The sequence below is a fragment of the Limanda limanda genome, chromosome 17 (genome assembly GCF_963576545.1).
Source record: "Limanda limanda chromosome 17, fLimLim1.1, whole genome shotgun sequence".
In the NCBI taxonomy this organism is placed as follows: Eukaryota; Metazoa; Chordata; class Actinopteri; order Pleuronectiformes; family Pleuronectidae; genus Limanda; species Limanda limanda.
The window spans coordinates 22199117-22253538 of record NC_083652.1 but is presented as its reverse complement, the minus strand read 5'-3'; the positions used below and the strand labels follow the sequence as shown (position 1 = coordinate 22253538).

The following is a 54422-nucleotide window of genomic DNA, read 5'->3' as shown; positions in this document are numbered from 1 at the left end:
GACAGAACAGCATTTTGCCATGAAGTTGCTTCCTGCTTCTTTAAACATGGGAACAATAAAGAATAATGCAGCAGTGAAAAGACAGGGGGATAATATCACGCCTTCCTCAGGGAAATAATCGCTGTGTGTTGAAACACTCAAAATGTCTTGTTTTGTCATGGCACTACACAATGACAACAGCACACACAATGTACAATCTTCATTTTAGAAGTTAACAATATCGACTTGATTTTTATGGTAATTCACTGTGGCTGGTTAACAGAAAATCATTCTAAATCATTTCCTGGGTATAAGGATTTGTTTTGTAATGTTTTAGTATACTCCAGTCAAAATGTTGTATTAATAAGTATATTTTTTAAATTGTAAATAAGACCCTTCAACCTGTTCAACACAGTGATGTTAAGTGACATTAAGTATCCACTTAAAAAGATCAGATGGATATAGAGCCGTGATGAGTCGACGAGAATGGACTGGAAAAAACCTTTGCCACAGGAAAGTTAAATCTTCCTCAACCTTTAAGATACTTAACTTCAAAACCACTTAAGCGAGTCATCACCGAGCTGTTGACACTGGGTTTAAATGCTAAAGCTATTCATCGCACATTTCTTTTGCAATTTCGGCGCTGCAATATTCTAACTGACAGACCTTTGACTCCATGTATAATTGAAAGTTTATTCAAGTTGTATGGGGCTACCTGCTGGAAGAATACAATGGAGAAAAAATGCCTTATTTTAAGCCATGTTAAAAAACTATATTTATCAAGCCTTCAATTCAATTTTATTCCAATGATGACAAATCACAACATACATTATCACTTTAGTCACTTTCGGTAGTGAGGTCGAGACCTTGCCATCCATCCATCCATCCATCATCAATGCTGCTTATCTTTTTTAAGAGTCTCAAGGGGGCTGGAGCTAACCCAAGCTGACGTTGGCCAAGAAGCGGGACACACACTTAGACAGACCCAAGCCCAACTGGGATTCGAACCAAGTATCTGTGATGACAATTGCACCCCTGCACCGCTCCCATGATATTATATGTAATAGCTCCAAGAGACTCAGGGTGGGGGAGAGAGGGGAGGTGGGTTGGAAGAAGGAGAGAGAAAAGAGAGAGATGGGGAGAAGAGATAAGGAGCAGTAACTGGTGCATTCAAGTATCAGAGTGGTCGTTATAATGGCACTAGTAGTGACTAGGGTTGCAAAATTCCGGGAATATTCAAAGTTGGAAACTTTCCATGGGAATTAACGGGAATAAACGGGAATATACGGGAATTAACGGGAAATATTGTGGGTAATTTATACTAACTGTATTTACCTTGTCATATACAGACATAAATATAAACATTTTGTTTTGTCATATGCTGATTTGAGCCCTGAGGAAACTCTGGGCACTTGACTATATGCTTCTGCATCGTTGTGTCATTCTTAACATAGGTCTTTGCACAGTATTTGCAAATGTACACAGCCTTTCCTTCTACATTGGATGAGGTGAAATGTGTCCACACATGAGAGAGTGCACGTGGCATTGTTCTGTAGAATAAGATGAGAAAAAAGTTTGTAAAAAAACACTAATGCAATGCCAGAGATATAAATAGTTAGCCAAACAATTGGAATCGTCTGTAAACATATTTTACAATTGATGGATAAATGAATGGAAATAGGCTAGATGAACAGATGAACAATCCTCAATCAGCATGCTAATATATTTTCCCCAGTAATATCATGGAAACTTACCTGACTAGTCCTGCACTCTACAGCAGGCCTCAATAGCCCTGCTGTAGAGTGAAGCATGCTGGGAGTTATCTGTGCCCCTTTGCAACCCTAGTAGTGACACATAAGCCTGTAAAAGTATCTACGTTTATTTTATGTACAGTAGCATTTGAATAATTCTTACTTCCATACTTTCAAATAGGCTCATATTTGCAATGTTAAAAACAAAGTTATTCTAAGACACTGATAACATGGTTTCCGCCCTCTCCAGCCCACAAGCAACAGGCCGCTCCTTATGTTTTCTCTCAGGCGTGAGCCAATCCATGGAACAGTTGCATTACTCAAATGTACCAGAGAGGGATTACATTAAAACTCCCCACTGTGCGAGCATTTCATTAGGCCCTCTCCCTGTCTGAGCAGATTTACAACACTCTCGCCTGCCCACCTGCTCCCACCCGAAGAATGGCTCAGTCAGAACGACTTGTTCCACCAAACCTTTGACTAAGATGTACCTGCAAGTGTCAGGCAGCTGTCATGGTCCACAAAATGTTGAAATTTAAGCTTGGAGCTATTTGATTAATGTCGTCTTGGAGCAATCTTGCAGAAATGTATGGCTTGTTCCCGTTTCAAGAACATGACCTTAACAGATATCGTACTTTAACTTTGTCATTTGTATACATTATCATCATTTACCCATGTTTAATGTGAAATAAAAAAAACTCACAAAACAGTAAGTACAGAAGAGACACTAAAAGCTAAAGACTCAGAACAAACTAATAGTGTCTGTAATCATTTAGGACATCCTGAGATGAAAATAAAGTCGGTTTTTGCTTTTGCTTATTCATGATCTTGTTCTGAATCTGAAAATAAAAGATAACTGACTTCTTTCACAGCACTATTTGTTGTTTGTCTCTGAGATGTATAAAAGAATATTGTCAACATAATGAAGCCATCAAAACGGAGGAATAATAACATCAAATAGCAGCAGTGTTATCAATATCACTGACTGTTATGAGATCGAGGAGTGTTCGTTTCACTTGCAGTCCATCACTATTTCACGCTTGACACCGGAAAGCTTAAATGAAATGTCACCGGCTGGTGATTATCTGCTCCTAATAAAGCTTTAGTGCTTTTACTTTAAAGTTTCCTCCCTGGGGACAGCGTGTACTATTTATAGGGGAACTTCAAAGATGCATCAAGACGAGACAAGTGAATCCTCCCCTGACGGCCAATTGTAAATAAAACTTGCCTCTTATGGCCGAGATGGTTCCACATCAAACAAAGAGGAGTGAGATGTCTCGAGTGGAAGATGGTAAGCCTCCGTTCCACTGATCATAATTTTAGATGAAAAGGTTTTCTCTAAAAATAAATTACCAACAAGCTTTTTTCAGATCAATGCTCGTCAAGGCCCCCTTCATCATCTGTCACTGTTTGTATACGATCTGTAATTTATAGCTGAGGGTATAGGACAGTGTCTGTTGCGTGGAACGAACACTGGAGTATGGTGATGAAGTGTCAGATTAATCAAAACCTTGCAAACAAAATCTAAAACAGCAGTCTTGGTAATCAAGCTGGATTTTTAGAGTCAGTGTCTTTCGGTAGCTCCATCACTTGTGCGTCATGTACTCGAATCAGACTGATAACCCTCCTGAATAATAGAATGTTTGTTATGTTACAACGACCAGTGGGTGTGAGTCATTGTCCTTTCAGCAGCACCAAGTAATGATGCATTTTGTGCTTGTATTCTGGAGGCCTCTGTTTGATTTGATCCTATTAAATACTTACAAATATTACATTTCTAGAACTGTTCTCTCGTTTGAGTAGACAATCATTTATTTATATGGTTTTCTTGCATATCGCTTTGGTGATGTAAGGCTCTGTTCATCTACTTGAACTCTGTGTGTTTGTATGTTCATCTTTTAGCCTCAAGAAAAAGACCCAGTGTTGACATTTTTTGGAAAGTTGATTGAGACCGTTAATTGAAAATGAGTTACCAAAAAGAAGAAACGAGAAACTAAATTTTTCCTAAAATAAGGCCCTTTCTTAAGATGCAGATTTAAAAAGAAGCTTTCTGTGTCATTTATTGTTTGCTTGACGATGAGTAAAGAGCATTTAATTTAGTAGATATTTATTATATCTATTTATCATTTGTTTGTTTGACCTTGATAAAAAGAATACTTCAATATACATTGCACTGAATCAAAATGCCATAGTTAGACATGATGTTGACCTTGAGGAAATCTTCTCTATCTGTATTTCTCGGAATATATAACACCTTATGTGCATGTTTATAAGTCAGTCAGTTCGTTGTTGACTGTCGTTTTGAGTTTTGGTGGCGAGATGATTTGGATCTTTACAGATCTTTACAGATCTTTACTGATCACAAGTGTGTAAGGGTTGAGCCAGCTTTAGTACAGCTCCAAAGAATGCTGCTGGTATAATTGTTTTGAAACCACAAATCTTTCTTTTTTGTTTTTGTTTTTTCCTTAAAAATGTTATTATTACTTTCAATTGATGCTTTGCAAAAGAGTTTATATCTGTAAAACGAAGCATCGTTCATCCTGAAGTGGGAAAAAGTCAATGTTGTTAAAGGTCATTGAATCCACTGGACCACATTAGTGTTATAGATGTAGGTTACTTACAGATTATTGTGTCAGAGCATTTTCAGAGAATTTAATTTCAAATAATGGTTTGTTATTTTTTTTTAGTTTTTTTTTATGAGGATCTGGAATTAAAGTTCTTATTGTACAGTATAATACATGTATATATGTTGTGAAAAAATAAAATCTTTAAAAAAAACAAGTGTGTAAGGGTTGTAATTAGAGCTGTTGCACCAGACATTCACTCTCTCTCTCTCTCATTGGCTCTCTCTCTCCCCCTGATTCACTCACTCATCGGGGTGTGTTTCACTTTGTGTTGTCCTCCTCCTGCTCTCTCTCTCCCTCTCTCTCTCTCTCTCTCTCTCCCTCCACCTGGCTCTGTGGAGTGAAGCAGCCCCAGAGGTGTCTGACAACCTTCAGCACAGCCACAGGCGACGCTTCTGTGATGCCACCCTTCTCCAACTATTCACCACTCTGAATTCTCTTAATTTGGAAAGTGCCTGATTTACTTTTTGCGCAACAATCTTGAACACCATCATTTTAGTACCAAGGAGAGAGAGAGAGTACCGGGGCGCTCGGTGCGCTTTTACGCATGGAAGTTGGGATCAGCCTCGGCACCTTTACGCATGGCTGTGGCTCGTCTCCTCGGAGGATGCTGCCGGGCTTATGAGCAGCGGAGTGAAGAGTGAGCCACGATGCGGGGCACGGAGCTGCTGCTCGGCTACTTTCTGGTGAAAGTGATGGTGTGCGACAGCGAGGACTTCATGATCATGACCGCGTTCAACGAGTCCAAGGAAGCGGACCGCGCGGTGACGGAGAGCCCGCCGGTGGAGGACAAGTGCCGGGGCTACTACGACGTGATGGGCCAGTGGGACCCTCCGTTCGTGTGCATGACCGGCAGCTACCTGTACTGCTGCGGAACCTGTGGCTTCAGGTTCTGCTGCGCGTTCAGGAGCTCCAGGCTGGACCAGACCACCTGTAAGAACTACGACACCCCGCCGTGGATGATGACGGGAAAACCTCCGCCCAAAGTGGACGTGGCGCTGGAGTCCGCCAAGGATAAGACCAACCTCATCGTGTATGTCATCTGCGGGGTCGTGGCCATCATGGCACTGATAGGGATCTTCACCAAGCTCGGGCTGGAGAAGACGCACCGGCCGCACGGAGAGAACATGTCCAGGTAGGTCGGAATGTTCCACCAATTCAGGTTTGAGGGTATTTACCATAAAATATATTAAAAAACTCTCATAGTTTTAGTTTTATACTAAATAAGAACACATCATAAAAAGAAAAGGAGTTGAGTAATTAAAAGAAATAACACAGAATGCAAACAGTAAGTCTTCATCCTCTGAAGCCTTTTCTGCCAAAGACATAGATAATGTTATTTTTGCTTATCATACAACAATGTTAGTGCAGAACATCTCTTTTTGTAGTATTCACATTGCAGAGCAGCTTTTTGATGCACCTTTGTAGCATTTCCTAAATAATTACTTAGTTTTGTTCTACAGCTAGTGTGAAAGAAACATCTAAAAAGAACAAAAGTTGAATTAACCAATATATGCCAATCAGAGCCATGCGATAACATAATTCACTTGTGGGAAAAGAGACAATAAGAATTTTATCAATATACAAGTCACAAAGAAAAAAGTGAATTTATTAAAAAAGGTGCGTAAAGCTATAAAGTTCAGCTTCACTCACACAGCACATTTTTTACAGCAATATCCAGATTTTAGCCAAGGGAGAAAGATTCAGAACGCACCACTCTTCAGAGAAAGACTCAGCTTATTGTGTGTCCTGCCTGCACAGCAGTTGGCGTTACAGTTGTGAGTTTAAGGAAAAAGTGTATTTTTTATGCTTTGACCCCAAAAATCTGTTGACATTTTTCACTGATGTTGTGCAACTTGTGCTATACACGGCACATATGCCTCTCCTCAAATTAAAACTGTCATTTTTTTTGTCCGAATATATGTAACAAAGAAAGTGACCACGTTTAACACCAACACGAATAAATTCTAGTTTGGGTTAATGATATGTCAATTTATTTACTACATGTAACAATCGAAAACAAGCACTGTGTCACCTGTGTCACAGATTCTGATTTGCACTTTTCACTAAATCATTAATTATCTGCAAGATTTCCATGTACAGCCTATACCTGTCATATGCCATCATATGCCTGATAATTCAGTTAAAAACAATTCCCCAAAAAGTTGAAACAATGGACACTTCCCACTCTCAACAGTTGCCACCTTGGCTATGTTACCAAAGGGGATGGACAACCAATGGATTTTTTTAGACTTGTAAAAATCCAAACCAATCTGGAGATTCTAACATGTTGCCTGTGTGCTACCAATTTATTTAGTTGCCAATCATGGCCAAATGCTTCGATCATAATTTTCTTTGAGGCGTGTTCAGTTGGGACATCGCCGCCCTGTTGGAATGACGTAATTTAGGATTGACACATTTTTCTTACAGAAAGCCTGTGTTACAAACTTGGGACGTGGATGATGAAAGATGAGGGCTTTATGCTGCAGGAGGGTCTGAAGAAACTATGAGGAATGCAAGATCCAGGGTTGATGGACTTTGATCCATACTAAGGAGAAAAACTCTATTAACTGATTTACCGAATTTATAGAGGTGCAATACTAAATTGCGGGAGTGCCCCTTTTAACCATGGACTGCTGAGAGTCCCTTCTACTACAGACAGCCAAACTGGTCTCCTATTCACCACAGGAGCTCCTTCCCCAACCTCAACCAGGCACTTTAAAAATAATCATGCTTCATTTCTCAAGTCACTGACAAACAACATAATGTTCGCAAAACCTGGAGTGCACTGTTTCCCTCACTGGGATTTTTGTCATCTTTCTAGGTCTCTTGCGCACGTGATCCGCCACCCGGCCTCAGAACACACGGACGACATCGGACTCAGCCATCTCTACGAGAACATACAAACCAGAGTCACAGTTAACAGTCTCCGTAAGTATTATTAACGTCTGATAAACACCTAACCCACATTCACATGAGGGAGCAGTTTAAATACCTTGTGCACACCTGTATATCTACATAGCTGCTGCCATCTGCTTTCACTAACTATGCTGACGTAAATCCCACTCATATATTCTTAGTTTTTTTAACACCAAATATAAACCTAATATTCTTCTTACACATTCGCTTGCACGTCCTGAATTAGCTCTGGAACCGGAAGTGGTGAAAGAAGATAATAAAGAAGCCGTCCAAAAATCGGCAGGCTGGTGAAGTAATTAGTCATGCCCCCAGCAATCACTTAAAATACACACTAATTACCACCGACAGCGTGGAGCTCCCTTTCTTCGCCAGTTCTTACTGTATGTAACAGTGTTAGACACCCTCATTCTCTCATTCATCAGCATTAACGCCTACACACACCCACACAGTTGCACAGACAGAAAAGTTCTTATTAATGCTAAACCTGCCTTGACAGCTCTGTCAATGAAGCTCTCTCTGCCTCTCTCCTGCATTTCATATTTAGAAAAAATGTGTTTTTTTACAGTCAAGCAACATTTTTGTGTCATAATTAATAATTTAGGAAAAGGGAATTCTTCGGCTTAGGTGTGAATTAAGTCTCCTGATACTTATCAGGATAAATAATGACATATCACATACTGTACAGTAAGGCTAAGAAGCAAAAGGAATCCATTATTAATTAAGGCAGGTTAGGTCTTTGTGATCCAGTTGCAGCGTGAAATGACAATAAGTCCCGCCCTGATCTTCCTTTAGGCAGCTGCTTCCCAGGATGTTTGATCTCAGGCAGATGCAAGTAAATATCAGGGATTATCATGTTCTGTGAGAGACCACACCTCTGCATGTTCGTATCACAACCTTATATGAAAACAGCAGGCGACTTACGCAATTCTGTAATTAAAGAAACCACCTGGAGTAATCATGGGTTGCAACGTTGCACAAATATGTGAGCCCTTTCAATAGGCAGCCTTTGGTGATAACCGATCAAAATGCACATGTCTATTAGAATTCGAGGAAATAAGCCCTCCAAAAGACAGACGAATCAATAAATTCCTTTTCAACCCAAGGCTGAACCTTCTCCACAATGTTATAATGCAAAAAATTGTTCAGTCCAGCAGAAGCAAATATGATATAAGTCGGTATTGACAAGTATCATGGTTAATGTAGCAATATTATTTTCTTTTAATGTTATAGAATTCTGCTCCTGAGTAGAGTTTGTGATTTTTGAACTCTTACTCTCACAGAAAATGACACTTAAAACATTTTACAAATCTGAGGTCAATCATTTAAGCGTTCTACCTCCTCACTGTGTTTGCACAACGCAGAAGCCTCATGTATATATATACATATATTGAACTATTACTAATGATATATATATGTTACATTGTGATAGTTATTGATACTGTTTTATTGCCCAGCTCTGGAATGTACAGTGTTATCACTATTATTATAGAAAGGTTATGAAATCACACACCTCATTTAAAGACAAGACACTTGCACTGTTGGGTCTTGTTCCTGCTGTTGAACTTGTTCCTGGTCTTTTAACACGCACTCTGTTTGTGTCACCTTAAAAAGTTGTGTTTGTATTTCTGCATCTCACTAAATGTTACAAGTAAGACAAGTGTTTGATTCCGCTTAAAAAAAACCTCAATAAGGAAGGTATTCTATTTTAAGAGCTAGATTTTTTTCATTTTATCTGAGCTGACTTTTTTTACTCCCCAAATATCCGCTGAGGTGAGGTGTCAGTGCTGACATGATAATAATTAATCATTCTAAAATCAGACCGCTCTCATCTTACCTTGCTTCCTCACAGAATAATTATCAGTTCCTTAAAAACCAGCCAACACACTGACACATAGGACTGAATGTGATGGAAAATATACTGTTTGCCTTCTTTAGTGCAATATGTGAAGTATTATACTTTTCTATCAGCTGCTGTTTGACATTCAGAGAAGCACAATTTAATAAATTGATGCATTGTTGAATTAACTTGCTAATTACACATTAGTTCAAGACACTTTTGTAAAAAAAAGAAGTGAGACTGAATTTAAAAAGGGCCAGTTATGGCTCCTCCATGTTCACATATGGGACATGGGCCAAAACCAAAAAGTCAAAGAACATCTGTCTAGATTTGACATTTTAGGTAGTTCTTATCACACAAAATGATGCTATTTCTATAAAAACAGGGGTAAGCGTCAAGATTGACAGCTGAGACTGATTTGCAATTGGTCGAGCAGGTGAGACCTCGCTCCCGCAGCTCCACACCAACATCACAACTGCCCAGAATGTGGCTCCAAATTAAGTCACTAAGACAAACATACTTATGCACTGGTACACTCCAGACAAGCACCTTTTCAGTCTAATTCTATTCATTCAAGACTATGTTAGTTAATTTGTTGAAGAAAACACTGACGCTGAGCGATGGGAGCTTCTCTTATACATTGTGGCCTTGGACAGTGAGATGTAGGGCACAGTGTGGAGGCTGCGGAAAGGGATTCTGTCTAACTCACCTGGCAACAGCGCGGGGACGGCTTTTGTTTTCCTGACAGCGATCCTCTCCAGGTTACAAGAGGTTAGGTGATGTTTTTCGCCACATGACGGATCCACCCTGTACTCGTCCTCTCCAGCTGGGCTTCCTAGTGGCAGGTGTGACTTTGCCCCGGCTATAATCATCACAGCTTATTACAGATACTGGTGCAAAGCAGTGATTGAAATGCTGCGGAGGGAGACCCTGGTCCTCATCTGTTGCCTGTCAAAGATAACAAAAAATCTGTTGAACTGGGCTACGAGCTCTCGTTCTCCTTAAGACCCCACTAATACACATTTTGCGATCAGGGTTTCTTTGGCCAGCAGCACTATCATGTCCATGTCCTGCTGGCAATGTGCGTATATGGGGCAATTGTGAAGTGTGGCCTCTTTTTACTCCAGGCAGTCAGCCAGGGAGAACAAAGTCTCCGCTCACTGCCAACACTCCACTGGGCCATGACAGTCCATTTCCTCGCTGCCAGACAGAAAAGTATTTCAGCTGCATTCCCTGTGACAGCAACTGCTACCAAATGTAGAGTCTATACCTATGGATTTCTTTTCCACCTGCCAGATACTTCACTCTGAACCTTTACAGAGTCTAACAACCCTTAAGGAAGTAATTACAGACTTGCATCAACGAGAGATAAAAAAAGTTTGGACGTAGACACATGAACTGTTTTGGTTTCATCCTTAACAGTTTCTGAAAGTGGCCATGCTCCATGTGCAGTTTGTTTATATTTAATTTTCACCATATTGATAAATGACAGTGGGCCGTTTGCAAATGAAATGTAGAGATATACCATTTTTAAAAAGATTTTTTCAACAGAGAAATCACAACTATCTTTAATAAAGCTCGAGAATCAGCATCTCAGGATAATACAACTCTGCCAACCTGTCAAGTCGCACTTTACATTAATATCTGTCCAGAGTCAGACTCATAGGTGAAAACATTTTAATTTTTTAAATAATATGCAGATAAATTCTTGAGTTTTGGTCAAAACAGTGTGTTGGGGGCTCACAGTGACCTTTAACCACCAAAATCCAGCTCATCCCTGAGTCCAAGGAAATGCTTCTGCCAAATTTGAAGAAATCTCCTCAAGGTAAACTAGAGATGTTCTGGTCATGAGACATAAAAAAATGTGGGATCACAGTCACCTTCAACCCCCTGAGCATCTCGTCAATTCATCTTTGTGTCCAAGTAAAAGTCCGAGCCAAATTTGAAGGAATATCCGTGTCTGTCCCACTATCTTGTTCATGATAGTTACAGTTTCCCTCTTTCTTTACAATTTGAGCCGTTCATCTCCAGTCTTTACTCTTAGTTCGACTGATAGAAAAATGTAGTCTTACTGTCACCTTAAAATAATTGTAATAATGTGAAAAATATAAATTTCCACAACATTATGAGTGCCCTACTCTTGCTCTTTACAATGTTAATTTTACATAAAGTAATAGTTTATTAACTCTTCAAAGTGCTTTAAACAGGCAGCTGCATTGTTCTCTTTCAGATATTGTATATATTGTAAATATTTTTACCTCTCCAATGTTTTGCGCTATGACCTATATTTACAGTAGTGATGACACGAACATTAAACTTGTTTCCATCATTTAAAACAGCACGAATAACTATCCAACTTAATCATGTCAACAAAGAAGTATTTTTGCCTCATCATACCATAAACCCTGAAACAATCAATTCTATTTTCAGTATATAGTTATATGCATCTCAAAAGACGCAAACAAACATAAAACGTTTGACACCAAGTAGATTATTCTTGCCTAAAAAATTAACAAGGTTAAATTGTGTGTCTGAATTAAAAGAACTGTTTGATCAAATACTTTACTCATACATTTATATATATATATATTTGTATATATCATCAGTGATTATGTAAGCACAATATAGATATATTTTTGGCTGTTAAGGGTTGCAGGAGACTGACAGATGACAAGATATTGACGCCGAGAGAATGGAATATTGTCATCACTAACTTGAAAGTAGGCTGTCTGTAAATAAGAGCGCCCTTCTCCTTGTACCATTTATTTCAGGGCAAACAGCTCCCAAAATACTCTCTTAAATCTTTTATGAGTTTCAGGGACGTGTCTGTGTCTGGAGTGTTCACTCGCTTATTTCCCGCAGATAACCATGGATTCTTTAACCTTACGAGTCTCGAGAAGTGGCCTACTTACTTCCAGCGGCTGACATAAAAGCTGTGACTTTGACAGTCACAACAGCACAAGCGCAAGTAACACTAGAGTCAACACAAAGTCAGACGAACATTAAAGAGAGACAAACAACTACATACATCAGTTCACACTTATTTTGGCACCCTGACAAAAGCTAAGTTGCAACAGATGTTAACAAAAACAGGACTTGGGCTTATTAACTGCACGGAAGCTATTCACATATAAGACTATAGTGTTTCCAAAGAATATTTGGGATTCAGGAGACAAGCTGAAAAATAACAAAAGTTAGGATACAAAAAAGTGAGTGGCTTCTAATTTTAAAGGGGATACCCTGAGTTCGACCTTGAGTCGAACCCTCAGACTCCCGATGGGTGGCTCGAATAACAAAGATATCAAAATAGTTTTCCGTATTCGATTGAGATCATTCGACAATGAACTGCATGGGGATTCATTTGATCTGTGTTCTTGTTAGTGTTGTTTTAAACAGACAATATTTATAGTGTGTCACTGTGTCCATGGAAGCAGAAGAAGATCTCATTTGACTTTCAGAGTTAAATGAGACCACACTGAATGAGACTCTGTGGCCCACTTGCAGTGACGAGTATGAAACTGAAACAGGTCAACAAGCTCAGGAAGAAACCACACGAGGTTACACACATACGATTTGAACCAGACAGGTTTTGGAGGATTTGATTGATTTTGTTAGTAAATCAGCATCAGCTCCAGCTATGACACAAACTGTAAATACATGTACATTAAATGGTCAGCAACTATTCTGCTTCACGTTTGTATGAAACTAATTGAACTAGTTTATTTTACAGATTTAAAGGATTTAATGAGTTTTTTTTGAAGAACACTTCATCACCTAGTTTCATAAGTTATCTGTACACTTGAAAGTGCTGCGCTTTCTTTCTTCACCGACTACAGCTTTTTGATAAGGCTTTTAATAAAACCGGATAACACCGGAGCTTGTTATAAAGAAATCCTGATCTTAAAGAGAACACAGTGGCACCGTCAAACCCTTTGCTACCTTAGCTGAAGTGCAAATCTGATCTCAATCATTACGCTGCCCACTCGTCGAGGTGTGGTGAGCTGAAAGACTGGTCGGAGTCCACCACTCCATCATTTCATGGGACAGCATCGATAATTCTAGTCTTTCCTAAATTAATTAGCACAGAAACAAGATCTCCTGCTGACCAGTGGGGAATAAGAGCCTAATTACCCTATTTTCTGTATTAATGATCTGTTTTTATCGGACACTTTCTGGAACTAGGACTAGAGGACTCCCAAAGTTTGTAAACTTCAACCATTAACAACGGGAGTGGGAAGATGACTCCAATGGTGATCAATACGGCACCTGCTCTGAGCCAGTTAAAGGAGAGTAATATAGGATCATGACAAATAAGAGATTTACAACATCAAGACATTTAAAATAGCCATCACGTCAAACATGTTGACATCTAGCTGCATGTATTTAGAAACGTTTTTACACATTTTAAACACACCCAGTACAAGTTTGCATTGAAAAATTCCAGCGGTTGAAGTCCAGTCAAATTCCTTCAGTTGCACAAATATTAGAACTAAACGGCCCAGAACTAGAGGAAATATCTAGGTTAAAATCAGGCCTTTTTTAATAAAAAATGGGTTAAATCACAGCTTTATTGGAGCCATATAGGGAAATTAAGAATTAGAAGAAAAGATCTAGACGATGGGAGAGCAGCAAAATATTGGACATTAATCTTTACTTCTACTATGCACAGATTCTATTCTAACCAGTCTTCAAACCGCCGCCTGTGAATTCGACTGCTCCTCTAATCTCCTCCAATCTAAACGCAGTGAAGACACTCTGAACATCTGTTGGCTCTGTCATGCCAGTAGGCAGGGGGCCAGTCTCTTTGCTGTGCACCCCTTAATTTACCAGATGTCTACTGTAGGATAAGTACAGTTTTACAAAGAGCAGTCATGACTCTCCAGCTGGGTGCCCACAGAAAACCTACTTGAGGGAAAGTGACACTATCAAGTTAGAATGAACAATATTGAATATTCACATGTCAAAATGATCGACATCCTGGAAATTCTACACACATTCACTTAGAAGAGAACGATCTTAAATTCAACTATATTAATTTATATGAATATTTCATAAAAAAAAGTGTGTAATATTTGCACTTACTACCTCCATGATAATAGGGATTCTGTTACCTTTTTTTTATACCTAAATGTCAAAAATGATTAATTGCTTATTCACATGCTTGCACTTAACAACAGTGTCTGCATTTCTACATTAACAACTTGTGTTTTCCCTCATTCAGATAGCAGCCAGCTGAACAACATTGTCAAAACGTCGACTCTGATAGCGCAGCCTTACCCGGCAGTGGGACCGGTCGCCAGCCCCTATGAACAACAGAAGCCTGTCAAGGATCTCAACAAGTACGCCACGCTCAAGGCTGTGGGTAAGAAGCTGCTCACATCCCGGTGAACCTTAATGATGAGGAAGCTGTTAGCGTTCATCATTTCATCTGATTAGTGAGTTCATTACATCCAAATAAAACTTGCATAATTAATCAGGGCTTCCCTGCATCTTATAAGATGGAGTGTCAGGGTGTAATTGAGTGAACCGGAAAGACAATAATCTAAGTGATCATGGGGGAAGATTTATAAATTTCATAAGGCAGAAAATTAATCTGCAAAGCTTGAAGAAAGTGCTTGTCTCAACAGTAAAAACAATTATAAATGAGACATTATCCTCATATTTAGGTTCATAATATTAATTTGGTTTATTACATGAAATGGTTTATATGCACCTAATGTTCAGAAAACACACCACTTTACTCATACTGTCCAGTGCTGCTGGTCCTTCTTTCAGCCTCTGTCTCAAACACTTGGTTTCAGCTCCTGTCTCTTTAATGCCCCCTACTGATAAAGCCTGCTCCCATTGGCCAGCTGGCCCCATCTGTTGTAATTGGTCCACCTTTTCCAGCGTGTCAACAAAATATCGGCTGCCAGGCTAACTCAACCTGGCTTTGTTAGCCTTTGTTAGACTTAGTTCGGCTTTGTTAGGGAACGTGCCAGACTTACATTTTGAAAAAGATGGGTGTCACAACCGGACTACTGACGGTTGTTGATAAACTTTAAACACCATACGTGTTGTTAAAAATAAAAATGGTTTAAATCACCATTAAATCTCTGGCTAACAGAAATCCATGTCAGTTAATCCACAGTCCATCAACGCAAACAGAGAGAGGGGAACAAAGTGTATTTATAGAACCGAGTTTGTTGTTCTTCTCATGTACTAATTTTGGAAAGTCTGCAGCCGTTGCCTGGACGAGCTGCATTTCAGACAAGGAATAAAAGGAAATGCCAAAATAGTTCCACAAAGGAAGGTGGTGCTAAATAATGTTTCATATCATCTATGATCTTGGAAAGAAAAACATGAAAAATCCACACATATTTGTTATGCAAAAATATGTAAAGGAAAAATACCCAAGGGCAAAGGGCAGGGGCAAAATAATTCTAGTTTAATGTTCTATTTCCTCTGCTCATCTTACATTGTTTTAATCTTTTTGTTTCTTCCTTTAAACGCACTGCAAGCACTACTGAACATTGCTAAGACCAGAGATTGTAGATTTATAGATTGTACCTGAATCAATTCGCTGCAACCGACAGACCCGGCCTCAGAAGGAATGATGGATTATCTGGATGTGTGTACTTTAAGTCCAATCGCAAGAAAACCGCTCAATCCCTTCGTGATTCACTGTAGCAGCTGAAGCTTCGATGCTGCTGATCCACTGAAGTGCCGTCAAACAAACTGATCATTAGGGAAAATAAAAATAGAGCAAATCTTAGCTAATGAGACTGGGGACAGGAGACAATCAGGAGCAATCAAAACACAAATGAGTTGGGGCGTGGTGGTGGAGGCACCGTGAGCCATGTGAGCCTCTGTCGTGCTTGTGTCACATGGACTAATCTACCTGAACGGACGGGTTTGCTGAAGTAGCTGCTGTGAAACATGTTGCTGCTCATCACATTATTCACTCTGTACCATGAAGCTGCACACACACCCTGCTGTTGATGGGGGTCTGACATGTTGGTATGGAAGGACATAAAGAAAATATATATTTTGCTGTGGTCTACAGGCACAAATCTAAGCCAGTGATATAATAAAATAATTTCATACAAACAACAAATGACCACAAACACACACTGTACTTATTATACCTAATTGGCACAAATTGAATCTTCCCTAATGGCTCATGGGAATGGACATTGTGACAAATATAGCCTCCATTTAAACATTTAGTGACTACCTGTATTAGACAGTGTGAAGCCACCACAACACAATCAGCATTCTCAAGAACATTACTATGCATCAGAGTGATGACAATGTGTTCACAGTGAATAGCTTTTGTTGTAATTTCATTCATATTTGTCTCATTCGGGGGGAAACATGAATCCTTAATAACCATTGACATTACCTATAATTCAAAGCATTAATAACTATTCAAATATTAAATATAAATATTGATTATTGGAAAATAAGGGGACATACACATTTTGTTTTTGTGTGACATCATGGACAAGCTCCAATTTTGGGGCATGGATAGAATGTGATTGACAGCTAGTACCGTCCGATGGGTGCAGGTCCCCCCCCACCCACTCATCCACATATTGTTACTTCCTGTTCAACTAACGAAAACGCTGGACAAACCGCCAAACTAGAGGATTCAAAATGGCATTTCAGAAATAATGGGTCAAGTCTTGTTGACACTTGGCAATGACTAGGGTTGCAAAGGGGCGGAAAGTTTCCGGTAAATTTCCGGAAACTTTCCATGGAAAGTTTAGCTCGGGAATTTTGAAAAAAAAAAAAAAATACACAAATTAAACGCTGAGCAATAAAAACATAATTCAAAACTCTATTTTAAAGATTTATGGAATGCAGCACACACTGCAGGTTGAGTTTCAACCCTCCACTGTGCATTCTTCCATCACATGCACAGATAACTCCCAGCATCCTTCACTCTACAGCAGGGCTACTGAGGCCTGCTGTAGAGTGCAGGACTAGTCAGGTAAGTTTCCATGATATTACTGGGAAAATATATTAGCATGCTGATTGAGGATTGTTCATCTGTTCATCTAGCCTATTTCCATTCATTTATCCATCAATTGTAAAATATGTTTACAGACGATTCCAATTGTTTGGCTAACTATTTATATCTCTGGTATTGCATTAGCGTTTTTTTACAAACTTTTTTCTCATCTTATTCTACAGAACAATGCCACGTGCACTCTCTCATGTGTGGAGACATTTCACCCCATCCAATGTAGAAGGAAAGGCTGTGTACATTTGCAAATACTGTGCAAAGAATGTTAAGAATGACACAACGATGCAGAAGCATATAGTCAAGTGCCCAAAGTTTCCTCAGGGCTCAAATCAGCCTATGACACAACAAAATGTTTATATTTATGTCTGTATATGACAAGGTAAATACAGTTAGTATAAATTACCCACAACATTTCCAGTTAATTCCCGTTTATTCCCGTTAATTCCCGTATATTCCCGTTTATTCCCGTTAATTCCCGTTAATTCCCATGGAAAGTTTCCACCTTTGAATATTCCCGGAATTTTGCAACCCTAGCAATGACTAATGAGATTAAGAAATGACACAAAACTACTATGTTGTTTCTTTGTATCTGACAGCAGAGAAAGCCAACGACAGCTACTACAGCAACCGTCGGCAGCTGATGGAGATGGCCACCAAGGGCGGCCTTCCTATGGAAGCTATGGATATGGAGCCAGAACCGAGTAATCCTTACAGCCCACCCAGACAGCCGTCCTCCAAGCACAGTGAACACAAATACAAAAGCCCCAAGGGCCACAGCTCCCAGTCCCTGTGCTACAGCTCCAGCACTGTGGCCAGCCCAGTGGTGCTAACGTCCTGGGACAGCAAGGACACGCTGGGACTGAGACACAGCTACGGCCCAACCAAACTCTGCATCGTGGAGAAGGAGCTGCACACCACCCGCTACATGCCCCCCCAACCATACTTTGTCACCAACAGCAAGACAGAGGTGACGGTATGAAGGACTGTTTGAACATCAGGCTTCAGAGGAGTCTGTGAAGTACGGTAACTGCTGACTGAGTGCAGGTTCGCAAGACAGCAGCATAGACTTCTGTCTGTCTGTGCAGTTGTGCTTGTAATGAGGTGCATTTCAGATGCCACCTAGAGGTGAAGTGATCTCTAACAGGACTCGGTAGCGACCACCGGGCCCCAGGAAGACACAGTGATTCATATATTGTCATCAATATTCATATAATCCAAGTGCTAATACAAACCACAACAGCTAAATGTATCATTTATATCAGTGATGAGGCATGCAACACCTACTGAGCAGCTGTCAATAATCACTAAGATATAAAAAGAATCTGTTATTATATCATGTCATGTCTAAATGAGAAAAACCTTTCATGTTCACTGTATTAAATCTAGTTGTCTTCGGTTGATTGGGTATTGAATCATGAAAAGGTTTATTAACCTTGTTAATACTATTTAGAAATAGGCTGTAACAGATTACGATTAAAGAGTGGAAATTAATCCTAAAAAAACCACCTGAATAAATCAAATCAGACAAAATTACATTTATTTTATCGACTTATCTGAAATGAAAAGATCCAGTTGTCTTCAGTGTACGACGTGAGAATGTGAATGAGTTCAGAAAACTGTTAAATGAGGATTAGATAACATTATGGTAGAATGGTTTTTAACTGTATTATCCTCACACACTTACCGTTACTGTGCTGCCAATAAGAGCCCTCTCAAAAGATAACGAACATTGTTATTGTTATTCAGAAAGTATAAGAAGACCACCAACATAGCCAGTTATCCATGCCCAAGTGATGGCTCGGACAATTACTGACTTGCATAAAAGGTGAAAAAGAGACTTACATCTTTCAAAAAGTATTATTCAGGAACATTAAGACAATATAGACATTTCAGTCTGTGATGACGTTTACTTATCGTCGTCTGGAGATCCAGTTAAATTGTGTGAACGTATCGTCACTGTAGATGTTTTGTGTTGAAGCGAAACAAAGTCACTGTCAACAGACGTCCTATGCATTCCCATGACAACTATAGGAGAAGTAGCTGCAGAGTGTTGAACCAGTGTTGTGTTGGTGTAATAGTGCCTCTCATCAGTACCAGCATGTGAGTGATTAACCTAGAATTTACTGTGGAGGAAGCCCCAGTCTTAGAATGGTGATTGGTCTTAGTCATGAGTCCTACATCAAGCCCCTCCCCCCCCATAAAAGTTGTTTTCTCTGTGAAGACTCTGTTTGCATAAGTGTATGCATGCAGCATTTTGATCCCAAATCTCACATTTAATTAATGTATCTGATATAAAAGCAGAACATGTAAGTAGTAGGAGCTGATACGTCCATTGTTGGGAGTTCATTTTGAGTTGTGAAGCAAGTCAAGGTTGTTTTTGCTACACAAAAAAATGGGTCATCGAAATACATATATACAAGTTGTTGAATAACCGACCATGTGAAACTACTGTACAACAATATTCATCTGCCATTTTGCTAATTATTTGATCCACGGTGAAATAGTCCCCGTCTGCTGGGAATCTGAAAATGTGTGGTCGACACTTTTGATCCCAGGTGACAAACAGATACTGAGAACTAACAAAAACTGTTGCATTGATTTCCCAGCCAAGCAATAGACAGGGGAGCTCACGCCTGCCTGCACGTCTTACTCATGCGGTTGATTATTTCAGGCGGCCGTGGACAAGGAGTCATCACTGAGTGGGAAGTGGGAATTGTTCGTACAAAGAAGTATTTATGTGTTCTCAAGTCCAAGTCTTACAGAAACATACAATATAAATATAACAAGGGCGCAAATGTTGCAGATTGTCATGTTTTGGTAGCTGTTTATATTGTCAGACTTTCAAAATAACTGTGAGCACTTCTTTCCAAAATATGTATATTTAGTGCACCATACTGTCCGTACACATAATTGATAAACTGTTGGAGTGTTCATTTCACATTTATATGAAAAAAAATCTGTTATTCACAAACAACTGAGATTTGTTTTTATTTATGCAAACAATGTTGTACAGTCACTTGTTATGTGAAGTCAAATGTGTTACTGAAATCCCTTTTATTACGCTACAGTACACAATATTTACATCTGTAATAATAATCAGTTTTTTAATTTGTCTTTGCTTTGCAACATCGATAATTACAACGCAACAATAATTTTATATTTTGATAGAGGTTAAAGAATAGAAACGCCCCCCTATATGACCACACATCTAATACAGTTCACTGTGATGGCTAGCGATTCTTTGTATCACTGTTGGCTCACTATCTGATTATTAATGAGTGTATAATATGTGTCTTTATGTACAGTACCAATTTACACCGGATTAAGATTCCCTGTTAATATGTTTACAGCCTCCATCAGTTCCCATCCTCCATGTCTCCTGGAAAATTATGATCGTTAAAATGTTTTCCACACGTGTCATAAGATATAATCCCTGCATGTCGCCAGCGTCAAAAACCTTCAGTCTCCACATTGTCAGTTTTTGCCACAGTGAATTATTTGAATTAACAGCAAAACCAGATATTCAGTCTCAGTGCAGCCTGGAAAAGTGCAAGGTTCATGAAACAGGTTCTGAATGAGGAAAACCTCTTTGGCTGCGTTCTTAGGTTCCTGTAAGATCGAGCATGCCAACAATTTCAGCGTTCATGTATTAGATTTATCAAAGCTTACCTTGAACACAAGAAAGGATTAATGGCAAAGAGCTTCTGTAGCACAATGGTTGTAGACTTTATTTAACATTCCAACTGACAGGTAAATAAATGGCAGAACCTATACTGCAGCTTTAATGGGTTTATTCGACTGATTTACCTCTTTGTTTTTAACTAAAGGAAAACTATCATTTGGCGGATGATGGTCCGTTTTGTTGTGTATCCTCCAAGTAAATCCTGTTTCTAGCTGGTTCTACAAGCCCCTCCCTCACCACAAAAGATGGTATCATAACAACATGGACGAGCGCAGGCAAATGAACCTCTTCCATATAATATACTACAGTTTGTGTGACTTCCTGAATTTCTGTGACCCAGCTATAAAAAAGTGATGTGTCATTATACTGTCAACATTAAAATTATTTTTAATAACTCTCTTTCCCTGACTTAAAAAAATATCCTTATTTTTGTGTAGATGCAAACTTATTTGCAACATTCCAATTTTTAATTCTCCTGGTATAATTCATGCATCTTTATTTTAGAAAAATAAGGCATGTTTTGTCTTCTGTGTTTGAAGGTTGAGCGTTTTTGAGCTGAAATTATAGTCTAGTGGTAAAGAGGGAAATATCTTTTAGCAATTTACAACAGCTCATGTTGTCCAAGGGCAGCAGTCAACGACAACCTAACAATCACTCTCAGTGGGTCCAAGCACCATGGAGCTATAAGCGCATTGATTTACTCATTGTGGCCTCACTACAGGCTGAGAGACATTTCCTGAAGGAGCTGCCAATCTCATGCTAGATGCTCAATACTTCTCATACGTCAGGGCCTGGATAAATGAAGAAGCTGGATCGATTCAGCCAAGTGCTAATGCCTGCTGGAGCTAGTTTAACTCCATGGATAGAGAGTGTCGGGTGGATCAGTGCATCCTGCATGAGTAAATAAAAGAAAAACTGCAGTAGTAGATCACAAAGAGAAAAGCACAAAGCTGACGATCAAACGAGAACTATTTTGCTTCCACTGGTAGTAGAGATAGTGCTTTACCACAGAATAGGATCACTTTAAAATCAACATAGAGTTTCACAACCAATTCAGTTCACAAAGCCAAACACAGACTGCTGACAGAGATTTAAAACTTTGATTTCCACTCCACTCCTGCACTTGTTTTAATACGTTCTGGACGTGGTTCTGCAGATCACTCAGGTTTACAGCTGTGTCTGGGATCAGAACTTGAGTTTGAACACGCCTCTGAGAGTCATTTTCTTGAAAACGCCAGAAGACTTTCTTGTTAATTAGTAAATGATGTTTCCTACCACCCGGTTGGTTCCCTCTGGAAATTAAATCAGCAGAATAACCTAATTCAGTCAGACAAAGGGGTTCAGCCACGTCGTGGTGTGTGAAAAATCTTGATCCGATGGCAATTACTTGAAAAAAGAAAATGCAGCGTGATTTTTCAAACATGAAATAAAGTACGATCGTGCTGTTCACATGAACAAACAAACAGCCAATCCATAGGGGTTAAAATAAGTTAAAATAAATGTGATTTTTGATTTACATATCGAGTAATGCACTGGAGTAAAAAATGAAGTGTGCAACTGTTTTTAATAAAAAGAGCCCTCTGGGAGCATATAAGGTCATGGGATCCCCTTTTAATGGGTAATACTTTGCAGTGCACTAATTTTATCTTCAAAACACTTCTCAGATGAATTCTCAAACAATCGTGCATGTCTTTTAGGCATGCACATTGCACAGAGCAAAGAATGACTGGCAAAAGTTTCCCATGACTGAATTCATTGAAGCTCTGAGCCCAGGGAGAAGCTCGGAGTGACGAGCTGAGGAGATTTCTCAGTCTCTGACATGGAAAGCCGGACTGTGACAAGCTCTGGTTCCTGCTACAGAGACGTTCTTTATGAACTACTGCTTGATAGAAAACAAGTCATAACTCCCCCCCTACATTTGAGTCATGATCTGAGATAATGAGGAACATTTCAGCATTTTAATTGTGAAACTGCTTCTGCAGACTTCTATCATTAAAGGTGACCAGCAACAAGCAGCAGCCCCCGTCGAGTTTAGAGTTGGGGAAAATTCTTGATTCTTCGGTTCGCTTCGATGCAGCAACAGAACATAATCGATTCAATTTTTCCATTAGGTTAATTTTTAACGATACCACCATTGAATAATTCTAACCACCACTGCTTAAGGATCAGGACCGATGCACAATAAAGGTCCGGCCGTGCTTTAACGGGTCAGAGTCTCTTGCCCAATCTCATTTCACCCCTTAGCCCTACCCGAGCCCGATTATCGTAATTTTTAAATCTTTACTAATGGAGACAGTGCTACATTTGTGGGTCTCTCTCCCAGTTCTTTGATGCAACAATAATTGTTTCATCATCATTTCAATCAAATCACGATGTGCCTAGAGAATCCCACTCCCTAGTAAAGATGGTCTTCAGTTGTGCTCAAAGTGATGCGTTATATTTAATAACATTTATTTGGTGCAGGATTTTGGAGTGGATGCTTCTCTTGCTGTCTAATGGACAGTGAGTGAATAAAATAAAGAGGAGCAGAGGTCTATATTGTCTGAGAGATTGCTGCTCTTCAAGCAATCTGCTACATGTAAATAGAAATAAAATGACAAAAACACTAAACTACAAACAATGTTTTACTTTCTCTTTAAAAAAAAATAACATAGCTTATCTCTACAGGGAACTCTGTTCATTTTGAAAAGAGGAGACAACATCAATGGTCATAATTTCCACTGTACTGCAGTCAAACTAGATTGTTAATAAGGGAGCAATTCCCTCTACATAAATAGACATCAGCGGGGCTCGAATGGACTGTCAATGCTCCAAATTAATCCATTCCCAAAGCCATTGCAGAGTAACAAAGCCCAGATCATTGTGCCGCTACAAAAGCAAGCGAAACTGCTTGGAGCTAAATCTGAGAGCTTCTGAAAGAGGCACGCTGAGATTAGGAAAGTGGAGCTCCTCAGAGAGATGACTCCACAGCAGACAAAGACACTGGGAAGCCCTTCCTGCCGCAGGCTGGAACAAAGGTCATTGTGTTGATTTGGGATACAGGGATGGGTTTTCCTGGGTTAAAAGTCTGTGACCCGCTGATTACCACTGCTGCAAAACCCACACATAGAAAGTTTGCAACAGCTTGAGCCGATGCATCGAGTTTGACATGTAAAAATGAATTGTCACTTCAATTCCATCACCAATCTCTGGTCGTGGGATCCCTTCAAACTTCAACTTCTTATTAAATATTCTTCTCAATTTCCTGCTCTGTTTGTGACTAGATCACATTGAGGCAGCAGAGATCACTTCAGCTGCTTTCAGAAATGCACAGTCTTTTTCTTTTCCGGAGAAGGCAAATGTCCAGGTCAGTTGCTTGTTCCTGAAATTTTGTGGAACTTTTCTTGCCGGCCCCCAAGCAGATTGTCTGAGTCAGCTGCGTTCACAACAGTAGGATAATTTATCACATTCAAAAATGTGATAGACGCAAAACTGTGCAGGAAGATTGGGTCCGGAGCTCATAAGTGAAAGCAGCTATAGAGAGAAATATCCAAGGTCAGCAGGACATTCTCTGGTTCGAGGATAAATACAGTCTATGAGAAAAGCACAGCTGCTTAGAAGAAAGGAAAACTTCACAGAGGCTTTGTATGTGTGCATGGTTTTATTAAGAGAAGATTCAGTGTCAAGGTCCAAACATATTTGTCAAGTTTGAATTTCTATCCGTCTCATGCACATTATGCACCTTTCTCCTACCTCCAACATCTTGTTGCATTGCTCTTTCCCTGTTTTTTTTACAAATTAATACAGATAACCATTCATCTGTTCGCCCATCTGCCCTGCATGGGGACAACCTCTCACTGGTCCCTTGATTATTCATCCATGTTGAGACATCACATTGCAGCAACTGTGGAGCATTCTGCTTGTTATCACAGATCTATTCACAGTTTCTATATCAGTGATTGTGTTACTGACAAACACGTGAAGTCTTGTGAGACTTTAGAAGAGACTTGTTAATGTCTCTAAAATTTGACAAAACGTTCCACTGTCACAAAACAATTTGAATTGTCTTTAAGGCAGAGTTTTGCTTAAAATAAAAACAAACTCTGCAGGTTTTCTGAGACATTTGATTAATCCTTATAGCAAAGCTTTCAGGTTTTGTCTCTTTCAGGTGGCAAGGTCACTCTCACGTTGCCTCAAATCATTAATAAGCAGCTCAGTGAGGCAGCAAGTTAGCCAGGTGGCTCAGGAGTCCACAGTGACAATTTGATTTCTCAAATCTGTCCAGTGTGGCCTTAAATCCCACTGTCATGCAAGATTAACATTTGAGTTGAACTGAATGAGCATCTCATTGCTAACACTGTTCCACAAGTCTCCATTAGTGAGACCCTCAGAGGCAACTTCTGCCAGAAACTGCACACAAAGAGTTTAAGCTTCAGCGACTGGGAAACTTGACTGGTCAGCTGATGATGTGTAAAATCAGGTTTTGGTTTAATAAAGATTTCAGATACTTGCATGGGAATATTTTGGGTCACGAGAAAATGTTAGTTCTTAAAATATTCTGGAAATATCAGTGACTTAATCAGAGTAATAATACCCAGTTTTACTGTTTTATAAGGATTTACTTTAAATTCTTTATGTTCAGCATTCTGCAAATTTTTGATTTGACCATTATCCTTAAAAAAGAAAAACTATGCTAAAAGCGACAGATTCCCTTAAAAACCACCACATGATGCTATCATTTGATTTCCCCTTCATTCTCTCCTCGGTAGCTTCTTTCTATTCACTGGATGATGACAGTCATTTAAGTCAAAGACGTCACTCATCATTTTCCTGCCTCTTTGTGCTTGGAGACTTGCTGCAACTCTTTATCTCATTTATTTCTCTCCCTCTCATTTCATCTCTGACCTTTCCTTTGCCGGCTTCGACCAGGTTTGGACACCACATCATGCATGCGGCTGGCCAGTAGATCTGAGTCTCCATTTATGAAACCAGGCAATCACTCTGAATTCAAACACACTAATCACTCTAGCCTAATTATTAGTTGCACACTTAGAAACGCCTTGTACATATTTAGGAAACTAATTATGAAGCAGCCTCTCTCTCCAGAGGAACTTGACAGTCAACAATTAAAAAAGCAGAGACGAGATCCTCTTTAATAATTCATTATTTACTGTCTGTATCAAATTCTAATCAGGTGACAATATGCAGACAAATTTGAGCCAATTGTTTTGTTAATTTGACACATTCTTTCCTAATAGTGATTGAAAAAACAATTTTTTCAATTTGAATATTATTGTTATTCAATTCTGGAATTATTATGCATAAAAAATGTTTATTTTTAATTTCAGATATATTTTGGGTATTTGAGCAATTGTTTTATTCAGTTGCAGATTTCTTTCATTTCAAATCACATGTTTTTCACAGATTTTCTTTTCATTTTCATTTTTTGGCTCCATAGAGTAACCTACTTTAAAAAAACAGAAAATTGGACAAAGAGAAGAACAGTTTGTTGATGGTGAATTGATGAAGTCTTAATTACAAATCCTTTGAAAAACCTCATTCAGCTTTCAAATGCTCCTATCACTTTTTTTTTTTCATGCAAATCCATTGAAATTCACATCTGTGTGCCACAATCGTCATCTCACAAAATGAACTACTAAAATATCTCCCACATCCCAGGGGCAGAGCATTATTTGTTATTGTTGACCCACACTTCTGTCCACATTTGTTCACTCTACTACACTAAATGTGGAGCAGGAGCCCCCAGCTGCAGATTGATAACACACAAACATTTCCATCACCTTGCAGTGACACCCATTTTATACCTGCTGTGATGAACTTGAATCAATTGGGTCAGTTTAAAGGGTTTTGAGGAACTGGGTCAGGATTATATGCCAGATGAACTGCAGCCTGCACTAAATAGTTTGCGTGAGACATCAAGTGCTACTGTATATGTGAAGCATTTACCCGTCGTCCTGATTGTTTTTTCTCTGACATGATTCTTGCTGTTCTGGGTTTATGCCTTCATGGTTGAATGCACTTAAAAAAGCGTCAGCTAAATGATATGTAATGGGATGTAATGTAAAAATCTGAAATGATTCCTCTGAAGAAACTAGAAATACCGCACTGCAGTAGTATACACACCAGTGCCGCTTCAGTCCCAATTTTTTGTTTACAAATCGAGGTAACTGTGACTTTTAACCTTTGACACCTGAAATCTAACCAGCTAATCTTTGAGTGACAACTGGTCAAAATTGGAGAAAATTCCCTAAAGGCAGAGATATTATGTTCAAGAGGGGAAAACTTTGTTTTGTGAGGACAATGTGGCCTTGACCTCTGATCTCCACATATAAATCCCGGTTTGCATTGAGTCCAAAGAAATGCTTATGGCAGATGTAATGGAAATTTATTTTGGGTGTTCCTGATATATCACGATGACAAGAACATGAGGCCACTGTGTCATTTGTAAAGACAACTTGTTATTGCTTTTCCAAACTATGCAAAAATCCCAGAGAGCCATTTTCTAGCCAAGACTGGACAGTAAACACAAAGTTGAGGAACTAAATGATCAGATAGAAGCAGAGCGGTCCATTCCTTTCCAGATGAAAAGGCAATACCAAACATATCATACTGTTCAAGCTGTGGGTAAAAAGACTGTTATGATATAGGGATGTTTAAAAACTCACTGTTTAGAGATTGTAAGAAAAAGACTAAAGTCACGACACCAAAATTGAATCCCATTTTTTTCCCACCTGGACACAGCTGCAGAGGAAATTAAATTCTAACCCCTCAAATTACATGCAGATGAAAAGCGAGGCACCTGAAAGGACGGGTGGGTTTCATCCACCTGCACTTGTTATTCAGTCAAACTACATCTGTGAGTCTGTGTTTTGTCACATGAATAAAAAATGACATAAAATCAGAAAGTACAGGTATAGCACAGAATAAATAAACCACTAATTGTGTCCATTAGTTGATGTGTGTCATGCTAAGGCCACTTGACATAAATAAAGGAATGAATAAAGGAATGAGAGATCTAAAGGAAATAAAAAATTGTTTATTTATAGACATACCATTAGAACCATCACACTTCATTTTAGGGATACTGCCTGATAACCTTGAAGAAAATAGCCAGACAAAACTTCTGAGAGCCCTTCTTTTAATAGCAAATAAACTAATAACAGCCTCCTGGCTGAAGCCACAGCCCCCCACAATAACCCAATGGAAAGGTAGAATTCAAGATATGTACAGGATGGAATACTTGACTGCACTATTACAACTGAAAACAGAGGTTTTTAAAAACAACTGGTCCCCGATTGCTCTACATTTCCATCTGATATGAGAAAAAAAAAAAAATATATATATATTGCTTTTGTTTTCCCTTTGTTTCCCCTTTTAAGCAATGGACATAAGCAGGTCATACTATTTCAGAATAATGTCTTGATGAAATGTTATGTGACATGTATTGTGTCTGTGGACATTGTTAATCGATAACTTGACCTTGATATATTTGGATCATGATGGCCTGGACCCGAGACATACATGGACAGTTAACTCCAGTAACTTAAGACTTGAACCCGTGATACCTAATTTCATGTTAAAAACGATGTACTGTTTGACTGTATTCGACGAAAGGAAATAAAAAGAAGTTCAAAAAAAAAATAAAGGAGGCTGTGAGTTTTCTGAGTTTCCTCTGGGTTTCGTCAGCTGCTCTTCTCTCTTCCTGTGAATTGGATCCAAGCCTGGCAGCCGAGTCAGTCGGACTTTGGTGTGTGTTTGAGTGCGTGAAGTGTCTCTCACCTGTTCCAGGCGTTGGAAGATGACATTGTCTGGGTTTGTTTCAAGGTTGTTCTGCAAAGTCAAAAGTTTGATTGTTAGTGTTGGTGAATATGAAGGGTATTACATTAGTTCCAACTGGGGAAGTATGAACTTAAATATAAAAACAATTTTCTGTGACGGTCATCAAACTGGCAACTGCAGTACAGTCGACATTACAAACTGAGAAAGTGATTAAAAAGGAAACTTATATGAAGAAAGTTTAGTCACTATTGACTTAAAACCTCCTCTAATTTAACAGTCAGAGAGCAACTCGATAAAAGGCCTCCATTCGGCTTTTTGTTGTGTGTGGATTGAAAAAAAAAGGCAGCCTACGAGTATAAATATACAAAAATGTTAACATAAACAATAAAGACAACCAGACAAAGTCACACAAAAAATCCCAAATATATGAATAGTGTTTAAGATCTAAGACAATATTTAAAAAAATGTTTATTCTTCTAGTATTGAAATAAACTTTAGCAGTGCCTGTTCTAAACATGCCTGTTTAGAATGGGCTGTCTGCTTGGTCTGTGGTAACACTGGTTGCAGTTTTCCTTCTGAAACTGTTAGAGTGACCTGCAGTAACTGAACCCTGGCAAGTAAAGACTGGCCGCCGGACTTTGTCCACAGAAACCTGAAGTTCCTCCTCCACTGCTGCACAAAGAGCTGTTCACCTGTTCTGTGAAGCTCGACTCGGTTCCCAGAACCCTGAGCAGAGTAAGTCATCGTTGCCGTTGTAATGAAAGCGCCACTAACTTGGATGAATCCCAGCTGCCATTGCTACAGAGCGCTGGTCGCTGTGTCAGATTATTCAAAATGTATTGATATTAACATCACGTGTCCAAATAACATGAAATTCAACGCTGCTCTTCCTTGGGACCTTAACAAAGCACATCCTTAGTGTGAAGCACATAAGATGAATGGAGCTAGAGATACGTGTTCCATATACAGAGCAGAGATGTCTGAAATTACAGTATTAGATAAAAAGATAAAAGATGTAAATGAAAATTAGTCATCCTCATTCATCCCTTTAGGATAAAAGCTCCTCAGCTCTTTCATTTATTGTAATGTCAGGAAACAGACTAAATACATGTATTCCATTAAAAAATCTGACAGTCTGTAGGTATTGTTTTCTATTAATTTAATATTATTAAAATATTATATTAATACATTTTTAATTTTAAGAGACAAGGCTTAGGACGCTCATTATGTTTACAGATCATATTAAAACACACCACTGTGTCTCAGGGTATTTTTTCTTTTATTAACCATATATTGTTATGCTTGTTTGTTACATGTTTCAATGATACGGACTCTTGTGTGCCTCACACATTCACCTGGAAAAATCATATGGTTTAATTGGCTGCAATGATCTACTCTCGTTATATTGATCCTCACCGACTGAGAAATGGCGAGTGAGTGGCTGAAATCCGGCACCTTCCAGATGTCAAGACAAACTCGACGGATTCTCTCTCTTCCTGGAAAGTGGCCAGCTGACTGTGAGCTCTGAGGGGTATTAATAGCCGCTGCAGGGGGGCCGAGGGTCTTTGACTGTGCAAAGGGTTGAGGTGGCACCGGGGATCAGACCCAGACGGGTGAGAGGCCACTGAACAGCCCTGTTTTGAAACCATCTTTATCAGACTTGACATGTTTCTCTTGATTTGCTGTCAGTCCAAATATCCGCCAGATGATGGCAGCGTTGCCTGAGCCCATTGTCGCTCAGCGTTAAGTTTCGTTGTTATTTGCAATTTCATTTTGAGTCTGTTAAACCAGCCTTTTCTTGGCTGGAGAAGCTGGATTGTTCTTCTCTCCCTCTGTAGGGACAGAGAAAACCATTTAGTAAATTAAGCCTCTACACTTAGTTTTGTCAGTGACACGTGTTGAAGCGATAGACCAGGGAAAACAAAGTCTCCCCTTTGTCTGCCTCCCATTCAACCACTTTCCACCATGTTAAGTGCAACAGATGAGACCAACAGGAGTTATCTGTTGCTTTACGATTTTGTAGAGTTCCTCTCAAGGTTTGGTTTACTGCATTTAGCTCAAATGTACTTATCTGAGCTTCACTTGGGATTGTAATGCAGTGTTTTTCTGTCTCTGCTTTATAGAAATAAAGTACTTCGGTAGATCTATTCATTTTTCCAGTAATGTATTATTAATACATATTAATGTATTATTATGCTGTGTTTTGCCTCACAAGATAGATGGACAAGTTGTATGGTTTCAAAGGTGAATTGGCCGTAAATTGGGCACAAATGCCTGGATAGCAGCCAAAACAAAAACACACAACAAACAGAAGGTTCATGGGTCATAATCCGACCTGACCTATGTTTTATGTTACTTGGACGTGAGACAAATTTCCACTTGGAGACAATAAAGTTTTAGCTGCAAAAGATGTGTTTAGATGGTTGACCCAGTCTGTGTTTAACTTACACCTAAAACCCTTAAAAATACTTGTTTTTTTCTGTTACTTTATTTGACAGGGACAGTGGCTCTTTGTCCATTTGTGTCACATGCCATAAAGATATGTCATTGATTTATTAATAAATTATGCTATGTGGCTGTTTATGTACCTCTGTGTTTTTACACATGTTGATATGTTATCAGATGTGTTTGTATGTTATTCTATGTTTTGGGTTTTCTTTTTTTATATTTTTTAGGGTTAGGGTTAGGGTAAAAATAGCCCGCATGGCTAAATGTGGCACATTTAAATGTTAGACCAAATGCTAACTAATGTGCATCGTCCATTTAAACAAAAAACCTGCTAGATTTCTGAAATAACAATTACCCAACGATTAAAGTGTCAATACAAGATATGCACTAAGTGACTGAAACAGGTCAGACAAAGCCGCAACCTAATTACTCTGGGGGCCCATTAATAACAGATTAAGTTTTTAATGGAACCATCTTTTAATGTCCTGGGCTGCTGGGGCAAGAGTCCTCTGGCACTTATTTGCAGAGTGAAGAAGGGATCAGTGGGTTTCAACACTGATCAGTATGCATCTGTCCAATTTAGATTGACATCATGCCTCTCAGGCCTGTTCGCCACTGCTGAGGAAGGCACTAAATTTATTCAGGATTATTTGAGAAAATTATCCCTCCACGAGCGAGGCACAGCCCAGTCAAGCTTTTTCAGCCAAAGCAGCCGGCTCTGCCACTTACTATTACGACTCCTCTCCTCCACTCAGGAAGCAACTGCACAGCAACTGACAAACCTCCGAACCTTTTGTGTCTGGTTGAGTGCCGGGGAACGAGCCAATTAGAGGTGTTTGTCAGGGGAGCAACAATCATGAAACAACTCACTAAGGCATCTATTCTGTATGGCTTCTTTTCTTTTTTCACTGAAACAACAGCAAAAACTGGAGCGTTTCTGAGTTTGTAAAATGATTCAATGCAAAAATAAGGCAAAACTTCCTTTCATTGTTGATAGAGTGCAACCTGTTTGCAGTAAACCAAGACATCAAGCAATATGTGAACTACGGCTCCAAGTATCACCTGGCAAGAATGAACTCATTTCATAATGAGCAAAAATAAAAATGCCCCCCTGCTTCTACTCTCTGCAGCACTGAACAGTTTCCTTAAGACACGACATGCCAGCAGTGCCCTCTACTGGCGAGAAAACGAAAAACTTGAATTCATGTCTCCTCAGTCGGCTCAGATAATCTCAATTTCCCTCAGTATCAGTATCAAGCTGATTGATTTGTTAGTAGGTCATACTAGAAACAAAAAAACAAATAAAGTATATATTTTTTCCAAAAACCTAATTTTCTCCGTTAACGTCCTTATGTATTTGTGTGTGTACATTTACATGCATCTGTGTGGAACAAATCAAAAGATAAAATTAAGAACTGTTATCTTAACTATGAGATAATAGTTCCTAGAATTAAATTAAGGTCTTGTACTCTGCTCCCTGAAAGTTTACCCATTTGCTTCAGAGCTGGATTAGAATTGAATGACCGACAAACAAACAGAGAACAAGTCCAGTATGATTCATTTTCCTCATACGGTTATAATTCCAGTGTTGGTCAGCTTATTAATTGAAATTCATGTGCAAGCACATAACGTTATCTGGTTTTGGTTGTCCTTTAGAGCACGGCCAGTTCATGATCGTCGAAAAAGGACCCAGATACCAAGAAGAGGGGTAAACAGAAAGTTAGTCATTACAATAATCGACCTCTGGAACTGGCCACATCCTGGACTGTAATAAGTGAATAAAACAGAAAGGACACCGATATGTATATTTTGTATGTTTTTCACATAAACCTATCGTTATCATACACATGTGCATGCACTTTTTTCAAATTTATTTAAAAATAATATGGTGATGACAAGGGTGGATGGAGGTGGTGAAATCGAAATTTAATGAGTCACAATCTCCAAACTTGCCTTAAATGAAACCATATCAATAAATAATCCTGAATTATAGGGTTATGGCATAAATTCAGTCAAGGTGCACCGAGTTCATTTTATCTTGTTTCCATTGTATCTCGGTCAAAATCTACAGTTAATGCACTCAGTGACACGACCCTGACTTAGGTAAATACCAAAGGCCACATAGATGTAATACCTCATTAGGTTCAAATACTGTATATGTGAGATAGATACAAAATAAACAGGTTACATGCACACATAAAAGGAGATTTTGCATAAGTAAAAATGTACATCTCACTATGTGGCAATAAAAAGTATTTTCTATATTTTACAGACTTGTGAATAAAAATCTCAGGTCATAGATTTAACATTATCAAAGTTGATATTAGTGAGTGCAAAGCTCATCATTTTCTAGCAATATGAGGAAACTTAGGAAAAAAAACTATTGGCAATAAAGCAAAATGGACATGAAAGGGTTAATTGTGCAAATTCAGTGGAGCTGACTCAAAGGCTTGTCAGACTTCCCATTCGTATACAAACAATTGCACAAGGCTCAGTCAGTTGGCATTTCACAGCCTGTCCACCTGAAATCAAGACCTCCCATCCTAAAGGTAAGAAATTCATTTAAATCTTAAAGCATGAAAGCTTTTCATTCTAAATACTGCAGTTACGCAAATAACACTCAGTATTCTGTCGTGCATTTCCTGATTATTCATCTTTCAATATTTCTATTTTGTAACCACAGCTGGTATGCAAACCATTGTGCTGTTGGTGCTGTGGATCCTGGGAATATCCCTGGTGTTGCCCGACCCAGACACAGCTGGAGAGACTGAAGAGCCTATCCCATGTTCTCAGAGCTGCACCTGCCTGCACGATGACTACAGCCTGGAGCTCAACATGTACTGCAGCGCTCGGAACTTCACCCAGATCCCGTCTGACATGCCGACATCCACTCACTCTCTCTGGCTGGATGGCAACCTGTTCACCTCTCTCCCTGCCATGTCCTTTAAGGATCTTGCCAACCTGAACTTTTTGAATCTACAGAGTGGCCAACTGGTAACACTTGACCCTCAGGCATTCAAAGGACTTAGGTCGCTAGCACACGTCCACCTTGAGCGAAATCTCCTACGCACGTTACCAGGAACACTCTTCCAGAATACACCTAACCTTGCTTCACTCAGTCTGCACAACAACCAGCTGACTCGTATTGAGGAACGGCTGTTTTCGGGACTCTCGCACATGTGGCTTCTCAACCTTGGGTGGAACTCGATAGCCGTCTTACCTGAGACAGCTTTCCATGACCTGCAAGGTCTCCGGGAGCTTTTTCTGGCAGGGAACAGACTCGCTTACTTGCAGCCCCAGCTCTTCCAGAACCTTGTCGAGCTTAAAGAGTTGGATCTCACTGGAAATTACATCAAGGTCATCAAAGCTAATGTGTTTGTTAAACTCACTAAACTGCAAAAGCTGTACCTGGCCCAGAATCACATTGTGACCGTGGTTCCTAGAGCGTTTGCAGGCATGAAGTCGCTCAGGTGGTTGGATCTGACAAACAACAGGCTGACTACTCTGCATGACGACACTTTCTTGGGCCTTCACAGTCTCCATGTGCTGCGTCTCGCCAACAACTCCATGACTGGAATTAGGCCCCGGACTTTCCGTGACCTGCAGTACTTGGAGGAACTACGTCTCAGTCACAACAGGATCCGAGCCCTGGGGGAGAGGATCTTTGAAGGGCTTGGTCATCTGGAGGTCCTGGAGCTAGAACACAACCAGGTGCAGGAGGCCCAAGTTGGTAGTTTCACAGGCCTGTCTCATGTGGCTGTCATCAACCTGTCTGGAAGCTGCTTTCTCAGTCTGCCTGACCAAGTATTCAAGGGCCTGTCAAAGCTTCACAGCCTTCATCTGGACAAAGGCTGCCTAACAAGGATCACGTCTCAAGCTTTCACTGGACTCTCTGGTCTGAGGAGGCTTTTCCTGCAGCATAACAACATCTCTGTGGTAGAACGCCACAGCTTTGTAGATCTGGTGGGCTTACTGGGACTGGACTTGAGTTTTAACAAATTGGAGGTCCTCACAACCAACACATTCTCCGGCCTCAAGAATATGGAGTACCTGCTGCTGTCCAACAACGACTGTCGACAGTTTCTGCAGAACGGCACAAAACAGCTGCTTCCGAGGCTGCGCTACCTGGACCTGAGAACCAACGCCTTGACAGGCATCGTCCCCGAGTTCCCAGAGTGCATGGAAAAACTATTGCTGTCTGGAAACCGTTGGAAATGTGACTGCAGCACCCTCCCGCTCAGAAACTACAGCCTGAGGAATCCGCTGGTGATACCTCGGCAAGTGGAGACCCACGCCGAAGGTGAAGAGCCCGACACGACCATCACCATATACAACAACATTACATGCACCAGCCCACCACGTCTCGCGGGTCAGGACCTACGCGATATCGACAATGAATTCTACCAAAGCTGCTAAGTAGACACAGGCATGTTTAGAGAATTTGTTTATACACAGCACAGAATATTACAAAACTGCTCCCCGTTTTATTTTTAACAATATAAATTCAGTCAGCTTTTGATTTCAATACTTGATCTGTGGAAAAGGTTATTATTCAACATCTTCAATAATAATAGATCAATTGTTGTCATCTGTAGCGTGTTTAAATTTCATTCAGATTTGAGGATTGGAACAACAAATATTTCTTTGGCTTCAGTCAGTTTTATGTGGATGTAATAAAAGGGAATGATTAATTGTGACATAATGTGATGACAGCTGGTGAAATGACCCCTCTCTGCAAAATAATAAACATTTAATGGAACCAATCCACAACAAAAGCTTTGAGACAATTTGATTTACACTGAAATTAGAGTGAGAACTGTAAAAAGTAATGCAGTGATATAAAATATATATACATATGTACACATTTAAATTTGATGCATATTGACTACTTCACGTTTGTTCCTCTATAAAACACTTGATTCTCCATTCGTGCCTTTTAACTCATAAAACACCAGTTACATAACAATGTGAAAGTGTAATAATCAGTGTGTTGTGTTGGTCATGTGCAATGTGGGCGAATAAAAAACACAGCAACAGGAAAAACGTCTGGAAAACAATAATTTGTGATGGAAACACTAGTGACTTCCTGTCAACACATTTAACAATTTACAAAACTGATAGCAACAACCTGAAAATGCCATGTCACAAAATATAAAGTTTATAAGCCACAGAGCTATAACTCTCACTGTATTTAATTATTTATGTGTCTGAGCTGGAGAAAATGTGTCCACGAGCCAAGACACTAAAACTTTGTTGCAGGTGTTGTGTATTATTTGGTAGTTTATCATAACTATAAACCTGCTTTGCCTGGTAAGAGCTTGTGCATTCACGTTTAGATAGATAGTTGATTACTTTATTCATCCCCGAAGGGAAATTAAGTCGCTATAGCAGCCGGTATATTTGAATACAATAAAATACAATACAATACAATAAAATAAAAAATAAAGAATGTTTCATGTACACACAGTGAGCTTCCCCCATAATAAACCAAAAAACAATGTTTAAATCAAATATAAATGAATGAAAGTGGGATGGGAACGTGTGTGGCATCACCTGACTGACGGTAAGTAGCTTCAGCTCAGCAGCTAACAAGCTCGCACACTTTGTTTTGGGCTATTCAGCCATAGACATGTATAAGGTGTTGATATCTATGTATTCAGCCACTACCACACAGTTCCAGTTGCGTTTATCAAGTCAGAACCTGATTTACTGCACACATCACACTCCCTGTGCGGCCTGCTGAGCCCCTCCTACCTGGGACATGTGTCTCTACCATCTTACAGACAGTCACAGCAGAGTTTCTGTGGTCGCATCTTTGTTCGTCCACTGTGCAGGTGTCAAACTTTTTTCACGGGGCTTTCGTCAGTAGCGATTTTTCCGCCAGGACTTGAAGGCAACATCGTAGCCGGAAGCTCCCTGTTGCCAATGGTAACAAGGGGCGTCAAGCATAGATATATATGGCGTCAACTACGTTTCTTAAACGGTGACGTCACACGAAATACCATTTTTAAAAATGTACTCCTATTATTATTATTATTATTATTATTATTATTATTAGTAGTAGTAGTAGTAGTAGTAGTAGTAGTAGTAGTAATATTATTATTATTATTAGTAGTAGTAGTAGTATTGAATTGTTCTTAAATATTTGTACTCATGCTGTTACCTCCACAGCTGTTGGCTCATTATTGCATTAAATTGTCAACTAAGCTCTTAACTAATTTCTTCTAATAGAAAAGTGTGTATGTTGCTGTCATTTAATGTATGACATTAAAAATAAGCTGCTCTAAAGAGCTGCTTATTCAATATGATCCCTGTTGCCAATGGTAACAAGGGGCGTCAAGCATAGATATATATGGCGTCAACTACGTTTCTTAAACGGTGACGTCACAGAAAATACAATTTTTTTAAATGTACTCCTATTACTCCTATTATTATTATTATTATTATTAGTAGTAGTAGTACTACTAGTAGTAGTAGTAGTAGTAGTAGCAGTAGTAGTAGTAGTATTCAATTGTACTCAAATATTTGTACTCATGCTGTTACTTTCCACAGTTGGCTCATTATTGCATTAAATTGTCAACTAAGCTCTTAACTAATTTATTCTAATAGAAAAGTGTATATGTTGCTGTCATTTAATGTATGACATTAAAAATAAGCTGCTCTAAAGAGCTGCTTATTCAATATAATTATTTGTGTAATTCATCAATTGTCAAACATTTTAAATGGGACTAAAAAACAATTAATTGTAAATGTATTTGGACCTTTTGAGGTGTACTCTTACTGTGATGTTAAAACTTCTTCCTCATCTCAGTACAAACCCTTAGTGTCCAGCAGCTCACCACTGGGGGTCAACACCGGGTCACACTCTGGACTGGTCATCACCACCAGAGACATCCAGGGTTCTTGGACCATTCTGTTTATTAAAATATGTGTAATATAGCAATACAAATGGTGGGTGCACTGGATGGATGCACTAAATTGATAGTAATAAATTGATAATATTGATCATATGTCTCTTGCTGACAGAATAATGTGTGGAACAAGTCATTGTTGCAGCAGAATTGCAGGTGAGCCACCAGGAATGTCCCGAACTCTATATTGACTTGCGTTGCCCTGATCCCCAAATCTTCTATCAGAGTCCGAATCAGCAGCCAAACACAACACTGAAGCACCGCCTGCAGAGAAACACAACCTGAAGGTCCAGGCCGGATCACTGACGAGATACATGCAAATACATCCCGCATTAGACACATCGGTCATGCTTCAGTCTATTTGGTTTCATTTCTCATTTTATTTTTGTTTTTTTGTTTCTTTGCTTACAGGCAGGCGACCTGCAGGACTGTGGAGATGAATCGAAATGGGAATGAATATCCCGATAGATAAGCAGATCCACCGGAGTCAGTGCGAGGAAATGAAGCAGAGGAATTGAGGGAGAAGCCACCTCAGGCTGGAGAGTCTGCACGTTGTCATGACTCACAACAGAGGAACACACAATCTTCCCCCAGTTCAGTCTGAGTCCAGAGGAGCGAGTTCGATTGTTTTTGTGTAATATTGTGCAAAAACAAACAGACAAACACATTCAAACAGAGTGTTGGTATTATTTGCTCTGGGAGTCAGTGGCTTCTTCCTGCTTGTCGTAGACTGAGTTTGTGACAGCACTGGTAGAACATAGTTAAACACACAACTTCATAAAATCACTCTTCTGCCCAACTGGTCTGGTGTGTGAGTCCTGGAGCCAAATCGGGCCCAGAACCTTTGTCAGTGTCTGAGAGCATTGGAGCTGCCGTCCCACCTGTCTGTGCCCTCGCTGTTTCGGGGTCCTTATGCCTACTCATCGTGAAGGATTCGACAAGTTCCTCAGACTCTCTGCTCCTCAGAAAAAACAAATCCAGCTACTGTCAGAACTCTCCACTCCAGAAGTCAAGAACCTCCACTCATCTACTGCCTCTTAAAGTCCACAGGGAGCTCTGCTTGTGGTTTTCAGGAAGAGTTTGAGGAGGAGGAGCACAGAATCACCACAAGTGTCTGAATAGGTTTGTTTATCAAAATGTTTATTTGACCATATTGCATTCTCAGATTTCCATATGGTTCCAGCTACAACCACTCAAAATCCTTCCCGTCAAAAGCGTTGATACGTCATGAAGCAAGTGGTGACCCTGTGTGGGAAGGTACCTGGGCCAAGGCTGAGCCTCCTACACAGTGAACTGACAGGAGGTGGCTGAAGTTCAATGATATTGTCCGGTCCTGGGTTTTTGGAGCTGGAGGCGGCAGCAAACAAACAAATTACACCATCGGATAAACACAGAGGCCGACGCAGCTTGAAAAATTGTGAAATTAATGAATATGTGAATGTATTGAAGGAATGTCAAAGGTGAATGAATGTAAGTATTTTCACGACAATTCTCTAAACTCATGTTTAAATGGTTGAAATAGGTTTTTCAGCTGATATTCTCAGTGATGTATGATTTACGCTGCCTGGCTAGAAGTGGCCGCCCACACCGACTCGATTTCAGGCCCACAGGACGAAGCAGGAGATCAGCTCTGCCACAGCAGCCACAACAATCTGATGGCCTCTCCTGCTCAGATGGATGCTTACGCCTCAGTGCAAAAACTAGATTACCCCGGTAACCTGAGCGCCGTGATGTCACCGACACCTGAAGTGGCCTCAGAACAAGCCTTCCCCTCTTCTTTGACTTTGTGAGTATTACACAATCAGATGTCAAATCTCTTTAGGGATGCTCCAGTATTTTTATAGTATTTCTTCTTGTGAGGAAAACATGAGAAGATCATATCTTCTTCTCTACAGACCACGAGACACATGGTCACTCCTGATGTTCCATCACCAAAACTTCAGCAAAAAAGAAAAAATGCTTCCTCTGAAGTCATATTTATAAAAACCGCAAAGAAAAACTACTGGAAAAACTACAAAGCACATCTTTTTTATTTATATTTCGTAATTTGCCAGATAAATCACTTTTAAAGATGATGTTTACTTTTGTTCGTTGCATAAAAATTGGGGAATTCAATCCTTTCTGGATCGTCATACACAATATACTATACTACCTGCGGGGGGTTTAACTTAAAATGTCCAAATGGAAGAAAAAAAGTGTTTAATGCAAATTAGTTTTATAATTAATACACTGTCACTTGTTCTGGTTCCTTAGACCTGGAGGTCCATGCGGAGAACCTGTGCTCGGGCCCATCCCTGGCTCTCAGGCTGCAGGACTCATCCATCTCTGCGTCCGCAAAGTCAGAGAACCTGCATCATATCAGAAAGTGACTGAGGATGAAGAAGATTTTCCAGATGAGCTCTATGCTCCGGTCAATGAGACAGCAGAAGGTGCTTGTCCAACTGCAGGCGAGTGGATCTACACATTGCACGACATAAAGTACTTTGGCAATAACAGACAGACATACTGTGTTTTACTCTTTGTTTCTTGTTTCATGTTTCAGATACTCAGCATCAGACCTTCTAGCCTCTGAGCAGAGCTGCACACTGGCCCCTGTGGCCCAGAAGCTCTTTCACCTTCAAGTGCGTCAGGTACAAATGGACGTTTGGACTATTTGTCTACAGACTTTTGATGAAGAACAATGCAGTGGGCTCTGCAGACCCAGGCCCTCTATCTGGATTGCACTAGTGGAGGCCCACAATCACAGGAGTGCACGTCTTCCTGACTGCTGCACTATAATGTCAAAGCATTGGACGCTGCAAGGTTCAATCATTCATTAAAGCAAAATGCGTATCTCTAAATCATTTAATCATTTATTGGGACTTTGGATCTGGAAATATGACTCAATTCCAGATAACCTTTGTAAACACTGCAATAAACAAATGTCCTGTTTTGCTGGTCCATTGGTACCAGGATCCCTGACACGCAGCTCTACTTGGCAGACGACCTGATACCCTTAAATGCCCCCCACTGCTGAAAGTGCAATCCCAGCTGGAGATGCAGAAGCTGCTGCTGAGCTCAGGCTGCCATCTAGTGGCAGGGAGGATGAACGTATGGTCTCGGAGAATACTTTTTCATAAACTTCCTTTTTTTTGCAATCCAATAAGTTTTTCCTAAGATTCGTTCTTCCTCCAGATCTGGTGTCAACTTGATTCAAGACACAAGCATCTTTTTTTCATAACTTTATTTTGTTAAGTTGCGCTCTTAGACAAAAAGTATTCACACACTTTGGATGAAAAATTATTTTAATTCTCAAGATGATAAAAATAATTCTGTGACCTGTAAACCATTGCATAACTGTAGTGTAACAAGTGAACAAGTGTTGACAAACTAGTTATACACTACAGAAATTATGCAGTACACAATCCTCAATGTAGAAAATGAAAACAAAATCTAGTATTCTAAGACTTGCACCAATTTTTGTGTTCACAACACAAAGGAATATCAATATACCAACAGAATAATGTTTACGATTATCAGAGAATTTCCTACAACTATACAGCTTGTCACAAAATAAGGGAGTTATTTCTTAATTTATCTATAAATAATGTCTAAACTCACTGACATTGATAAATCCATGAAATGCAGTTTCCTCAGATATAACACATTTTCTATTCAATCGCTGTATTACCTGAGAAAAATACATTTCTGTCCTTATATTTCCTCATTATGCTGACAAATAGAAACTTGAAAACTTGCATCTGTTTTAGTTCTACTACATTTTATTGAAGAGCAGTTCATAACTAGATGCTACATCATAAAGAATTAACTACGCTCCATAATATTCAGTGACCCATTCATTGAATATCTAATTTAGAACAATACATTCAATCTTTCAGGGCTTCAAAAGTTAAAATAACATTTCTAATGACATTTTCTGAAGCTCACGGAACAGCTGGTTCCACTTTCAGATCATTTAGTATTTTACTTAATTTGAACAGTTCATACATCATAATCATATACAAGTACAAGATTGCATAAATCTTCAGGCTCCATTTTCATTATATTAAAAACAAAAAGACGACACAACAACTAACAATAATGCAAAATAGTTTAGACTATTCCAATGCAGAGCATCATGATACATCTTTTACAGTTCATTTATAAGATTCTTCCTTTTTGGTGCTTTTTCCTCACAATTGAGTTTTTGGTGCCAAATAACGAATTGAGATCAAAACTGTGACTTCAGTGGTAAGATTTTAATTTGTTTTATTGGTATGGCAAATACAGACTGAGAGAGAAAATTATCAGTCAATTAGTGGCCCGAATGCCGAAGATCACTTAGCAATCACATTGTGGTCCACAAAATGTTGTAAGGCACTGGAATTTTGATTCTAATTCAACACGTTATATTTGATCATGCAACTGAGAACAGATGCTGCGTCAGATATATTCTCTTGATACCAAACAACATTGTGTAATTATTAAAAAGGCACAGATGTACTTCAAAGTGTAATTGGTCCGTTATACATACATTTAACGAATCTGAAATATGGACAGAAATGTAAGCTGTGCTTACCAATGTTTCTTTTAAGAAAACTTGAATAAGGGTAAGTAGACCACTAGAGATAAAGGGCTAGAAAACAAATTTCCATCATAACAACTGAGTTTTAGTTATGTCTGTATCTGCCATTGATTCTTGCCACAATCCTCATTTCACAAAAAGAAGATATATATTTTGGACCACTTCTTTCAGAAATGGAGAACAAAGGGTCAGTTAAAAAGAAAGCACCTTACAGTCAGGCCCATCATAACAGCATATAATGCATAAATGTCCAATTTCCAAAAGTAATCGAGATCATCTACTTAAGCAAAGTCAACAAACAAAATGAACTTCAAAACAGTACTGTAGTGAAGTATATATGGCCACTTCAGAAGCACAAATGTCATTCACCTTTGACATTCCTTCAACGGTTAAACCGACACAGAATCCTCGTTAAGGTCAGCATGTGCGAGCCACTATTGCACATATCTGCCATAAACGTCAATTTATACCTAGCACAAACTCAAACGACAAATAGAGATTTTGTGAGGATCTGACCCATGCATTTTTGTTCTAATGTGTATCAACGCACTTGAGCTAACTTAAGAGAGAAAAAAGACGCCATTAATTACTGTTAATGAACCACATATCCATTTAAGGTACTAGGTGATCACTTTTTTAAATGAGAACAAAATCAAATTTTAGGCTTCTACCTGAAATAAAAGTAATGATGAAATGTAGTACAAAAGAAATAATGATAGTACAGGTCTTTGGTAAAACTGCAAAAATTGGGCTTAAGTCCATTAATGTTAGAAGAAAACCCATTGGCATAGTCCTGTTGTGTACACACCAAGAGGATATTATGTCCTACTGAATGAAATATTAAAGTAAAAATCCATCTAAAACAGAATTCCTGCAACACGCAATGCTGGACTCATCCAGATCTTTCTAATACCTTAGCTACTATTTTGAATTCTGTTCAAGGGTAATTTTTCTCCTTAGAATACATATTTGGTTAATTTGTAGATATTTACCCTTCAAAATTTACAAGAAAAGAAATAGACCAGAGGACTCTGTGAAATTAGCTGTAATTAACAGAATTTCACACTGCTATCCAGCGTATGGGGGGGAGAAATCTCACAAAAATGCACCAACTTTTGAACAAAAGAAAAAAAAGGGGTAATCTACAGTAGTAGAGGTCTGTGACATCAGTCTGTGACATGTAATTTACAAAAGTACTGAAACTTTGATTTAAATGGAATTTACAAATGAACAATTCAATCAAATAAGGGTTAAGTCAAGTTAAATGCAGAAGACAGATTATTTCATTTTTCTGAAATCTGACCTGTGGATGCACAATAACATTCAAACATCTAAATGTGTCACTAGAAGTTACATTAATACATTTTCCAGTAGCAGCGAAGCTTGCAGAAGTTATTAAGCTTTTACTACACTAAAAATAAGTCAATACAAATATTCTGGCAGTGACACAGTGCAAACTTATTTTCTTTTTTTTTGTAGCTGGTTAATATATCGCATAACATGCAATACCAGAAGTGTTTAGCCTGCCTTTTATGCTGAAATATTATAATGAAAATGCTAAAATACCACAACCTTTCTTGATATTTTTCCTCTGAGTTGCTTAATTGTCATTTATGTGGATGTAAACAATGCATTTTCCCATATTTTTGTAAGTAGCAAAAGGTGTACCTGGAAATAAATGTTTCTCTATTGAATTTAAAGCAAGAATAAAAATAATTTTTTTAAACACAGTAGAAGGTCATTTCAATTAGAGGAACCTAAGCACGACTCCTAAGCAAAAATCAAACTGACAATTTGACTACAGAATTCTTCATTCGCTGCAGAAATATTACAATTAAACTAACTAAAGTTACCTAACTGTTTAAAAAGCTCCTTTTATATATGTTGATATACAAATCCACATGTTCTATGTTTGCATACTCCCAAACGTTAAAACCTTATTTCCAAAGAATGAAGCTGCACCGATAGAGCACCGAGACTGAGGAATGAGTGTGTGGGTGGTCGGAGGACAGAGGGGAGGTCGATCTTTAAGGGTGAAGTCAGGACACAGGCACTGACTACACATGTTTTCAATTATCTTCTACAGAAATACTTGTTGGGAATTGACAATTACACTGGCATATTTGGATATATATTTATATATTGTATAAATATATATATATGTGTGTGTGTGTGTGTATATATATACATATACACACATGTCGACGCTTCTGCTAAGTTAAACAAGACACATTTTGTAGAAACCTGCGCACAAGCTTCAACTACTTGCGTTTGCTTTGAAAACTCTATACACATCCTTTTCAACTAAGGCAAGGCACTTTAGAGTTAGAGGCCGATATGTTCTAGACAAAGTCAAGAGGCTAGATTCCTACTAAAAAAAGAAATCACCATTTCAGGATTTAAGCAAATACAATACATGCTTCTCTAGTGGCTAGGCTATATAAATCTCTACAAAACAAAACTAACTGATTGAATAACAGCCTTAACATGGAGCATGTGCCTTACTGATATTATAGCTGCTGGTTATGCCTAAAATGCATTTTAAATTTGCACTTATTTGATTGAAATTTTATAAATCTAACTATGAAAGTAGAAACTATTTAAGTACTTTTTTCTATGAAATCTTAATATGTAGAACCATGCAATGATTTAACAATAGGAAACATGAAATATTAAAGTTATGTTTCACAGTACACACAGACATTGCTTCAGACATTAGCTTATATAGAAAAAACGTATAAAACTAAAAAAAAAGACAAAGAATACCTACAAAGCAGCTTAAAGCAAAAATTCTATATACCCTTTAATAAAGTCCCAGGTCAACAAAGTGCTTTAATAAGAAATCAAACTTCTTCAAAAAGTTGGTCAAAAACAAGGATTCTTGACTGTTGCATTAAGTGTTAATGAAAAATTTGGGGTTTAACAAAACTTGGCTTTACTTAAAGAGGAACACTGCAAAGTTACAACACCCAGTTTAGTTGTTTCCTTCGTTTGATTTACTGCCGCTGATTTATAGACACAGGTATTTGTTCAACACTAATAACATTTTACAAATCTGCATATTAGGTCTATATTGTTGGACAAAGATTACACTGAATACAAGAATATAAGTGAGCTAATTCCCTAGAGCATGGAGTTTTTAAACGTGTGCTCTCTGATACAATGACCTTGATCCATGCCCTATTTCACAATTACCAGATCTAGAAGCTCCTTGCTCAATGAAATGGTGCAAATACAAATTGTTTTCTTATAATACAAGGCAAATTGGGCTATAAAAATATAGGATTTCTGAATTGGGTACGAGTCACATTCCTCTTTAATTAAAGAAAAAAAATCCGCTCTGAGTTTTTGCTCATTTTATGTTAAACAACACCACAGTAGTTCGCAAGTGAACTAACGATTTCCTTGCATTTGAGCGTCCCACACTGAAACGGCACTAGTTATTATGGTTATGTTTTAGTGATTGGGTTTGTCTAAGATCCAGACTGAATTATAATTTGTCCAGTAAACTCTGCTATATCCATTTCACATGTTTTCTTTTCTTCACATACACATTCACAAGTACATAATTACTGAAACCTTTTATTGGTTTCATACACATTTCCACAGGATTTTCTGTAAAAGTTCTTAAGTGCATTAATGATCAATTAACAGCGAGACATGTGGTCACTCATTATTGCCTTTGTGTATTTAACTTTTACGTTTATTGGTCCTGATTGCATTTTATGTATTTGTAATTTTGAATGGAGGTCTGCGACTGCCCTGTGTTCGCCCTAAATGTCTTTATAGCAGTGTGAAGCCAATGATAAATGATTTGACCTTTTTGTCCTCTCAAAAGACTGAATCATGACTGAAGATTTGCGGAAGGGCACTTTAAATTGAGTGCATGCTGTCTGGTTGTCACATAAAATGAGCAAAAAGTGCAACGATTAAATTCCCTGGACATAATCTGACTTGTAATGCCATTTGTTTAGTCATTTAAACATAATTTTGTTCCAAATGAATTGAATTACTGTATGAAACAGACATAACTATTTAGAAAGTGTACTTAATATCTATTAGTAGTTTTTCAAAAGGGCTAATTCTTTAAATAGTACCTTATGTTACACATCACCACTTCAATATCTTTGTTCTACAGTAGGGGCATTCTGTTTTACTAGGTGCACAGTTCTCACATAGCACATAATGTTGGCAAGGCTGCAGAACAACGCAACGATCATGCTTTTGGCAAACTATACATTTCTTTGACTGAAGCTGATATATTACCTGTTGGGGGAGAAAAGAGCGAATATCAGCTGCAACTTAAGGAAAACACAGTTCATGCAGACCTTTAAAATTCGCATGCTCGATGGCAAAAACCTAGCTCTGGATGACTGTTTGAAAAAACTGTGGTGATGCTACAAATGAAATGCTGAGTATGATCTATTCTTTCTTACCCCGTCTATAAGGTCTAGGTCATTACGCAGCTGAGTCTGGATGGAGTGAAGCTTTGACAAGGAGAGCTTGTCCAGCTCTCCGTAGCTACGCAGGAGAGGTGTTCCCGGGGTGCGACAGAGCACATCAAAGTCCCTGTGGAGTTCTTTCAACTTGCGCTCGGTTTCCTCCCATTTCTGTTCGGACATCTGACGCTCTGCCTCGGCCGTCTTTGCTTGTTCCTTTGCTTCGCGAGCTTCTTTCTGACACGCCTCACAGGCCTGGAAGAAAGAGAAGTCTTGTGATTTGCTAAATTAATCTCTCAGTCTATGAAAAGGGAATACAAATTAGATACACTATGGCATGTCTTGCAACAAGCATTCATTTATAGAGGCCCATTTTCAATGGTTAAAAAACCCACTAACACCAACTAACATTTGGCCTTTGTCTGCAACGGGAATGGATTAAATCAGCATTCACTCCCGCGTCAAATGACTCTGCAGTCAACACAGGTTTTTAATCAGCCCTGGCTCCGATCAGCAGTGATGTAAACATAACACCCGTGTGAACAGGCCAACTTCTTCTTCTTTATCTTGGTAGTACAGATGCCAACCCTGCACATATTCCTGTGAAACAGTATGACGTGCATTGAACTTCTGGATGTAGGCGTGTAAATAAGCATGAATGTTTTTTAAATATTTATCACTTAATAATATTTGTTATTTATTGCATCTGCAACAGTGATTTCTTCATATCATGCAAGACAGCGAGGTTTCTGACACTTTGGTTTGTGTGCATTTCTGTTGGCAAACATGAGTCATCAAGGAAAAACCAGAAAGACAAAGTCCTCCACTGGCAATGAGAAAATAGTCATCTTTTTTTTTCTTTTAATTAGGGCTGGGCAACGATTAAAAGTTTAATCGCGATTAATCACATGATTTCCCTGATTAATCACCATTGATCGCATTTGTATACGCAAAATCCAATAATGAATTAAAAAGTAGTGTATTACGCAATATTTTTTCAATGTTCTGCCATATGAACGAAAGTGCCATAACATTTGTTGTGCAAACACTTTTAACATCAGCATTTAATACAGTAGCAGTTAAATAAAATATTCAGTGTAAATCTCAACTTAACAATGTTATCAAAGCAAATACAAAATTAAAGCTCAATGCCACTGCCAGGGCATTAATGTTATCCTCTTCGTTATGAAAAATGTATACTCCTCCCTGCGTCTAACGTAGTCTGCCGAAGCCTCACTCCACTCGCTGTTTTGTTGAGTGATTTGCTGATATCAACTGTGTGTTTTGCATTCAGGTGATATTTTAGACTGGAAGTTCTCCGGTGATAAGAAAATTCACCTTGGCAGTGGCTACAAATTACTTTGGTTCTGTCGACTCCGCCGTCTGGAAGAAATTTAAAATGAAAATGGCCATGTAAAAGCTCCGTAGCCTTATCCATGGTTGTTTATCCGCCAATTATTTTCTTTTTTCCGGTTCCGCAGCAGTCAGCAACAGACTTTCACAAAATAAAAGCCTGACTTTCACAATAAAACAATAAATAATCAAACCTGAGTTAATGCGAGATAAAATAATTGTCTGAGTTAAATAAGTGATGAGTTAACTCGATTAAAACGAGTTAACTTGCCCAGCCCTACTTTTAATATCTACCAACTATGGAGTAAGGAGGTAGTACACTCACTTGTTTGACCTGTAGCCAGGCGTCCTCCCATTGTTTGATCTTCCTCTTGGCCTCGTCCAGCTCTCTGAAAAGGCGGGCCAGATCAGCGCTGCTGGTTATGGAGGGGAGGCTGCTGAAAACTGGAGACGGACTCGGTGAAAAGCTGCCGCTGATAAAGTCCCAAATGTTGCTGGCACCTCCATTTAAGCCTAGGTGAGTTATAAGTTGAAATAAAAGACAAAAAAGTTAGTGTGCAACTTTAGAACAATTTCATTTAGTGCAGTTTCTTTGTAGAAACCAATATTTTTTTCTAACTGAATCAAAATCACAACAGCAATCACACACACACACACACACGCTTTCCTTGTCACTTGGAGCAAGACGTCTGATGCTATCAGCTTACCCAAAGAGTTCTGGGAGGAGGAGGTGGGTGTTCCCAGAAGGCCAAGCTCTTGTTTGGCTAACATATTGGAAGGTTGATTCTGCTGTGACACTGCCGCTGACAGGAGGGACTGAGATAGGGACTGGGAGAGGGAGCTCATCGGGGAGCAGGAGAGCGAGGACGAGGAATTGAAAGAGGACGATCGAGCCAGGGAGCCGGGAATGTTAACGGGAGCTGAACCAACGAGCATTCTGTGACCTGTGGGTGACAAACAAGATGCTTTCAAAATAAGAGGAGATTGTTTGTTGGTGAATGGTTAATCTGGTAGTGCTTCGATGAGCTACAGGTCCTTACTTGCCAACCCAATACTGTGGTCTTGCTCCTCTAACTCCTTATCAAGAGATGCAACATTGATGTCACAAAAATTGAGGTCGAGAGCAGATCCTGAGGGAAAACAAAACACATTCTAATGACCACAGGAAACAGTGGTAGCAGTCAGCTCGACAAGTTTAACTTTGGTTTTACGTATGACTAACCTATGACAGACTCCACCGTGTTGCTCCCTGGGTAGAAAGGAGTGGCTTTTGCATTCATTGTTGATAAGGTGGTGGGTGAAGAACTATCTGATCCAATACTAGAGGCCAGACTGGATGTTATACTGGAGGTAAAGCTCGATGCCAAAGGGTTTACCGCAGAGAATACAGTGTTCTGTATCTAAAGGTGGAGCACAGCAGGCATTTGTTGAGTTAATTATAGTTGAGGGTTTCAAAGTAAATAAAAAAAACGATATATATTCAAAAGAGAATATCACAATCATCACTATGTATCATCTGTCATCACAAAAAGAAAACAAACCGAACCTGTTTTTCTTGGTCCATGAATCTTTGATCCATCTGCCCCTTGTTCTTAATCTAAAGAAGATCAAATGACAATGAAACAGCACATTTCAGAGACAGGAATCTGTTTAACAACCAAACAGTTAAAATCACTTTATGGCATTTTCACTTCCCACACAGAGCTTAGCAAGTTCTTGTTATTGTGATAATTACCATACAGAACATTTTACTATGAGTGGGTGGCATCCTTCTGTAATTACAACATCAGGAAGCACATGAAACCTAGACTAAGAGGAATTTTCACTGTGCAGCAACAAATACTCCTGTGTGTGAAGTGTGAAGATATTTTGAGGCAAGCCGATTGTAAGATTGTGCTGCTCAGATAGAGAACATGGAACACAGATTATAAATATATTCTTATGGGATTTTCAAGTCAAATCACTCTGGTATTAACTACTAAATACTTTATAAATCCTTTGGGCCTTCAGTGCTTCCTGTAGATGCATATTTCAACAACTCCCACAGAGTGAATGATCTCACCACCACAGTCATCACACCAACTGTGATAATAACTAAATATAAATACACCGTATGAAGTGTTTCGCACAATACATTGGCATTAGTTTACAGATATTATACAATATAATGTTTCTCAGGAACAAACCTAACACATGAAATGACCAAATAATAATGATAAAATCAATTCATGGGAAAATGACTGAAAGTGATGACATGGCAAATAATGAATGAGAAGTGAATAAAAATAGTGACTTCAAACAATAGGTGTAAGGCCCTATGCTGTCACTGTGTTGCATTGGTTCTAAAGCTGAAAAGAGCAGTCTGTGTACCTGATCCTCACGTTCAAAGCCCGGAGCTCGGGGATAGTTAGACGTCAGAGATGAGACACTGGATGTGGTGGACTCTGAACATAAACTACTATTAGTAAAGGATTTGGGCCTGCTGAAGGATCCCACTGGGGATATCAAACTGTCGCTTCCTGAGCCTGGCCTTACAGTTGAGCTATTAGAACATGAAACCTGAGAAAGACAAAAATGCACATAATCTTAATAAAACGATGGTCAAAACATAAAAATAAATAAACCAATATAATGAATGGAAAATTAAGGTAATGGCTGCTAGGAGAAACATGAGAATATATCTTGGTTTGATAACTAAGATATATAATTAACTGATGATCTCTGTATTAACTGAGTATTCCTCTGAAATATCGCTTTCGAAAAGAAATAACCTCTGATTTGTAAAGTAATGTGGTAATGAAATGTTAAACAATAATAAGAAATGGTAATGACAAAAAAAAAAGTACTAAAAAAAACGTGCCAACCAAGCGGTGAGACTGTGGTAAACAACAACATGTTGTCATGTAATAGGCTGGTTGGCAGCACCTGAATTGTTATTAAGCTGGTTTCTGGTTTAAAAGTTTCCTCTCGTCAAAGCGATTCTGATAAATGACGATTGAGGAACATCTGTAACAACAGAGAAAGAAAACATACACTTCCTAGTTGTCCGTTGCTACTGGTTGCGCTGGTGGTGGAGTTTCCTCCACTGTTCCACTCACTGATTGGACACTCTGAATACTGCTGCGAGCCCAGCTGGGACTGTGAACTCGACTGTATCGCTGTTAGCAATGAACTCATGGTCTCCTCTGTGGAGGGAATTCCTGGAAGGATTTTAAAAAGATGAATATCAAACTTTAGTTCTGTAACAAACCAGGTTTGTATATATTATATCTTCTCAAACTCGAAAAGCTTTCACTTACTTTCTACATGTGCAAATGCACAAAAAGGTCCCCGGGGACAGTATCCAGTTTGTCGCATATCATTGCATTTGGTAGATTTGTAGATCTTAGAAAAAGACAAACAAATCACAAGACATGGGGAAACCAGGTTAAAATTCCTGCACTGGGCTACGAGAGTGAAGCTGCCTTATCATTAGCAGCCAACAAAATAAAATGATTAAATTATTTAACAAAAACCCAAATGATATACTCAAAAATACTGAAATGTCACCATCAGCAAAGGTGAATGTGACTTTTACCACTTCTTAAATTTGACGGGAGGGAAAATCCACTCACCTCGGGGTGAAATTGCTGTTCTGTGCGAGAGTGACAATACTGACAAATGTCTCCACTGTCACACTTTGAAGGCTCTCCCCATTCATCCCCATGTTTCACATTTGGGCAAGGGGTTGACCTGTAGTGTTACACATAGGACCAGAACTCTTACATCTGTTTTATAACGTAATACCAAGTGTTATCTTAATGCGAACTGAGTAACATTTTACCTATATTTGAACTTTCGTGGATTTCGTCTTCGATCTCTACTGTTGTGGTAGTGGGGGCAAGCATAGCCTTGTCTGCATAGTCTTGGGGGCTTAGTACACTGATCTGTTTTGTAATTGGCTAAAACAAAGTTGGTATCTGCAAAAAGAGAAAAAGAAAGCACACGGAACAAAGTATTGAAGTAATTTTTCATTCAGCTTCGTCGAAAATAAGAGGTTTGAATCTTTTTATTGATTTGGGGTTTGTTTGGTAATGAATGAGACAATAATTTAGGAAGAGGATTCTTACCTTGCCACCGAGGGTCTTCGGTCAGAGTTTTCTCAATCATAGCTTGGCTGGCTAATACACCAGGCTGCAAATCAGGAATACCTTCCCCGGATCCCAACTGTCCATTTTGAAGGGCTTCTTGTGCTTGAATCTCCCTGTTCACAGAACAAATACAGTTATTTGAATCACTTCTTTAGCATAAACAAAAATACAAAATTAAAGAGATTGGTTCAGTGCCTTTACATTTCAATGATTATCCTCTCTAAGAGCAGTAATCACAACCCAATTCGATGATAATTGAATAACAGTTGTATCTAAATCTCAAAATACTAAATTGATAAATACAAAGCACAATGCAAAAACAAGTGTCACTGGACCATCACACAGGTATTTTCCATTTTTTTTTTACAAAATGTATCAAGTTGCATTCCAGGTATTTTATTTACATTACGTCAAAATTGGCGGATTATTTTTTGATCCATCGTGAGGCTTGTGAGTGAAAAAGTTTAACAAGGGGGAAGAGAGGCGACTATTTGCTGTGTGTGTCACCTAATATCATAGACTGGAGGGCGGAGATCATGTGGCCCGTGAGCGAAAGCACAGTGGAGGCCATTCTTCACACAGTGCCCCCGAGCATCTGTCTCATGGATACAAGTGCCTGTCTTGTAATAGCGTAGATGGTACTTGCGCTCTGTGTCACCAGTGGTCCGGTGTAAATAAGGACAGCTGAGGAAGCAAGGGAAACAACTTTCAAATATTTGAAATTACATAGAATGATGTGACGCTAGATATATTCATGTTTACAACAATTTTAGAACGTTTCATATGATATTAATATACAGACAGGAAAAACAGGGCTACGACATTAAAGAACTGCTCCAGACATTTTGTAATAAGCCTGAAAGGATTATAAATTGAAATAAAAGCACATAATTCTAAGCGGCACACATTTTTAAATCAAGCGTATTATTCCATTGTAAATACAGCAATGCCTCGAGAACTGTATCGCCAATAAGGCTTTTGAATAAAGCAAATTTTCTTTTCTTGAGTAGCAACAGTTGCTATAGCAACAGATAAGGTCATACAGAAATAGCATCCATTGGCAGAGGAGGAATCATAAGGACTGTTATTTCTTTTTTTATTTCTATGTGGGGGCAAAATTAAACACTGCACCAATTTAATCCAGAAATCACACAGAGGAGCGACTATCTTTATATACTTCCTGCTCAGAATTAAAAGGGCAATAACCCAGCCTTCGCTTTTGAAGATTCACAAGGTCTCTGTAGCAAGAGACATTTAATCAATACTTGTGAAAGTGCTTGCAAATAGCTTTTCACAAAATATTATTCTCCTGCGATGACAGAGATTAAAAGATGCTGTGCACAAAGTGATGGAGACTGTCTGGGCTCATGTAAGAGACAAATAAAAGCATATAATTTGGAACTGACATTTTTTTGTTCAAATATGAAGCGCTTTGAAATCTTTGCATCATGACACATGCTGCCATTAACCAAAAATAACTGCAGCAATCATGCATCTAACGCTGGAGGACCGATCTAACCTGGTTAGTAGCCGATCTGTAAGACACATGGATGCAGTCTGGCCAAGTAAAGGCTGAGATTAGTCAGACATGTTAAAGTGGATGCAGACTCTACAGAGAGTGTAATAAATGTGCTATAACAATCCACTTCAGGCAGGAGAACTGAGAGGTGAATACTGCTTCCCCTGCAACGACCAATCAAATCCTATTCTCCTGTGTGAATGGATTGTAAAATAATCACACCACTCTTGAGCGTGCACTCCTCACTTGTGAAAGGAATACACAGTTTTACATTGAAAAACCTCACAGACCTCTGCTGGTGGTCACTTTTAAATAACAGCTCCTGCAACAAGTTGATAACAAGACTGGCAGTTAATATTATAACCTGAGCTAATGCGCCTATGTGTCGAGCTGCAAAAATGAGTTGACTGTCAGATGAAAAGTACGTCTATTTCAATAATGATATACTTGTTCTCGTAATATTAAATATAATTATA

The 54422-nt window shown here is 39.0% G+C and overlaps 3 protein-coding genes across 4 annotated transcripts in view; 2 read left to right on the top strand and 1 right to left on the bottom strand.

Moving 5' to 3' along the window:
* The first annotated feature begins 4700 nt into the window (after positions 1-4700).
* shisa9b (shisa family member 9b) lies at positions 4701-19300 on the top strand. Its single transcript, XM_061090068.1, has 4 exons — positions 4701-5489; positions 7179-7285; positions 14332-14472; positions 17718-19300. The coding sequence occupies exons 1-4, from the start codon at positions 5005-5007 to the stop codon at positions 18098-18100; spliced, it is 1116 nt and encodes a 371-aa protein (XP_060946051.1). The 5' UTR covers positions 4701-5004; the 3' UTR covers positions 18101-19300.
* Positions 19301-33490: 14190 nt separating this feature from the next.
* Positions 33491-36073, top strand: igfals (insulin-like growth factor binding protein, acid labile subunit). Its single transcript, XM_061090055.1, has 2 exons — positions 33491-33579; positions 33714-36073. The coding sequence occupies exon 2, from the start codon at positions 33719-33721 to the stop codon at positions 35444-35446; it is 1728 nt and encodes a 575-aa protein (XP_060946038.1). The 5' UTR covers positions 33491-33579; positions 33714-33718; the 3' UTR covers positions 35447-36073.
* Positions 36074-41207: 5134 nt separating this feature from the next.
* The window catches only part of unkl (unk like zinc finger), a 15755-nt gene continuing 2540 nt past the window's right edge, over positions 41208-54422 (bottom strand). Inside the window, exons 3-16 of one of the 2 annotated variants that reach the window (XM_061090053.1) lie at positions 52935-53111; positions 52407-52540; positions 52121-52256; positions 51912-52029; positions 51597-51681; positions 51331-51497; positions 50668-50856; positions 49844-49894; positions 49520-49697; positions 49338-49427; positions 49005-49241; positions 48623-48810; positions 46942-47199; positions 41208-46771 (exon numbers count right to left, since the gene is read on the bottom strand). In XM_061090053.1, coding sequence (XP_060946036.1) covers positions 46616-46771; positions 46942-47199; positions 48623-48810; positions 49005-49241; positions 49338-49427; positions 49520-49697; positions 49844-49894; positions 50668-50856; positions 51331-51497; positions 51597-51681; positions 51912-52029; positions 52121-52256; positions 52407-52540; positions 52935-53111 — 2164 coding nt within the window. In that variant the 3' untranslated portion in view covers positions 41208-46615. The remainder of the gene's footprint in view (positions 46772-46941; positions 47200-48622; positions 48811-49004; positions 49242-49337; positions 49428-49519; positions 49698-49843; positions 49895-50667; positions 50857-51330; positions 51498-51596; positions 51682-51911; positions 52030-52120; positions 52257-52406; positions 52541-52934; positions 53112-54422) is intronic. The other variant, XM_061090054.1, reaches the window with a different exon arrangement.

Bases quoted from the DNA above. Each gene is read 5' to 3' on its own strand.
- shisa9b (XM_061090068.1), top strand. From the start codon at position 5,005: ATGCGGGGCACGGAGCTGCTGCTCGGCTACTTTCTGGTGAAAGTGATG. The intron at 5,490-7,178 runs GTAGGTCGGAAT...TCATCTTTCTAG, and splicing joins CACGGAGAGAACATGTCCAG to GTCTCTTGCGCACGTGATCC. The intron at 7,286-14,331 runs GTAAGTATTATT...TCCCTCATTCAG, and splicing joins AGTCACAGTTAACAGTCTCC to ATAGCAGCCAGCTGAACAAC.
- igfals (XM_061090055.1), top strand. From the start codon at position 33,719: ATGCAAACCATTGTGCTGTTGGTGCTGTGGATCCTGGGAATATCCCTG.